The sequence below is a fragment of the Vitis vinifera genome, chromosome 9, assembly GCF_030704535.1.
Source record: "Vitis vinifera cultivar Pinot Noir 40024 chromosome 9, ASM3070453v1".
Taxonomy (NCBI): domain Eukaryota; kingdom Viridiplantae; phylum Streptophyta; class Magnoliopsida; order Vitales; family Vitaceae; genus Vitis; species Vitis vinifera.
In genome coordinates, this window is record NC_081813.1 from 19,045,171 (window position 1) to 19,117,259 (window position 72,089).

At 33.2% G+C, this 72,089-nt stretch overlaps 1 protein-coding gene and 2 pseudogenes across 1 annotated transcript; 1 reads left to right on the top strand and 2 right to left on the bottom strand.

Annotated features, from left to right (window-relative positions):
• The first annotated feature begins 16,914 nt into the window (after positions 1 to 16,914).
• Positions 16,915 to 20,579, top strand: LOC100263845 (putative receptor-like protein kinase At3g47110). Its single transcript, XM_019222032.2, has 2 exons — positions 16,915 to 19,827; positions 19,987 to 20,579. The coding sequence occupies exons 1-2, from the start codon at positions 17,115 to 17,117 to the stop codon at positions 20,475 to 20,477; spliced, it is 3,204 nt and encodes a 1,067-aa protein (XP_019077577.1). The 5' UTR covers positions 16,915 to 17,114; the 3' UTR covers positions 20,478 to 20,579.
• Positions 20,580 to 32,203: 11,624 nt separating this feature from the next.
• Positions 32,204 to 33,266, bottom strand: LOC109123169 (tubulin beta-1 chain-like; annotated as a pseudogene).
• Positions 33,267 to 50,654: 17,388 nt separating this feature from the next.
• LOC100853314 (receptor-like protein EIX2) overlaps positions 50,655 to 72,089 on the bottom strand; it is a 30,234-nt pseudogene continuing 8,799 nt past the window's right edge.

Consider the following 72,089-nt stretch of genomic DNA (forward strand, 5'->3'; position numbering starts at 1 on the left):
ATTACAAAAGAAAAAAACTATCAGGGAGCGGGCTTGTCAAGTAGCTTCTTCTCTTCACCCGGAGGAATTGAAAGGACATCCCGTTTAATGCCATTCTTCTTCATACAGCAGCGATAGCCGAAGAAGAACATATCATCCACTTGCTTTTGGTAGTCCGCTTCAAGCTCCTCCCACTCTGCAGCAAACTCACCCTCTAGCTCTTCTTTTTGCACTGATAAGCGCAGCTGCAAATCTTCCCTCTGCTTCTTTTCAATAGAAATCTCCGTCCGGAATTGCCTCACCTCCCCCCTCAGAAGAGCCATCTCATCCTCCGCCTCATGCAAGCGGGCATCCGTCGACTCCTCCCGACTCTTTGCCTCAGCCAACTCTGCCTGGAGAGCCGCATTGTCCTCCCGAGCGATGGATAAACTAGCTTCAGCTTCTTCCAGTCTCAAGCGCAGTTGATTTTCACTATCTTTGCGCTGAGAAGCAAAAGCCTTCATGTAATCAGCAGTCCGCAGCAAGTCAGTGAATAGATCATGTTGCTGGACCATGCCGCGCAGACCGCTCACCAGCTACAAACAAAACACACAAACAAGAGAAGCAGAGTTACAAACCATACCATAAACACATCAATATGACAAAAGACAATCAAGAAATATACTATACCGTTTCCACCACTTCGAACATCTTTGTTGAAGGCATGGCAGTGGTCGAGCCGGGTGGAATCTGTTTTAGCTTCTCTTCTAACTCCGCGTAGCTAAAAGAGCCAGCGGAGATGCAAGCCGCATCATCAACAAGATCCCCCCCTGATGAGGTGTTAGAGAGTAAATCCTCCTCCGGATCCAGAGCCCCCTCATTTGCAGTCGGATGGGTCTCGTCGAGCATACCCTCATCCGGGGCCACCATCGGGACGGCTGGGGTCTCAGTTGTCGTCTCCGTCTCGCTCCCATCCTGATGGTCATCCTGGACGGAGGAGCAGCTGACTTCGAGGGTTTCTTGGAAGCGATCTTGCAGCCGCCCGATGAGGCCAGACTTTAGGTTCCGCGCCGAACTCGGCCTCCTTGAAGTTGGCCCCTTCACCGGAGGAATGGCAGGAAGGCTTGGCCCGACTGATGGCAGACTCTGGTTTTCTGCCCCCGTCTCCTCCATAGGTGTCGCCATGAGAGGCGACACATCCGCGCAAACAGCCTCGACCGCGCCCGCATCTGGATGGGGAGAGCCGGGTGTATTTATTGACGCAACTTCCTCGGCCAAAATAGCCAAACGGGCAGCCGCTGACAAGGAGGGCCCCGAATGGTTTAGACCCGCGACGTGTCCGGGGCCACTTGAGATAGAGGGAGGAAGAGGATTTTCGGGCTCCTTTATTATTACCTCCACCTCATAGGTAATAGGAGGGATTACAAACTCCTTTGGCGGAGTGGGAATTTTCACTGCCTTCCCCTTCTCAGTAACCTTCCCCTTCTTGGTCACCTTCCCCTTCTTCTTCGCTGGAGCGCCAGTCGGAGAAGGTGCGGAACTTTTACCACCCGGTGTCTTCCGCAAGAGCCCTTCTTTTATTTTATCCTCCCAATCAGTAAGACAGGCTTTGCGTGTCTGGGCATCTACCTCCTGCACCACCGCGTAGAAAGGCAAATCTTGAAGGACAAAATGCTCCCCGGCTACAACTTCTTCAGGCAGCCGCCTGGGGAGTATGTTCATCACATACGGATGTGGCTCCTTTATGACCGAACGGAGATTCTATGCAGAAAGCAGCATTTCGCAACTCCGCTCGGCCGCCGCAATCTCGAAGAGGCTATTCAAGCGATCGAACGAGGCCTTCTCCACCCATTCTACCAATTTCCCCCTTTTATTCTAACCTACACCCAAGAAAGCAAAAGTATGTCAGCAACCCAACTATATTGACCTAAACTCGCAAGACATGGAAAAAACAAAAGATAGTCTAACCATACCAGGGACCTTCAGCGATCGGTTGGGGGCAAAGGGCTTGTCCGGGTGCGTCCCTAAACCCGCCCATATGCCCCTCACCAGCACATGGCCCTTGGCACCTCCCTTGGTTGAGTCCGGCAGGCTGTTCACCAAATGCATGGACGGCAGGCAAGCGACAAAACTAAAAATATCAGTCTTCAGCTTCTTGATCGAGTAGATAAACAACACCTCCAGTAGAGTAATGTCCAAATTGAACAACATGCTCAGGACGCTGCACCCCATCAACACCCGGACCATATTCGGATGCATATACGCCGGGGGAATCTGGGTGAAATACAAGAATTCCTTGAACAAGGACGGAAGGGGGAATCGCAGCCTAGCGTTGAACTGCTCCTTGCTAAAACAAATAGCATTGTCTTCAGCATTTTCAGTAGACACGGCCTCTCCCTCAGATAATTCAACTGATACACGGTTGGGAATACAGAACCGTTCACGGAACTCCTTCACACTCAATTTGTCAATCGATTTTTTGGCATGAGCAGCACCACACGGGACAGGTGAAGTCACTTTCTGGTTAGCAGACATCTTCTCGTTTCGTAAGACTACATAAAAAGGTACCAACAGTCAGAACACCCTCAACAAAACCCTAGAAACCAAAAAAACACATCAACATTTACACACACAGTCGCAAACAAGTTGCCCAAAACAAACCAACAAAGGCAAACGCAAAACAAGAAAAAGCCAAGAACGATGCACATACCAAGGGTAAATCTGGAAGAAAAGGTTGAACACCGCAAACACAGTCAACAAGTGCGATACAGAAATCACCGGTAGGAAAATTCTAGGGCTTCACTCAGGAAAACAAAGCAAAAGCACAGAAGGAAGAAGAAGCAGTGCTCTCAGGAAAAACGCAGTAGGAAAAGGGCAGCAGAGTGCACAATATGCTATTTATAGGGAAACAGTCCCTCGGTATACCAAACGATCAGCTACACTATCATTGAAACGACATGCTGCCTGGGAATACACAGAGACAACGGCTCATCATAAATGATCCTCTCTCTCTTCACCCTCATTCACCACGTGGCCCAATGAGTGCAAAAAGTAGCCTCAGTTTCAAAAAATCAATTATTTTTAACCCGCCCATTTTGTACGGGCAAAATGGGCAAGTTAAAAAGGGGGGCATTGTAGGGACCCCTCCTCCTGAGAACACGTGCCACGCACCTCATGGTGACACGTGCCACGTATACCATCCGAATCACCCCTATCCAGATACACGTGACGCGCCTCTCATATCCGGACCGCCTCAAGGAAGTTCAAACGACACTTATAAACATAAGACATCCGGACGACTTCCACCTCATATCCGGACCGCCTCAAGGAAGTTCAAACGACACTTGTAAGCATAGAACATCCGGACGGCTTCCACAAATACATCCGGATGACCAGCATAAACCATCCGAATATAATTGTCCGGGTCATTGACTGAAGTAAGCAAGTCTTACACGTTACCACAATAGCCTGCCATGACCCACGTTCCGCTACCTGCAGAGTGAAGGGACAAGATGAAGTGACAACAAGTCACTTCCCACGATCATTTCACATGATCACCTACCACAATCTCTGACAGCCGCATCACCTACCACGATCTCTGTCAAACTGCCCGTAGGGTGATGATGGCCCTGCCACCACCTAGTGTCATCATGACAACACAAAATATCTCCCCACCATTAAAGAAGAACAAAAGCTTCTGATACTATATATATCAACCTTCACACAAAGAGGAAGGTAAGCTTGCGATACCTAGTAAAAGGCCAACTAATTTATCTCTCTCTCTAACCATGGCTGACAAAACCATCGGAGGGTGCGTCCGGACACCTCGTCCGGACGTCTTTTGCAGGTGGAACGACTGAATCAAGAACCTATATTGGTTGTGATCGTGCGTCCATCCATTTGGCAACTACGTGGATCACCAGGGACGCGAGGCCTCAACACAATCCTCTATTATTCCTCATTTCCAAATCATTGGCCAAAGTCAGTTTCCATTGTGAATGACCCATGAAAAAAGTTATAATCTATAATTATAAATTATATGAATCACTAACTTGACATGAATTAAGACCAACATATATATATATATATAAACCAAAAGACAAACTTAGCTTAAAACAGTTAAAGCCTATAAATTCACATAAAGAATATTAATAATTTAATATCAATATTATATCCTTTAACAAATTAAGCTTAGTATGAATAAGATGTCACACCATTGCTAAACCCATGTTCTCTTCTTGGGTGTAGTAATAATGCTCCTTCATCTCCTTGAGCTTTAAGTCATCATAAGGAGTATTGGGATCATAAAAAAAAAAATGTCATAAACAGTAGTTCTGCCTTCAAGCATGCTCACAACTGATGACATAGCTGGCCTGACTACTGGAGAGACATTTGTGCACAAGAGAGCAATGTTAATCATCATTATGATCTCTTCCTTGTTGAAGTCTAAGCCCAATCTGGGATCAACTAGATCCATCAAATTCCCCTTCCCTTTTAATGAGTGCCTAGAAATTGAGAAAGAAAGAAAATACAGTATATAAAATCAAATTTTGAACAAATTTAAAATTTTTTCCCACTTAATTTGGGTAGCTTAAACAAAGACATTTTAATTGTTAATGGAAAAATAACAACCTTTTATTCAATTTTAATGGTAATAAATAATAAGAAAATATTATTAATAAAAAACATTGAATTATTTAGATATTAAGGTGTTATTTTTTATTTGATTATTGTTAATAACATACCCTATTATTGTTATTTGTTATTTCATTACAAATTGATGTTATTACTAATGTTTTCTATTGTGTAATTTTGTGATTAAAAATGAAATTGATTTGATTTTTTTGGTTTCTTCTATAAGTAAACTATGTCTAATTTTTCGGTGGCAATAGTTTGTTTTTGTAATGAGAAAATGGTGAGAACACAAACCGATGTTGATTATGTTGGGGATAGAGTTGTGGTTGAACCTATTGATGTACCTCTTAGGACAACATATGAACAACTATTGGAAATGATATACTCGGTCACTGACATCAATAAAGAACATTTTTTTTATTAATTCTTAGTTGTAAGTATCCTATGAAAAAAGGGAATAAATTCCAACCTTGCCTAGTAAAGAATGATAGTGGTGTAGCTCGAATGTTAGAAATGCAGAACAGATTTGGGATGAATGAAGTTGAGTTATTTGTTGAACAAGTACCTATTGACTTACAAATGAATTCACCAATTGGTAATTGCATGCCTTTGTTACTTGGTGAAAATGATGGTACTAGTAATGTTTAAAATCCATTTACTTTTGAGCATAGATCAGAAGAGGATGAGGAAGACGAAGAAGGAAGACAATGTGATGATGACAGTGTAGGAGTCGAGGATGTTCATAATGATGATAATCAAGATAGGGAAGGTAGCTCACCTTTTTTAACTGTTCGTGAAGCAATTGAAAGAGAACAAATGAGATATAGGGTTGTGGATAGGGAAGGATGTAACTTGTCAAACAATCCAAATACAGAGGATTTAGGTGAACCAATTGAATTATCTCCAATGCAATATTAATTAGTACCATCACCACAGTTTGAAAATGTTGAAAACATTGGTCATGTTGTGTCAAGTGAATGGACCCCATGGGGAAACACTCTTATGGGACATCCAATTGGAGAGTTCATAGTTGGACAAATATTTAATTCCAAAGGAGATTTGCAACATGCTGTAAAGATGTACTCTATTAATTCACACCAAAAGTATATCGTTTTGTCATCATCTACAAAGAAATTGTTGGTCCTAAGATACAAGAAAGTTGAACAGTCTCAATGTCCTTTGAGACTTCGTGCTACGGTTGTTAAAGGGACATCTTTATTTGAGATCAACAAATATAGTGGCCCACACACATGTGTCAATCCTTGCATGAACCAAGATCATCATCAGTTAGACTCAAACTTGATAGCCACCCATATAGAGGGAATGATTAAGACACAATTCACACTTTCAGTGGCTGCCATTCAAGCAAGTGTTGTAGAAAGATTCGGGTACCATATCTCATACACTAAGGCTTCGAAAGGCAAGCGTAAAACATTAACTAATTTGTTTGGTGATTTCTATAAATCATATGCTAAACTGCCACATTTTTTGGGTGCCTTAGAGCAAGCCAATCCAGGATGTGTTGTAATTTCTAAAACATTCCTAGGAAATATGCGAAATGAAGAGGTATTTCAGCGAGTCTTTTTGGCATTTCATCATTCCATAGAGGGCTTCAAGCATTGTCGTCCTATGCTAACTATTGATGGTACACACTTGTATGGGAAGTATAAGGACACTGTAATGATTGCCATGGGCTGTGACGGAAATAATAAATTGTTTCCTCTTGCTTTTGCATTAATTGAGGGTGAAAATGTTGATAGTTGGGGATGGTTTTTGGCATGTATTAGAAATCGAGTAACTGAAAGGAAGGGTCTTTGTGTTATCTCTGATCGTCATCCGGGCATTATGGCTGTGTTTGCTGATGTTTATCTTGGTTGGTCTGAGCCAAATGCATATCATCGAATTTGTATGCGCCATCTTGCTAGCAACTTTATGACTCGCTTTAAGGACAAATGCTTGAAACAAATTTTATGTAGAGCCGCCTTAGAAACTAAGGTAGAAAAATTCAACATGCATATGGAGACAATTGGGAGAATCAATCAAGACGCACTTAGCTGGTTGGAGGCTATTCCCTTTGAGAAATGGGCACTATCACATGATGGAGGTCGACGATAAGGCATAATGACTACGAACATGTCAAAAGTGTTCAATAGTGTGCTTAAAGGGGCACGAAGTTTCCCTATCATCGCATTTGTTCAATTGAAATTCTATCGAGTTAATAGTTACTTTGCTGTAAGAAAAGAACATGGTGCTAGTCGACTTGCTTCAGGTGAACAATACACTCCTTATGTTGATGCTAAGATTAATGCAAATGTTGTTAAAGCAGGTTCTCATGAGGTTGTTTTGTATGACCACTTCCAAGGACTGTTTTATGTGAAGGCCAGTAGGGGTAGTAAAAAGATATCATCTGGTGGGAGAACATATCGTGTTAACCTACGAGAGCATGGATGCACATGTGGCAAAACACTCATATATGGATTCCCATGTAGTCATATTCTAGCGGCATGTCATTTTCGTTCAATTGATTTTAGATCATTTGTTCAACATTATTATACTATGCAATCATACTTTAGCACTTGGGCACCACTGTTTAACCCCATACACAATGAGTACGAGTGGCCACCATATGTTGGTCTAGTTATTGTGCCTGCAGATTCAATGAAACGTGTATCAGGTGGACGACCTAAATCTACTCGTTTGCACAATGAAATGGATGTTAGAGAAGGTAAAACCTCGGTTACATGTGGTTTGTGCAAACAAAGTGGTCACAATCGTCGTTCTTGTCCAAATAAGAACATGGGTATTGGGCCTTCATGATGGGTGCTAGGCTTTGGATGTTGATATTATGTTATTTGTATTTTGGACAATACTTATGTTATAAGAGAGACTTTGTTGTTAATTTCAGAATTGTAATATGAATATTTTGATGAATCAGGTTGTTTGTATTTTGGAGAACACCCTATTTATAGGGGAGACTCTGTCGAAAATTTTAATATTTGGATGCGAACATTATATTATTACATTTTTTTTCATTATTGTACTTGGATATTGATATTGGTTGCAGATGAATATTTTGATTAATCAGGTTGTTTGTATTTAGGAGAATACTCTATTTATAGGGGATACTCTGTCGAAATTTTTAAAATTTGGATGTGAACATTAGTGTTTGACAATTTTTTTTTTAAATTATTGTACTTGGATATTGATATTGGTTGCAAATAAATATTTTGATTAATCAGGTTGTTTGTATTTTGGAGAATACCCTATTTATAGGGGATACTCTGCCGAAATTTTTAAAATTTGGATGTGAACATTAGTGTTTGACAATTTTTAAAAAAAATTATTGTACTTGGATATTGATATTGGTTGATATTATGTTATTTGTATTTTGGACAATACTTATGTTATAAGAGAGACTTTGCTGTTAATTTCAAAATTGTAATATGAATATTTTGATGAATCAGGTTATTTGTATTTTGGAGAATACCCTATTTATAGGGGAGACTCTATCGAAATTTTTAATATTTGGATGCGAACATTATATTATTACATTTTTTTTCATTATTGTACTTGGATATTGATATTGGTTGCAAATAAATATTTTGATTAATCAGGTTGTTTGTATTTTGGAGAATACCCTATTTAAAGGGAATACTCTATCGAAAATTTTAAAATTTGGATGTGAACATTAGTGTTTGACAATTTTTTTTTTAATTATTGTACTTGGATATTGATATTGGTTGCAAATGAATATTTTGATTAATTAGGATCTTTGTATTTTGGAGAATACCTTTTTTATAGGGGAGACTGTCGAAATTGTTTAAATTATAATATTAACATTAGTTTATTATGACAGTATAGTAATGGAGAATAGAGAGGGCAGATTCGATCCAAATCCATTAGATCGCTCTATTTTAGTGCTACAGGACAGACATAGGTCTCAATTAGTGGATTCTGGTCAGGTATATATGTATATATAAATATAGATGTATAGAAAAACAGAATCATAAACCTTAATTAAGTTCTTATTTAATCGAAATGGTATCTTTTGTAGCTTAATCAGGTATTGACATGTCGACAACATTTATGGACATTCATGCGAGAGTGGGAGATGGACCCTCGTATTCGGCGATATGTGATGCAGTTTGGATTTTATGGTGTATATCGTGTTGGACACATTTCACTAGATTGGGCATTGATCATGAGTCTTGTTGAGCGATGGCGGCCCGAGACACACACATTTCATTTACCTATTGGAGAGATGACTGTTACTTTACAGGATGTAGCCATGATTCTAGGATTATGTATTCATGGGCCTCCTATCACTAGCACATGTGACATAGATTGGTCACTACTATGTTATGAGCTTTTAGGTGTCGTCCCACCTCCATCTCAGATTAGAGGGTCATTTATATCAGCACGATGGTTGTGTGAGCAGTTCTCATATCCACCAGTAGGGGTTGATGATGTTATTTTACAGCGTTATGCGTGTGCTTTCATATTAGCACTATTGGGTGGAGCATTGTTCATAGACAAGACTGGCACACATGTTCAGTTATGTTACCTTCCACTGTTAAGAGACTTCATTGAGATTTCTCACTATAGTTGGGGTAGTGTAGTGTTGGCATACCTATATAGAGAGCTATGTCGTGCGAGTTTGGATAGTGCCACAGAGATTTCTAGACCTATCACACTATTACAGGTATTTCGACATAACTATCTATTCTAATTAATTGACTCACATTATTGTTGTAAGTTGTCTAATTTTGATAATGCTATCTGATTTTGTAGTTGTGGTCATGGGAGAGACTTTATGTGGGTCGACCTGATTTCGGTCGTCCTCCAGTGCCTATAGTAGTCCCACATGTACATGATGATGTAGTTGATGGTTTACATGATCATCTATTGCCAGATAAGGCACTCTCAGTCGATTCATTGGGCCACAAGTGGAGAGTACTCCTATCTTGGTCTCATAACCCATCACCACATGTGTTAACATTCTATTAAGATCAATTGGATGCCTAGACATAGTATCAGGTAAAGTGTAGATGCGTAAGATTACCTTTGCAACATTTTCCACCAATGTGATTAATTAATTTTTTTTTTAAATTATAGGTATTATGGGAACCATATACAACAGATTTGATTGCATATTTTTTGGCTATATGTCAGGCTGATGAAGAAATTTGGCAAACTATGTCGCCTCTAATTTGCTTTAATATTATTGAGTGGCATAGACCAGAGCGAGTTTTACGCTAGTTTCGTATGCAACAAGGGATACCTCCACCTTGTTTGATAGATATGGAGCTACATTTAGTGGATAGACGAGGACGACATCAATATGATTGGGTGACATTCCATGCTCAATATATTTCTCTTTGGGCTACTTGTTCTGAGCATATTACGATAGCACCACTTGCGATTACTACCATGGCTTTTTATGATCCATATATGCAGTGGTATCGACGTATCACGCGACGCCTGATCGCACCTGTTTTGCATAGAGATCATATGAGGCTCCATAGTACAACTTCTGCCACTGAGTTATTGGTGAGAACATTTGAGATACAAAACCATTTTTTAATGAATGTTAAATTTAAATTATGTGCAAATTCCTCGTGTTTCATTTTCTTATACAGATCACCGCTGTATTGCAGATGGCTATTTCAAATGATTTGGAGGAAACTCACCGAATTGCTATTGATGTTTTACGTGCTATAGGAGAGGACCATCGGGTACACTCGACACATGAGCCATCCACATCTTCAGGGCCATCCATGAGACCACCATCATTGATTACGCCTGTTAGGGTACCACCCATTAGAGGTTTGCGGAGAGGTGGTCGTTGAGTTGGTCACCGACATGTACCTTTGGCATCTACTTTGGTACAACCCTCACATCCACCAGTCACATCTACCTTTCCTCTATTTCAACCATCTGCATCATTAGAGTCGCCACTCTCTCCCCCTGATGTATGCATACCAACCTATTCATCTTGACCCGAGACTACCATACCATCTACCCTTACCCCTGTTAAGCCATCTATATCATTGGATGCACCCCCACCTATTATAGAGTCTATTGCACCCCCACCTGTTACAGAGTCTATTGCACCCCCACCTGTTACAGAATCTATTGCACCCCCACCTGTTACAGAGTCTATTGCACCCCCACCTGTTACAGAGTCTATTACACCCCCACCTGTTACAGAGTCTATTGCACCTCCACCTGTTACAGAGTCCATTGCACCTCTACCTTTTCTTCAGGGGACAACTCATGCCGCACGATTACATGTACGGGTACCTAGAGGACATCGAGCTCCATGTGTACATCAAGTTCTACCTCCATCAGTTCCATCTAACTCGACAGCTCATGTAGATGACGTGTCACAATCTATAGAGATGGAGACTTTTCAGATAGCACAGATGGATACAACAAATATGGTCATTTACCATAGATTTTCACAACGAAAGAGAAAGATTCCATCATGTGGGACACATTGAGATCTTTTTTCATGTTTGTAGAACTATAATACTTTGATTTATACATTTAAGGTTATATAAAGTGTTAATTCAAATTAGTGATGTTATGTTATTCACATGTTTCGTTGATAATTTAAACAAATAAAACTCAAATGCATCCTAAAGTCTAAATGAAAGAAATTCTAACTAAATAAATTATTACAACCATTACCTATTTTTCTTTCATATAATTAAAAAATTATACATTTTAACCAAGACATAAGTTCAAATCATACTTAATAAGAAATAACCTAAAATCATAGTCATTGACATTAATTTTCATATGAAAATATAAAATGTTAAAATAATATAAACAATTTCTTTAGTTATTTTAAATTTTAAAAAAAAATATGAATAAATAATTTTCTTTAGTTCATATGTGAAAATATTCATAAAACAAATAAATATTTTATTTACCATAAATATATAATTTTTTATGGGAATGCATGTAGACCAAATTATTTTCTCAAAATTTCAAGGAAAATATGAAAAAATAAAGATAATATATATAATTTTAAAACAATCATAACGAAAATTTTTGTGAAAAGCAAAGTTCTAAAATCTCATACTTTTTTACACATGAGTTCCCCTTAAAAATATTTGTGAAAATTGTAAAACCACAGTTCTTGACTGTGATTTTAAAGAAAATTGTAAAACCACAATCCGTGACTGTGGTTTTAAAGAAAATTGTAAAACCATAGTCCGTGACTGTGGTTTTAAAGAAAATTATAAAACCACCATCTATGATTGTTGTTTTTATAACATTTTTAAAACCACAGTTACTAACTGTGGTTTTATGGTTATTTTGATAAAAAATATTTTAAAAAGAATATTAAAATTACAACACCATTAAAATAGACGTGGATTAAAAATAATTGTAAAACCATAGTTACTAACTGTGGTTTTATAGTTATTTTGATAAAAAAAATATTTTAAAAATAATATTAAAATTACAACACCATTAAAATAGACGTGGATTAAAAATAATTGTAAAACCACAGTTACTAACTATGGTTTTAAGGGAAATTGTAAAACCACAATTTGTAACTGTGGTTTTTTATAATTTTCTTTAAAACCACAGTTACTAACTGTGGTTTTATGGTTATTTTGATAAAAAAAATATTTTAAAAATAATATTAAAATTGCAACACCATTAAAATAGACGTGGATTAAAAATAATTGTAAAACCATAGTTATGAACTGTGGTTTTATAGTTATTTTGATAAAAAAAATATTTTAAAAATAATATTAAAATTACAACACCATTAAAATAGACACAGATTAAAAATAATTGTAAAACCACAGTTACTAATTGTGGTTTTAAGGGAAACTGTAAAACCACAGTTTGTAACTGTGGTTTTAAGGATATTTTTGTAACTTTTAAAACCACAGTTATTAACTGTGGTTTTAAGAGAAATTGTAAAACCACAGTTTGTAATGGTAGTTTTAAGGATATTTTTGTAAGTTTTAAAACCACAGTCACCAATGGTAGTTTTTTACACTTAAAAAATAAAAATCCATGTGGATGCTTACGTGAATAAAGAAGATTACTTTGACAAATATTTTGAAATAGGTACTATTCTTACCATTTTTTTTTACAAATGAATTATTTTGGTCTTAAACTCCAAATTCTCTCCGGGGTGCGATTCCTGTTGAACTCACAAACTGTTCAAACCTCAGGACTGTGGACTTATCAAAGAACAATCTGACGGGGAAGATTCCCTTGCATGTTGGGCATATGACCAGACTGCTAGTTCTGCGGCTTCGTACGAATAGTCTAACAGGGGCTATCTCCTTTGTTTTGGGTAACCTTTCATCTCTTGAGTGGCTCTCACTTGCATTCAATCATATGGAGGGAAGTATTCCACATGATTTAGGTCGTTTGAAGAGCCTGAAATATTTATATTTAACTTCAAATAACTTGTCTGGTACGATTCCTCCCTCCCTTTTTAATTTGTCATCTCTCATTGAATTAGCAGCAACTGACAACTTTCTGTCTGGAAATTTCATGTCAAACATGAGGTTCAGTTTCCTCAACTCCGCAAGTTTGGCATAGGATTGAATCAGTTTACTGGAATAATTCCAGATACACTATCCAATATTTCAGGACTTGAACTTTTGGATCTAAGTGGGAATTTTCTCACTGGGCAAGTCCCTGATAGCTTAGGAATGCTCAAGGATCTGTATTGGTTGAACCTTGAATCCAATAATTTAGGAAGGGGCATGTCTGGGGATTTAAATTTTCTAAATTCTCTGCCCAACATCAGCAGTTTAAGAATATTTGGAAACATCCCAGAAGAAATTGGAGACCTCATCAACTTAACTATTTTCGCTGCAGATCAGAATTATCTCACTGGTGTCGTTCCCATTTCAATTGGCAAGCTTCAGAATTGTTGATTTATGTGCAACGATTCCTAGTAAAAAATTAGAGAAAAACGAAAAGAAAAACACATAGATTTAACATGGTTCAGTAGATTTGCCTATGTCCATGGGAACAAAGACGAAAACTTTCACTATATCTCAAATTAGGATTACATAAAAAAATATTTATACTAATTCTTATATATATAAAAATACTCCTGAACCATATCACGAGATACCGTCGCTCCGCTCCGACATTTCCCTTTTTTTTTTTATGTCTTTCACTTAATATGAGTCACATATTATAACAAAAATTTACGAGTATTGGAGTTAAGCATCAATTGACATTTGTCATTGTTGAAGTCCACAAATATAAATCAACATCAATCACTGAACCAGATCTCATTCATCTTTGTGGTCTTTTCTGCTGAAGTCTACAAATATAAATCTGCATCAATCACTCAACCACATCTCATTCATCTTCATGGCCTTCTCTGTTAAAGTCCACAAATATAAATCAGCATTAATCACTCAATCACTTCTCATTCATCTTTGTGGTCCCTATATAGAATCCGAAGAGAGAAATTCATTTCATACAACATTTTCAGTTATTTTCATTTGTTTTATAAGTGTTGTTTAAAAAAATAATTATATAATAAAAATGATTAAAAATAAAACAGCACATATCAAAATTATTTTTATAATATATTTAAAATTGTACATATCAAAATTATTTTTACAATATATTTAAAATTGTACACATTATGAGTCATTTAACAATGAAGAGCACAATAGAAAAATTAGTAGTAGCCACTTGCTAGGACTATTCATTATTACTTGCAAGACTTGCTAGTCCTTTAACAAATCAGTCCATGCAAAAGTACACAAATAAAAATCTGCCTTAATCATTCAGCCACGTCTCATTCATTTTCATGGTCCTCTACGGAGCCTAAGATAGAGAAATTCACTTGAAATAACATTTTATGTTATTTTCATTTGTTTTACTGGTGTTATTTTAAAAAATAATAATTATATGAAGAACAAATAGCTCATAAAAGTTATTTTTAAATCATATTTAAAAATATACACATTATAAGTCATCCGACATTGAAAAGCATGATAGGAAAAGTAATAAGAGCCACTTGCTAGGTCAATTTGTCGTTACTTGCAAGTCATATTTAAAAATATACACATTGTGAGTCATCTGACATTGAAAAGCATGATAGACAAAGTAATAGGAGCCACTTGCAAGACCTAATAGTCCTTTAACTCAATCTCTACTTACATCCACAAATAAAAGTCAACATTAACCACTCAACCACATCTTATTCATCTTTGCGGTCCTCTATTGAGACAAGAGAGCCACTCAACCACATCTTATTCATCTTTGTGGTCCTCTATCAACCAGAGAGAGAGAGAGAGAGATGTGGTCCTCTATTGAGACGAGAGAGCCACTCAACCTATGAGAGAGAGAGATGTGGTCCTCTATTGAGATGAGAGAGCCACTCAACCTGAGAGAAAAAGAGAGCGTTACTTCATATGACATTTCTAGAAATAAGGATGTTTATCAAGTTGTTTTTAGAAAAAATTAAAAACAAAAAATTGGTTTGAATAAGTTGTTTAAAAAAATTTTATTTCTATTTTGTAAAAAATTTTAAATTCAAATTAATTTATACAATATGAATGAAATTTAACTCAAGTTTTATAAAAAATAAAATATAGTTTTGTAATTATAAATAAATTAAAAATATAAAAGAATATTTTATAATAAATGAATATTAATATTATAATAAGATCATAAATTATATTTTTATAAAAATATATTATTTTAATATATGTTATAAAAAATATAGATATTAACATCTTTATAAAATCATAATGAATTTGTTTTTGATTAAAAATGAATAATAATAATTTTAATATCATAGTGCTTATTAGTATTTTATATAATTGAATTTAAAACAAGCTAAGATTAATTTTTCTAATATCTAAATAAGTTAAATTTTTTATTTTATATATATACATATAGCACTCAATTACTGATAAAATATTTTGAAATAGTTTTAATTTAATTTACAATTAATTGGGTCAGCATTTTCAATTCTAAATCATTTTAAAAACTTAAAAGATTTATTAAAGAGTTTAAAGCATTCAATTTCACATGATTTGGAACCACTTAGAATCTATTGTCTATTAAAAAATTCAGAAAGGTATTCATAACTGAAATAGTAAAGTAATGTCTCATTATTTATCAGTTTTAATTTATTATTTTTTGGTTATGATCATATATATTTTCAAATTTCAAGTTAATATTAAAAATAGTTATTTATTAATAAATTAATACATTAAATAAATCATGTTTGATTTGAAGTTCATGTGTGCAATGAGAAAATTCATAAAAATATAATTATATGTAAAGAAGAAGTAATAGAATTATTCTACGCTAGTTTTAATATATGAATTTCTAACAGTAATTATGTTTTTTTAATTCTAACTTATTTTTTAAAATTAATAGACTTCTTAATTAATTTAATGCATTCAGCTTTGTTCGATCTCGAGTCTAAGTAAGAAAAATCAATAAAACATGATTCTATACACCAAAAAAGGAAAAAAAAAATATTTTAAATTATTTTTTGTCTATAAATTTTTGGCATTAATAAATCATTATTTGAGTTTCACATTATTTTTAAAAATTACTAAACCCATTATTGAATGCAACGCATAAAGTCTTCCTTGATTTCGAGTTAATTTGCCTAGTATAAATAATCACAAAAATATGGTTATATATAAAGAAAAAACTGACAAAGTCATTCAAAATAAATCTTGGTCTAGGACTTGTCAAAGTTAAGTTTTTATTTTAAATTCTACCACTCTTTTTTGTACTAATTGAAATGATTTTTGAGTCATAAATTATTTTTTTTAATAATAAGTAAATTTTATATATCAAGTGTGACTTGAATTTGAATCTATTTGTTTAAAAAAAGAAAAGAAAAATAAAATTCGCAAAAACATCGTGGAATTCAAAAAGAGATCATAGTCTAGGACTTTTGGTATTGAATGGTGAAAAAAAATCGTATAGAAGTAGACAAATATCATGTTGTTGTACCTTATTTACTTTTTATGACTTTTAATTCTTTTTTTTTTAAAAAAAAATTCCGTGTGCTCCTCTTTTATTTTATTTTTTTATCTTTAAAATAAGAGATACAACATGAGGTGTGTGAAATTAAAATAAAAATGATAAAAAAGAAAATACATTTAAAATCACAGATTGATGAGTCTAGTCTGCCACTTTGCACAAGTGAACAGCTAAACTTCATTTTCAAATAGACGAGTGAGCCAATTCTAACCAACCAATACGTTATTAAAAGGAACAAATAAATAAAATGGAAAATTCATGCTTGATCTTCGTGCTTTTACTTCCGGTCAACCTACTCAGATATCTACTCAATGTAAAATCTCCAAGCTCTGATTTTCCAAAAAAACAACCAACTGCAACCATGAATCCAGGATGACTTCCAAGAACCCAGTGGTCTCTCTCTCTCTCTCTGGATTTTTTTAGAGGAGATGGACTAGTTTTTGTGCCCTTCCCCAATTGAGAGAAAGTCATTCATTTTAAATAGACAAGAAGTTCGTATTCTGATGAGACAATCCAATCAACCAAAGGAGATGCCACTCATTAGCTTGAGATTACGGTGGTGGTTTTTTCTTGTTAACCTTGTCATTTGTATTAGTTCGCTTAAGTTGGAATCTCTTTCCAGCACCCCCACTTTTGGAAATGAAACCGATAAGCTTGCATTGCTCACCATCAAGCATCATCTGGTTGATGTTCCAAAAGGAGTTCTGAGTTCCTGGAATGACTCTCTGCATTTCTGTCAGTGGCAAGGGGTTACATGCAGTCGCCGACGTCAGAGGGTCACAGCCTTGAGGTTGGAGGGTCAAAGCTTAGGTGGTTCCTTACCTCCTATTGGGAACTTAACATTCCTAAGAGAGTTGGTGTTGTCCAACAATCTCTTGCACGGTACCATCCCCAGTGACATTGGTCTTTTGCGACGAATGCGGCATCTCAATCTCAGCACAAATTCTCTCCAAGGCGAGATTCCCATTGAGCTGACCAACTGTTCAAACCTCGAGACTGTGGACTTAACAAGGAACAATCTGACAGGGCAGATTCCCTTTCGTGTTGGCAATATGTCGACCAAACTCCTAGTTTTGCGGCTTGGTGGCAACGGTCTAACTGGGGTTATCCCATCTACTTTGGGGAACCTCTCATCTCTTCAACATCTTTCAGTTTCGTTCAATCATTTGGAGGGGAGTATTCCACATGATTTAGGTCGTTTGAAGAGCTTGAAAATTCTATATTTAAGTGTAAACAACCTATCTGGTACGATTCCTCCCTCCCTCTATAATTTGTCATCTGTCATTGAATTTGCAGTAACTGACAACATTCTGTCTGGAAATTTTCTGTCAACAATGAGGTTCAGTTTTCCTCAACTCCGCAAGTTGGGCATAGCATTGAATCAGTTTACGGGAATAATTCCAGATACGCTATCCAATATTTCAGGACTTGAACTTTTGGATCTAGGACCCAATTATCTAACTGGGCAAGTCCCTGATAGCTTAGGAGTGCTCAAGGATCTGTATTGGTTGAACGTTGAATCCAATAATTTAGGAAGGGGCACGTCTGGGGATTTAAATTTTCTAAATTCTCTGACCAATATCAGCAGTTTAAGGACAATCAGTCTCTACCAAAATAACTTTGGGGGTGTGTTACCCAACTCCATTGTCAATCTCTCAACCCAACTGCAGGCCCTCCACCTAGGAGAGAACAAAATATTTGGAAACATCCCAGAAGAAATTGGAAACCTCATCAACTTAACTACTTTCGATGCAGGTCAGAATTATCTCACTGGTGTCGTTCCCACTTCAGTTGGCAAGCTTCAGAAGTTAGTAACATTGAGGTTAAGTTGGAACAGGCTATCAGGTCTGCTCCCATCCTCCCTCGGAAACTTAAGTCAACTGTTCTACCTTGAAATGAGCAACAACAATTTGGAAGGGAACATTCCTACATCTCTCAGGAACTGCCAAAATATGGAAATTCTTTTACTCGATCACAATAAGTTGAGTGGTGGTGTACCTGAAAATGTCATTGGTCATTTCAATCAGTTGAGATCACTCTACCTACAGCAAAACACATTCACCGGTTCTCTTCCAGCAGATGTTGGTCAACTGAAGAACCTAAATGAGTTACTTGTTTCTGATAACAAGTTGTCAGGGGAAATCCCCACAGAACTTGGTAGCTGTTTGGTACTGGAGTACCTCGACATGGCAAGAAACTCTTTCCAAGGGAACATCCCTCTGTCATTTAGCTCATTGAGAGGTATTCAGTTCCTAGACCTTTCATGCAACAACTTGTCTGGACGGATTCCCAATGAACTAGAAGATCTTGGTTTGTTGAGTTTAAATCTGTCTTATAACTACCTTGAAGGTGAGGTTCCAAGTGGAGGAGTTTTTAAAAATGTGAGCGGGATTTCAATAACTGGGAACAATAAGCTTTGTGGGGGAATCCCTCAACTGCAGCTGCCACCATGCCCTATTGTAGCGTCAGCCAAGCATGGCAAGGGGAAGCATCTTTCAATCAAAATTATTATAGCTATAAGCATTGCTGGTGTTTCTTGCTTGGCTTTCATAGTGGCTTCAGTTCTATTCTATAGGAGAAAAAAGACAACAATGAAGTCCTCTTCCACATCGTTGGGATATGGGTACTTGAGGGTTTCTTACAACGAGCTTCTCAAAGCAACTTGTGGATTTGCCTCGTCCAACTTGATTGGCATGGGAAGTTTTGGTTCTGTGTACAAAGGAGTTCTTAGTCAAGGCAAAAGACTGGTTGCAGTGAAGGTACTGAACCTCCAACAGCATGGAGCTTCCAAGAGTTTCATGGCTGAGTGCAAGGTCCTCCGGCAAATTCGACATCGAAATCTCCTCGGGATCATAACTTCATGTTCAAGTGTGGACAACAAAGGTAGTGATTTTAAGGCTCTAGTTTTTGAGTTCATGCCTAATGGGAACCTAGATAGCTGGCTGCATCATGAATCCAGAAATTTAAGCTTCAGACAAAGATTAGATATTGCAATTGATGTGGCTTGTGCTCTGGATTATCTTCATCACCATTGCCAGACACCAATTGTTCATGGGGATCTAAAGCCAAGCAATGTTCTTCTTGATGACAACATGGTTGCCCATGTTGGGGACTTTGGTTTAACCAAGCTCATTCCTGAAGCCACCGAGATTTCAAGTAGTGATCATCAAACCGGTTCAGCGCTGCTGATGGGATCCATCGGTTATGTGGCTCCAGGTACTCTTCTTTATGTGTTTTGCTCATTCCTAAAAATAAGTTGTGAAGTTATTGCTTTAAATTAGCAGGATAGCATAGCTACACCTACACTTGGCCTATTATCCTTCTTACTTTCCATAATGGATTTCTAAGTAAAAAAGATAAATATATGCATGGCAGAATATGGACTAGGTGGCTCCATGTGGCCTCAAGGAGATATGTACAGCTATGGCATCCTTTTGCTGGAGATGTTCACGGGAAAGAGACCAACAGATCACATGTTTTCGGATGGTTTGAACCTTCACAGTTTTTCGAAGATGGCATTGCTTGAACGGGTGATGGAGATTGCCGATTCAAATTTGGTCGGGGAGTCAAGTGAAGCAATCAACAATATAGAAAATCACTGTGATATGGAAGGTAGAACGCAGCATTGCCTTGCTTCAATTGCCAGAATTGGAGTAGCATGTTCTGAAGAATCACCTGGTGATCGATTGGACATCAAGGATGTGGTGATGGAACTGAATATCATTAAGAAAGTGTTTCTTGGGGCAGGAATCCATGGGGAGAGACATATCAGGATGCAACTACCTGCGGAAGGAACATCTCAGCTCGGTGGTGAGTCACTGGTGACTGAAGAGGAAGATGACCAACGTACAGTAGGGAAGCTATGATCTCTCTCTCTCTCTTTTATTTTGAAATTGTTCACGCATCCCTTATATGGTTTGTGGCATGTAAAAACGTCTTCGGTGTAAAAGTCCTATTTTATTACAAAATGCATAAAATTTGCAAATAATAATAATAATAATAATAATAATAATAAAACTGTATAAATCTAGTGTCTCAATCTGTATAATTTGTGGGACGACTTGATTAGTTGGTGGGTTGTTCTAATTGTGACTGCTTAGTCTCGGTCTGGATAAAAATTTATATTTTTAGTTGTTTTAATTTATTTTATTAAAATTGTTTTAAAAAATAATTAGATAAATATGAAAAATATTTGAAAATAAAATACTATATACAAAATTTAATTTAAGAAAACATTTGCAAACATAAAACATAAATTAAAAATATTTTTAAATTCTCAAATAACTTCTATTCTAAAAAAACATAATATATATATATATATATATATATATATATATGGGCCTTAGCTGCTGCGAGTATGACTTGTAACTGTTGCTTTTTGAGAAGAAACTGAGACATATCATCACTAGCTGAGACTTGTGTGGGGTTTTTGAGGAAATACTGCTTAACTGTATCAATAGATGCATTATTTTTCAAGGCATCCCACCATTTAGTTTTATACATATATATATATATATATATATATATATATTTTAAAACCGTTATTAAAAAATATTTATATTCCTATTTCATTTTTCAAAGCTTCATGGCCCCTTCCTATTTTAATTATAACTAGGTTTGATACATGCGCAAGGTTCACGCAAGCCACGTGAACCATTATAGCTAATAACAATTTTTTTTTTATATTTGAATCTAATTTTAATTGTTTGATAAAAATTAAAAAAAATTATTTTTCATCTATTTTATAGTTGTATTTGAATATATTTTATTTTAAAATATTTATATTTATTAAATTAATGATTATTATGGACCCCGCATTTTGCTCGATGCGTTCCCATTCGATGGCGAAAACTTGTTTTTTTATTTTATTTGGTGAAAATTTGATTTTTAGAAAAAGACTTGGAGTCGCCACTTATTTTTGTTTTATTTTTAAAGGAAAAAACAAAATAAGAAATAAAAACCCTAAGTGTGACTCCTGAAGGAAAAAACGGATCTGTGAAAAACTGAGTCTGAGTCCGGGGGTTAGATTACTCATTGGGAAGGTACGGTGGTGAGTCGTAGTACCCCTCTAAACCCGTATACGTACGACCTCTACTAAACGAATTGAGGAAATTGTGACAATTAATTAATTAATTATGGATACCAAGAAAAATAATCAATATACAAGTCATTGTGAGAATTAATATGTACAAAAACAATGATGAAATCTAATTACAAAAATACACAAAATAATAAGAGAATTATGAAAAATGATTTATTGAATTAAATAAATAAAAGATATTAAAAAAGTTTTAAAGAAATTTCAAAAGATTTTATTAAAAATGATTTTGAATTAATGATTTCCATTTATTTACTTATAAAAAGAAACAATTTATTTTCTCAATTTTAATTGTATACAATTTTCAAAAAAAACTATTTACACTTATTGTGTCAAAAGAATTCATTACAAAATTTCAATTTGGACACAAAAATTATTTTTTACTTGCTTTTACTAGAAAATAATGAATTTTTACAATTTTATTTACAAAAGTATTTAGATTCATTTTCATTTAAAAAAGTGATTTTTATAAATTATTTAAAACGACATAACTTTATTTACAAAAGAATTTTTAACTAAAAGGAAAAAATAAAAATAAAAGTAAAAATAAATAAATAAATCATCTATTTCTAAAAATGACTTTTAATCCAATTTTAATTAAGTAAAAAATATTTTTTTGGACGATTTTATTAAAAATTAATTTTTGGGACAACTTCATTTACAAAACAATATTTGGAAAATTTTTGTTAAACAAAGAAATTTTTGGACAAATATTATTTAAAAAAACAAATTTTCAAATTCCATTAAAAACATTTCTTTTGGATTTTTCTAAATGCATTTTTTTTTTTGAATTTTTATAAATAAAAAATAAAATAAAATAAAATAAAAACTTTCTTTTTTATTAAAAATAATATTTTAAAATTGTTGTTTTATTAAAACACATTTACTGACTTCTTCCTCTCATTTAAACAAAATTTCGAGTTTGTTAGATGTTCAATTATGTACACATTTAATAAATACATGCGAACGAATATTTATACAAACTAATAAATATAAAATCAAATAAAAAGTGAGAAATAAAATATGTACCCAAATAAACTTACAACAAGCTCCACGTGTCATCAATTCGTACTCAGCCAACAAGATTGCAGAGTAGGTCCATGCAAAAACAAGAATAACACAAATGTAAATATCTAAAGATGTATAAAATCCCAAACAAATATTCAAACCCAAATTCCAATTTCAAATTAGTCTCATAAATTTCGTCAATTAAAATGAGCCCAAATTACTATAGGTCTTAACCCAGAACATCCAAATTAATAACAAAAAATACAAACACAATCAACCAAACCTAAAATTGGATAAATTAAAATGAATTTTACTATACCTAAATTTAATATTTCATAATCTAAGCCTAGTTTAATATACACCACAATTGTCCCATATCCAAATTAAACAATTTAAATTGGCAAGCCCATATCAAATATTCAAATAATCCAACAAATCCCACCCACATTATGGGCCCCAAAATCCACATCAATTAACAAGCCCACATAAAAAAAAATACATGGTCAAGAGAAATAATATTTCAAGCCCAATCCAATAAGCCCAAACAAATAACAACTTAATAATAGGCCCAAGTCCAAATAAACAATATGCAATTGATATAATCTAAATATTCTCAAATTAATCACCAAATACAATATGCCCACAAACCCAAATTAACAAATTTCAAATTAATTCACTAACAATAAATTAAATCAAATTATATATTAATCTACCAACAACAAATTAACCCCAAATTTCATATTAATTCAACAATCCAAATTTCATAAATGACAATTACTATTAAAATAAAATAGAGATGATAATAATAATAATAATAATAATAATAATAATAATAATAATAACAACAACAACAATAATAATAATAATAATGACAATTAACAATAATAATAATAACAATAAAAATGATGATGATAATAATAATAATAATAATAATAATAATGATAATAATAATAATAATAATAATAATAATAATAATAATAATAATAATAATAATAATAATAACGAGAAAACGGATGAGATGGGAAGGGGGTCGCCGGCCAACAGTGGCTCGCCGGTGGCAATTGGCCAGTGGCCCTACCGGCGACTGGCCAGTGGCCCTACCGGCGACTGGCCAGTGGCCCTACCGGCGACTGGCCAGTGGCCCTACTGGCGACAGTGAGGGTGGACGGGTTTTCGGGAAGTAAAATAAAATAAAAAAAATCAAAATTAAAATAAAATGGGAGAAAAAAAGTGGGGATGGAGGGACGTCGGAAAAGGCGCCGACGGGAGTGGGAGTTGGGGTCGTCCTGCTGGAAGTGCTGTGAAGGAGGAAGAAGATGGGGAATGAAAGAAAAAAAGAAAAAAAATCTGAGGTCGGCGTGTGGCAGTTCGGAGGGGAGACTAGAAAAAAGATAAAAAATAGGAAGATCCGCGAGTGGGGTGTCGGCCAATGAGAGTGAATCCCTCTCAAGGGAAATATGGGGAAAACGTCTTGGGAATTAGGAGGAAAAGATGGGGGAAAAGAAAAGGGGAGAATTACCCTTAAAGGTAGGCTGGGGAAAGATATGACTGATGAGGGTAGGTAAATTTGATAATTATTGTGAAGGGTAGGGTAAAATTATGATAATTCCTTCAAAGACCTTATTTTGTTTAAATACCAAGATTACCCTTAATAAGTGAAAAGTAACAGCAAAGTGAAAAGCAACAAGAAAGAGAAAAGAGTTTTTTTCTTTAACCTACCTACAAGTTATCGGTGTTGTAAAAGAAAAAAAAGGAAAGGAAAAAGGTCCAGCACTTCAGGTCATTATCTACAACCGTTTACATTTACATTTTTATGTGTAAAATGTTATTTAAATTTATTATTTTGAATTTTTTATATTATTTTGGTCATATTGAAGATGTGTTTTTATTTTTAATTTATTTTTCGAGTGGGTTGTTTGATATGATTATTATTGATTTCCATTGAAAAGGTTTGCACTTTAGTTTTGTTGTTAAGACTTTTTGACATGGTTGAAGAAAAAATGTTCTCAGTTATTTTATGCTTACTTGGGACCACTTTGTTTGTGTATTTATGAACATATTTGAATTTTAATTGAAAACTGAAATCCCTTTTGTACAAGACCACTTTGTCTTTTATTATGAATTTGTTAAAGAGTTAAGATCACTATATTTTTGTTATGAATTTGTTACCTTTTTGTATAAGTATTATTTTGGTATGATGAGTTGAATGCCTAGTAGTTTGAAGATTGTGTAAAAGAACCATTACTTCAGTTATAAAGTATAAGTACAATACAAATGCAATATAGTTACAATGAAAAAACATTAACATTACGATACATTACAATATACTAAAATGACAAAATATTGAATTGTTTTTTACTGAACTAACATTTCTAGGCTATCATGTTGTATTCCTATCATAAAACATCCTTGCAAGCCAAAATTATAAAAAGACAACAAAAATACACTATTGTAATTTCAATACATGAAGTTGTTGATGATAATCCAATGATGGATAAAAAAAAATCTATAATTTTTTTTATATAAAAATATAGAGGTATAATAAAAATACACTACAATTACAATACAAATACAATAACATTACGATACATTATGATAAGGTAAAATTTTGAAAATTTCAAATTTCTTATGAAACTGGGCAATTGTGGGTTCTTTGGCATATCCCTAACATGTCTAATATACAACAAATATTGTTATTTATTATATAAAATATATCTCAATTGATTATAATTTTCATTTGTTTATTTTGTATTTGTTGTAAAATTTTCCTTGATTGTAATATTGTGAAATAGATTGATTTGATTGGCGGTGAAAGAAGACGTACTTCTGAATTGGTAAATGGACTTGGAAAATTCCATTTATGGCTACCTTCATGAAGGAGGGGAAATTGTACCTAAGGAGGATAAACAAATACAATATAAGGGTGGGCAACAAAAAGGCATGTACATTGGACAAGGGATGTCATATGCTGATTTTGTTTCAAAGGCATGCGAACGGTTGGATATTAATTCAAATAGATATACATTTCATTACACCCTCGAGTTTGATCCATCTGCACTTCAACAATTGGATGATGATGAGGATATGCATATTCTAAACATCAATACGTTATGTAGAAAAGACTTGTTAAAACATAGAAAATGATATGGAAAACTTCAACATTTAATAAAAAAAGGTATCTAGCTGTAAAAAATAAGGCAACCTGTAAACCATGAGCCTTTACCCAATCAAAAATGTCTAATTCCAGCAACCAATGTGTCAAGTACAAATTGGCCCCAATTAACATTGATGTCAAAGTCTTCAGCAAGCAAAGTACACCACAACTCATAACTACCATCCAACTTTGATGTTGGAGCAAGTAATGTAGCACATGAGAAGAAGATAAACAATTTTTTGAACTCGCCCATGTCTTCCATTGAAATCAGTCTATCTCTAAGATCTGATAGGTTTTCCATCCTATTATTCCTATTGGTAGGTGAAAGTAGGAACCTCCTACCAATATATGGAATACTTAGAATTTCACCTACATCAGAACAAGTTATTGGAAATTGCCTTTCTTGTCCTATGTCTAACCTACAGTGGGCTATATTGAAATGAGTTATTATCCATCTACATAAGCTATGCCTTATCTCTGTGGAAGAAAGCTGAAGTAATCCACCAAAGTAGATGTCTAAGTTTTTTGTTGGAGCATCAACTATTTATTTTGACCTCCTGTAGAAGTAAATAAATGATATTATAAAATAAAAATTAATACAGTAAAATTAAACAACAATGTCAAACATTAATATAGTCAAAATAAAATAATATTAATTAAAAAATGTTCAAACCTGGTTGTATTGTATTGTTTTTTGCCTTTTATCCAAGTATTATACTCCACACTGCACTATAGAATTTATATCAAATAATCAATTGTCATAATTAAATGTATAATGAATCAAGTAATGTTGTAATATGTTGTACTTCTAGTGCAATTGTATTGTAAATGCAGGGCATTTATATTGTACCCTTATTTATTTTGGTTTAACTACTATTAGTGATCCCAAATACAGTTACATACATGTTACTAAAAACACACTAAGCCATTGTATTAGTGGATAACAAATTTAAGTTGTTTGATGGTAATCCAATATGTACACATTGTTAATGCTCATCATGGCTAACCTTTTAAATCATATATAATTTATACAAACTAGGTACAACATAAATGCACTATACTTACAATACAAATACACTAACGTTACAATATATTACAATATAATTTAATATATTTATGTTTATTTTTTCATATGTTATGTCCCTTGGCCATCCAATATGGTATCTGACAGCTCCTAAGAATATATATTAAATTCGAAAGAATTGAAATGCAGAAAAAGAGATGATATTTTGTTTGCATTAAAAAATGATGTCCAATATACTCTAAGACAATATTGGAAACACAATCCTAAAGAAATAACCTTAGTCATTCACACTACTTAAAAGGTCTATTGTCATACGAATGTGAGAATCAAGGACTATAATAATTCCCCCAAACTAGAATAAAACAAAAGAAAAGAATATGCAAATATTATAATTAATTAAAGACCAAATTTTTGAGTTAACTAGTAATTGCATATTATGCCCTTCCATGGCACTGTTTTCCATTATCCTTTTCTGCATGAGGAAATCAGGAACCTTAAAAAATATTATAATGCAGTAAGCCAATAACATTTGCCAAAATTATCTCGGTGCTATTTTTTTTTAAAAAAAATTGAAGGCTTTAACTTTTAATTTGTATTGCTTTTTGAAAAATTTTCGGGAGTTTACGTGTTTTCACTTATATCAAAATTCATATATATCATCCAACTACATGTATTAGGAATCCATATAACTATAACTTAGATTTGATTGCCGACAACACTAAATAAATAAGAAAAGGTCTTGCATTTTTTTTTTGCTTCCACGTGTTCTAACTTCTAAAGAAATTTTAATGTAGTAAGCCAAAAACATTTGCCAAAATTATCTCTGTGTTATTTTTTTTTTTTAAATTTGAAGGCTTTAACTTTTAATTTGTATTACTTTTTAAAGAATTTTTGGGAGTTTACGTGTTTTCACTTATATCAAAATTCATATATATATCATCCAATTATATGTATTAGGAATCCATATAACTATAACTTACATTTGATTGCCGACAACACTAAATAAATAAGAAAAGGGCTTGCATTTTTTTTTTTTTTTGCTTCCACGTGTTCTAACTTCTAAAGAAATTTTAATGCAGTAAGCCAATAACATTTGCCAAAATTATCTCTGTGTTATTTTTTTAAAAAAAAATTGAAGGCTTTAACTTTTAATTTGTATTACTTTTTAAAGAATTTTCAAGAGTTTACGTGTTTTCACTTATATCAAAATTCATATATATCATCCAACTATATGTATTAGGAATCCATATAACTATAACTTAGATTTGATTGTCGACAACACTAAATAAATAAGAAAAGGTCTTGCATTTTTTTTTTTTTGCTTCCACGTGTTCTAACTTCTAAAGAAATTTTAATGTTTTGTAGGAAGTTGTTTACAATACTTTGTGCGGTCAAATTGTGGGTTTGTGGGAACCAAAACGAAGGACACGTGCTTTCAATTTTTCTTTCTTCTTTTCTTTACTCTTTATTGTTTTCTCAGTAACCAAACAATGCCCTAGGAAAAATCTAAGACTCCAAATTTCTTTCATTTTCAAAATTGTTTAAGCAAAAGATAAAGTCCTGGAAACCATTTTGCTAGCTAAATCCATTTCAGTGAGACAAGAAAAATTTAACCTTGGGCCTCAGTTTGGTTTGCAACAAATGAAAGACAATTAAGTATATAATTGTCTCAATTTCCTGGAAAATGAAACATCTCGGCTGAGCCAATTACTTCCATGTCCCAGAAAATAAGAAACTTAATATTCTAAGACATCAATTTCTTTTCTTTCCTTACCTTTTTCCCACCACCCAAGCAAAGCACAAAACCACTCTTGGCCAAAGAAAAGCCTCGCAATTGCCCACCGTTTGGTTCATGAGAAAACAAAAAGCAAAACAAAAGAAAAACCCTGGTGAGTTGACTTTTTTATTTCCGTTTTTGGGTTTCCCTACTATACTCAAAAATTGAAAATGAAACCCCAAGTTTATTTATTTTTTTCCCAAATTTTCTCAGCAACCAATTTATTTCCGTTTCTGGGTTTCCTTGTACTCAAAAATTGAAAATGAAACCCCAAGTTTATTTTTTTTTCCCAAATTTTCTCAGCAACCAAACAGGCCCAAACCCAAAACACTTAGGGCAAAGCATGAAATAAGTAGAATGTCACAAATAAAGATTTGTACTGCTTCTGATATCAAGGTGGAAATGCCATAAATATAAATATGGGGCTTTGAAATGAATATTTTGGGGGATTGGGATGGATTTGGAAGGCTTTGTGAGGACTTTACCTTGGACTAGTGGGGCTTTCAGATACGATGAAAAAAAATGCGGTTCAAGACATTGTCAAAGCCAGAGATTCAGTATCTCTCACAATATCATACCACCGTCAAAACACCCAGATTATGCGAAAGGGAAGCCTTGACGAGAAGATGCGAAAGAGAAGGCGCTGGAACGACAGTCTTTTTTTTTTTTTTTTCAATTCTTTTATTTGTTATAAATTATAATTTTAGAATTTAATTGAGGGTAAATTGGTCTAATAAAAATGTTAGGCCTTCAGAAGAATTATCAAATTTACCCACCCTTCTCGGTAATTTTTTTCCCCAACCTACACTTAGGGGTAATTCTCCCAAAGAAAAGTGGGGGGGGGGGGGGGGGGGGGGGCGCTCGGGCTCGGCCAAAGAGAGTTTTTGAGGAAGAGAGAGAAGAGTGGGAGGGAAAAATGAAAAAGTGGCCGGTGGTGAGGAGTAGGGGAGGAGAGAGAAGAAGTGGGTGGGTGAGGGTAGGTGTAGGAGAAAAAAGAAGAGAAAGGAGAGAGAAAAATAAAAAATAAAATAAAATAATAAATAAAAATAAAAATATATAATATAATATAATAACAATAATAATAATAATAATAATAACAAGTAAAATTAATAAATAAAAGTAAAAAATAAAAATAAAAATAAAATAAAATAAAATAATAAAAAAATAATTTACAAAATAATGAAAACTAAAAATTAAAGGGTGAGTGGGCCTAAAATAACACATGTAATCGGGATTTAAAATTGAGCTCAAAATTAATGTAAAGATAAAATTTGGACAAATTTTGGGGTCTACAATTATGCTAGTAAAAAAAATCATATCCGTTTTCTTGAAGGTGATATAAAATTAAATTTTATTCATTATTTAAAAAAAAAATATTTCAAATTATAATTTAATGATGTACAAGTTATATCAAAATTGGAAATAAGTTATATAATTTAATGATGTACAATTTAAAGTAAAATTAGAAATAAGTTTTTGTGGACCCCGCATTTCGGCTCATGCACTTCCACTCGATGGCGAGCTCGATTTTTATTTGAAAAATGATTTATTGTTTGAAAAATGACTCGGAGTCGCCTCTTATTTTTGTTTTATTTTTAAAGGGTAAACAAAATAAGAAAGAAAACTCTAAGTGTGACTCCTTATTTGGAAAAAGTGGTTTGTGAAAAATCGGATTGGGCTCGGGGGTCAGGTTACTTATCGGGAAGGTATGGTAAAGACCGTAGCACCCCTCTAAGTCTCTAGAAACGGGTCTTTACTAATAAAATGAAGCAAGTATGACGATTGATAAGTAAATAAATGGATACCGAATAAAAATAAAAACAAAATACTCGAATGAATACGAGAGGCCAAGAACATACCTGAGTGAGGAACTGATTTATTTCATGGGAATCAAAGGTTAGTGAACAAACATAGGATGATTATGTGCATATCATGGAACATAGTAAATCAATCATGTATATCAATCAAATCGATCAATCAATCAATCATAAAATCCCATATGTCGGGCCCCCACCAAAACCCGATTTATTTCTGTATGAATTAATCCCATGAATTTCCATTATTCGGAATTACGAGAATAAATTCATACTTATTTTAAAACATTTCTAAAATCATGGAAGTTGTGAAAATTGCTTGTCAGAAGAAAATGTGGCAGCAAAATTTTATTGAAAATGAGATTTTGAGTGATCCTAAAAATTCTAAAAAAATAAAATTATTTGATAGAAATGGAATTTGGAAAAGTAAAAAAAACTAAAATCCGGGAAATCATATGGAAAATGGGAGTGTGGAGAATCATTTCAAAATTCAGAGAGGAATAAATAATAATAAAGAAAAAAAATAAGAAAGACACGTGACCTAAAGTTGCATGCCAAAGTGGCCATGCAAGGCTTTCACCAATGAGGTTTGATTGGATGTTCCCTCAAGACCTGCCATGCAGCCAACTGTAGAGATCACGTCCAGGTGCAGTTACATGGTGACGCATCTCATGGTCTTCCTTGTCCAATAAATCACATGTCCCATTAAATCTGTTATCCCAATGAATACCTTCCTTCTATCAACCTGAATATACTCCGAGCTCTCTTCATAAAACCCAAGAAGCTTTAGAATGCATCATGTTTCTCCTCCATCTAGGCATATGCTGCAGAGATCATCACTATCACTGACAGAAATCTCTCTGCCTCTTGATAGAGAGATTGAGAATTCGTGGAGAGACACCCCATTAGATGTGTAAATATGCAGGTAAGGTTTGCGGCGTGATGCCCAATCAGCATGAGCCTCAAATTGTGATAGATTGACCTCAGAGTTACAACAAGTACAAAAGATTCCAAAACCCCTTTTGTAGCCAACCAACAATTGATGTCCACGAACATAATAACTCACTTATGTTCCTTCAAGCAGGCCATTTTCTCCAAAAACTAATTTATGCAAGCTCAGATCTTTTTTAGTTACCCTCCCATAACTCTTACTTCCTGACGAGCTGCACTTTGACACACTCTCAGCTGACCTTGATATTGTACTTGGTTTTGGTGACCTGAGATGACTATCACTACTACCAGTCACTTGAGAAGGGCCGGCTTGAGACTCCTTTAATTGCAAACAAGATAAACATAAAACCTTTGAATTTCCAATGCCAGCTCCAAAAATACGACCTTTACAGTTCAGACAGAATGTGGATCTCTTTATCATTGAACAACCAATGGCCACTCTTATGGCTTCATCCAAAGAGTACAATGCAGCATTTTTCCATGCATTCATTACACCGCGGAGGGAAGTCCCGTTCTCAAGGTAAATGTATTCTGGGGGACGTTTATTTGAACTATCAGCATGTGACTTCCAGACATGCTGTTCATCTTCATTGTGCTTGGTAGTAATAATCACCTTCTCAACCACCAAGTAAGCCGAGTAGAACCCCACACCAAACTGTCCAATCATGCTCACATCAGCGCCAACAGCTGAAGCTTCCATGAATTCCTCATGAAGGTTATGTGGTGTGAAATATGGGCATGATGGGTTTGAAAAATATGGGTATCTTTAGTGAACCGGGTAGTGGGAGAAATGGATTGATGGGTATTGGAGGGGTGATAGGAGTGGGTATGAATAAGGGAATTTGAACTCTGTATAGATGGGGTTCATGCGTTTAATTTCCTCCCTTATTGAAGTACTTGAAACCTCCTTTATGCTCATCTTTCCTCGAAACGTAGCCGAAGCGATAAGGTTTTTACCATGGCAAGGATCAGTTGTGCGCATCATATTCATCGCATCCCATATCTACTGGGCAAGTCCTGGGACTGTAAGAGCATGGTAATGTTGGGACCCACGGGAGATGAGTGGTGCCAACCCCACCATGATGAAATGAAGGTGAGGGAACGTGATCGGATTCATTAACAGCTTGCAGAGGTCTGAGTTCAGCTGGCCAGGGAAGAGGAAGCAGCATATGCCTCCGCTCATTGTGGAAGAAATTAGATGGTTCGAGTCACCAAAACTGGACATGATAAGCTTGAGTGTTCAGTAGCAAATATTGTAGAACTTCGTTGTCCAGAACCAGGCGCTCATCTGCACTCCTCTGTCTCGCGCCGGCGCTGCTCCGTGAGTTCTTCTATCCTCTTCTCACATTTCAGTGTAACTTCTGTTTGCTTGAGTCTCTTTTGAAACGGAGTCACTCCTATCTTAGTCGAACAGTGGTTACCTATGAGATATTCAGGTGATGTCAAAGATGGATCTAATATTTTCTTCATCTTACCAATGGAGGTGGTAGTGAGCCTTGGAGATAGTCACAATTCTTTGCTTCCTTCCTTACAACATCGAGAACTGAATCAATGAGCTTCACACCCTCAGTGCAATGACCCTTTGCCCAGTTGTTCCCGACGCCGAACTGCCTAAACGCAAAGTTATCTGGCCTGAAAGTCTATCCAAATGGCCCAGATCTGACGTTGTCCATCGTCCCTGGTTCAAGATCCATGATAACCGCCCTAGGAATAAACTGGTTACAACTGGCTTCGTTGTAGTAGACAATCAGGAGCAATTCCTCAACATTATCAATACGAAGCTTATGGAACAACCTTTCATTCCTTTCCTGAAGGGCCATCATGGCCATGTACTTTTGTAAAGGAACTTGATGTTGACGAATATGGTTCCTCAATTTCCTTTCTTGAAGATCTTGAGTTAATGTGAACTAGGAACCCACATTTTCAATAGTAGCCTATTTTTGTAGGGTGATGCTTCAGGGTACCCATGATCGTACGGAGTTTCCTCAATGGACCTCAAGGAATATGGAACTGAGCCATCATTTTCACCCTTTAAGAGGGGCACAAGAAGCAAGGACCCTGCAAAGGATAGGCCTCTGTATCCTTCAAGATCAGAGAATTCTGCAGCTTTGCTTTCAGAACATCTAGATCCCGAGAATGGCATAGTAGTCACTAGGTTCTCTCTCAACTGAACATTTTAATGATATCCGCTCTTCCGTTTCAATCCATATGAAATGTATGGGCTCTTCTCGGCATTCCAGATCTCAGATTCAGTCACCCAACCATGTTCAAAAGCTCCATAAGATCCTTGAAACTGACTGCAATCCCTCAAAGAGATATTGATGACTCCAGAACGTGATTTCAGTGTGGTGATTTTCATTCCCTTTCCAGCCTCACTCAAGCCAACCAGAGATTCTCAAGTTTAAAATAAATAAAACATGTATGAGAGAAGAAAGAACAGAGGCTAAAACAATGTAAATCTCAAGAAGCCAACAGGAAATATCAAATAACAAACATATTGAGCCTCATTTTAGATGTAAATCCATGGGCTATGAATAGTGGAATCACGGAGAACACTAATGTGATGCAGATGATCCCATACGCATGATATCCTCAAGTGAAATTTAAAAAAAAAAAAAAGAGAATAGCAGAGCAAACACATCTCAACATTGAATGAAAGCTAAACAACCAGAAAAGTGCATGAAGAACAATGTGATAAGAAAATATGAACTAAAAACCCACAATGCGCGCACCTGGGAGAGCTCCTCTCTAGCAGAAATGAGCAAGAAGACTCCTGAGTTTCTCATCTCCTCTGTTTCTCTCCCTCCTCATGCTAACGAAAAACTCCCTCTCTCATAGTAGCCCCCCACTCGCCATATCCCCTGCAACTCCTCTGTAAAACTTTCTCTTTGTTTCAAACCAAAAACGCCTCTCAAGCCTAAAAAAACACCTCCCCAAAATCTCTCTCGTTTTGTAGGTAACCCAATATGAAAAAAATCTAGGTGATTTTGGATCAATTTTCTTCTGTACTTTTATTCTCATCGGTTGCAAATATATATACACAAAGAAGAGATACATCAAGACTCCTAAACAAGGAAAACTCCTAAATAAGGTAAAACTAAACTGTCAAAATACTAAAAAAAACTCCACAGAAACCGAGAACTCTGAGAACTCTGATTAGTTCATCGTCTTCTGCATCCATCTATATACATATATATATATACATATACATATATATATATACATATATATATATATATATACATATATATATATATACATATATATATATATATCCTATACACGGAGTCTAAATTCCTAAATTGTATATGGTAACATTAACAAATACATGGTAAGCCAATTTGTCAATCTTTTCCTATATGTATAGCTAATTTGATTCCTAATTTATATATGGTAACATTAACATTTCCTATATGTACAACCAATTTCATTCCTAATTTGTATATGGCAACATTAACATCCCCCCTCAAATTGATGCTAGTAAGTCAACCAGCAACAATTTGCCAACAAGAAATTGATGTCGCTGTTGAGTCAAAGCTTTGGTGAAGATATCAACCACTTGGAGATAAGAAGAGATGTGAGGAAGAGATATTACCCGACTTTCCAAGGTGTCTCGAATAGAATGACAATCAACCTCAATGTGCTTGGTACATTCATGAAAAACGGGATTGGTGACAATCTGAATAGCACTAGTGTTATCAACATAAAGAGGTGTAGAAGTAGTCTAAGGAAACCCAAGCTCCTCAAGAAGACTGCGTAGCCATACAATTTTAGAACAAGCAGTAGACATGGCATGATACTCGGCCTCAGTAGAGGATTTAGAAACACGGTCTTGTTTCTTACATCTCTAAGAAATTAAGGCATCACCTAAAAACATACACCAACCCGTAGTAGATCGACGTGTATCTGGACACCCACCCCAATCAACATCACTATAGGCAACAAGTTGAAGAGAGGAGCCGGTAGGAAAGAACAACCCACGAGTAGGTGAACCTCGAAGATAGCGGATGATGCGTTGAACTGCAGCAAGGTGGAGATGCCGAGAAGAAGTCATAAACTGACTGACCTGATGAACAACATAGGAAATATCAGGTCGAGTAGTGGTCAAGTAGATAAGACTCCCAACCAGGCACCGATAGAGAGTAGGATCATCCAGAAGGTCCTCTTCATTTTTCCTGTATTTGACATTTACCTCCATAGGAGTATCAACAGAAGAAGTGTCCTCCAAACCAGCCAAAGTCATAAGATCTTGAATATACTTATGCTGGTTCACAAAAATACCACTAGCCCGATGATGAACTTCCAATCCTAAGAAGTATGTGAGTTGTCTAAGATCTTTCATATGAAAAGTTGTATGTAACAACTGCTAAAGCTTAATAATCAAACTACAATCAGTGCCAGTAATGATAATATCATCCACATAAACCAAGAGAAAGACTATACCCGACGCAAACGTGTGGAAGAAGAGGGAATAATCATATTGCCTTTGGGTAAAGCTGAAGGAAATAATTGTACTGTGAAACTTCTCAAACCAAGCCCAAGGCACCTGCTTGAGCCCATACAAATAACGTTTTAGCTTACAAACATCATGAGGAGAAGAATTAGTCATACCAGAGGGAAGCTTCATGTAAATCTCTTCTTGGAGATCACCATGAAGAAAAGCATTCTTCACATCCATCTGATGTAGTTGCCATGATTGTGAAGCGACAATAGCTAAGATGGTTCAAATTGTGGTCATTTTGGCAACAGGAGCAAATGTCTCCTCATAATCAACCCCATATTCCTGCTTGTTACCCAAAGCTACAAGGCGAGCTTTGTATCGGTCCAAAGAGCCATCAGAACAAAGTTTTATAGAGAAAACCCATTTACTCCCAATAGGTTTGACTGTAGGAGGACAAGGAACAATATCCCAAGTATGATTCTCCTCAAGTGCTTGAAGTTCTACTTGCATTGCATTTTGCCAACACTCATGTTCCATGGCCTGTTTGTAGCAAGAGGGAATAGAAATAGTGGATAAAGTAGCAACAAGAGAGATAGGAGAGAAGAATCCATACCAATCAGGGGGTCGAGAAAGACGAGTAGACCGACGAAGAGTGGTGGAAGCAGGAGCAGGATTAGGCGCAGGGTCAAGATTGGAAGGGGGCATAGAGGAAGTGGAATTGTTCATTACTAAAGTCATTGAGTTCAATGTGTTGAGCTTCATAAGTAAATAATGAGTAATCAAAATACGACTGCTTAAATCCATAACCTGTCAACACCACTGCTAACTTGGCAAACTAGCACTTGGGTGCTTGTCGCAGACCATATAATTACTTTTGAATTCTACAGACTTTACCTGGTGTTGGAGACGCAAAACCAAGTGACATCTACATATATACCTCTTCATCTAACTCACCGTGTAGGAAGGCATTATGTACATCCATTTGATGCAGTTCCCAACCTTTCGCAGCTGCAATGGCAAGAAACGTTTGCACTGTGACCATCTTTGCTATCGGGGCAAAAGTCTCATTGTAATCTATGCCTTCAACTTGTTTGTTTCCAAGAATCACTAAGCGCGCCTTGCATCTCTCAATGCTTCCATCAGAATTATATTTAATCTTGTAGACCCATTTGCTCCCGATTGCTTTCTTCCCGAGAGACAAGTCTTCTATTGTCCATGTTTCATTGTCTTCAAGAGCTTGTATCTCTTTTCTCATTGCCTCTCTCCAACATTCATCTTTTATTGCCTCAGCATAAGTGCTTGGTTCACACCCTGTGGTAACAGCTGTTAGAAAGAACCGATGTTGTGCAGAAAATTTATCACAATTCACATAATGTGCTAAAGGATAGGGTGTACCTGAGGATTTTGACTGGAACGATGAACTCGCTGAGGGGCTTACTCGAATGGTATGTGTTACATAGTCTTTCAACCGAATTGAAGGTTTCTTAACCATTTTTCCCTTGCCAAACTGTTCCTCAGACACCATAGGTCTTGACACGTCGGTGTCCCCCCTATCTCCTACTTCAGTATTCCCATCAGTAGCCATCTCCATATTATGACCCATCTCAACATCAATCTCATGCTCTACTCTAAGACAGAAGCCTGTTGCTCCTCCATGTCATTTTGCATATACGGGTCCTCATCATCTGCAGAGAAATCCATGACTCTATTCTCAGTCAAGGAAGAGTTAACAACATTGTTAAAGTACGAAAATTATGCTTCAATAAAGATTACATCCTTTGAAACAAAATATTCGCCGCTTTCCAAGTCATATAATCACCAACCTTTCTTTCCAAATGGATACCCAACAAAAATACATTTTCGGATTCGACTAGCAAATTTGTCTTTATCCCGATTCTAGTCATGGGCATGGCACAAACACCCAAAAGTTCGAATGTGCTTATAGGAGGGGGCTTGTCCATATAAGATCTCATATGGTGTCTTACCATCCAAAAACAGATGGTGTCCTGTTAATCAAATATCCAACTATAAGAACACATTCACCCTAAAACTCAATAGGTAAATGTGCCTGAAATCGTAGGGATCTCGCTATATTGAGAATATGATGATGCTTTCTTTCTACATGTCCATTCTGTTGTGGCGTCTCGACACACGAAGTTTGATGTAAAATTCCATGTTCAGCAAAATATTTTGTCAAACACATAAACTCGATACCATTATCACTCCTAACAATTTTCACATTTTTTTCAAATTTTCGTCTCACCATTACAACGAAATTTTTAAGAACACAAGCAACCTCATCTTTTCTATTCAACAAATATATCCACACTACACGTGAATAGTCATCAACAATTGTCAAGAAATAAATACCTCCACAAGAAGCAGGAACCCTATAAGCTCCCCATAAATCACAATGAATCAGGTCAAAACATTCTTTAGCTTTATTATCACTAGAAAAGAACACTTCTTTGGTTTGATGAGCTCTAAAACAAATATCACAAAACTTATTCTTCACACCATCATTTCTACCAACACTATCAACTTCATAAATTAAATCTACTACCCTAGAAGAGGGATGACCCATTCTTCTATGTCAGAGCTCATAAGACGCAATACTAGTTGTCTTGTAAGCACTAATAGGAGCCATTCCCTTAAGAAAATAAAGCCCCTCGCGTTGTTCACCCGTTCCAATCAGCATTCTCGAATTGCGGTCCTGTATAGCACAAATTTTATTAGTAAATTGAACAACAAGATTGGAATCATCAAGAAGCTACGACACATAAATCAAATTGCATTTCAATTTAGATACAAACAAAACATGTCGTAGTTTCAATTTTTCTCCAAGAGTCACAGTTCCTTCTTTCAAAGCTTTGGTCTTTGCTCCATTTGGCAACCCAACCAGACAAGGCATAATATCACGCAAGTCATTCAAACATTCATATGTGCCAGTCATGTGATGCGAAGCCCCTGTGTCAATAATCCAAAGCAAAATATTTTGTTTACCTATCAACTTCTCATTAGCACCACCTTTGTGTGAGTTCAACATGGTAAGAAGTGTGGCCCATTGTTCGTCACTCAACCCGCTAATTCCTATTCTATCAGAATCAGTCACAACACTTCTCCCACCATCAGTTCCTGACGTTTGAACTGCATTGGCTCTAGCAGTCCCTCCACGTCCTCGTCCTCCACCTGTACCTTGCTAAACACCACGTCCACGCCCGACCACTACGCCCACCTGTGGTTGTGCATGGCTTGTCACCCCACCGATCTGGATAACCAATCCGTTGAAAGCAACTATTAGCTTCTTGTCCCTTCCACTTGCAATTTGAGCAAATCACGGTCTTGTCTTTTCCATCCTCCTCTAGGTTTCGACCACCAACTTGCACTGCAAAACTCATAGGCCTGCCTCTTTCTTCCTTTATCCGAGTCATGGTCCGTACTCGTTCTTGTTGTACGATCATAGCATAAACTCAATTTAGATTCGAAAAAGGTTCGGTGCTCAGGATATTGGAACGTACTATCCCATATCCATCTTCATCTAATCCCATCAAGAATTGATGAACTTTTTCTTCTTCCCGCTTCTTCTCCAACTGAGTGGTAATGTTACATTTACACCTAGTACAAGTACATACTGGAATTGAGTCATAATTGTTCAGTTCGTCCCAAAGAGACTTGAGTCGACCATAATAGACAACTATGCATTGCCCTTCCTGCTTGTAATTCACAAGATCTGATTTCAATTGTTGTACACGTGGACCATTCCCAATAGAAAATCGTCGCTTGATTTCTTCCCAAAGTTCTTTTACGTTTTCTATGTAAGATATGGTTGATCGAAGTGTGGGTTCAATGGTGTTAAACACCTATGAGACAAGCATTGAATTGATGGTCCACCAATCTTCAAGTTCTAGTGAATCGTTGTCCAGTTGTTTGATGGATCCATCCACGAATCCATATTTCTTTTTGGCTCGCAAAGCAGTACGCACAGCACGCGCCCATTCATCATAGTTCTCACCTTTCAGTTGAACTTGGGTAATTATATTACCTGGATTATCGTTGGAAGTCAATGCATAGGGGGTCAGTATTTTTCTGTCCGAGTTGGACCCTCCATCATCTCCTTTCTTCCCATCACCAGCCATGATGATGTATGTTTAGCTCACAATGGCTCTGATACCATGAAAAAACTCTAGGTGATTTTGGATCAATTTTCTTCTGTACTTTTATTCTCATCAGTTGCAAATATATATACACAGAGAAGAGATACATCAAGAATTCTAAACAAGGAAAACTCCTAAACAAGGTAAAACTAAACAAGGAAGAAAATATGTACAAATTACAAACACAATACTTGCCTACTATGCCAATTAAGGCTTACCAAAAACTTGCCAATCAAGGCTTACCATAATCGGCTTGCCAATCAAGGCTTACCATAATCGCTAATACAATATGCTCCTTCCTTCTCGCAAAAAATAATAATAATAATAATAATAATAATAATAATAAATAAATAAATAAATAAACCAACCTCCTCTAAAATATCTTCTTAAAACGGCAGCAAAAGCCCCCCTCTCACCTACAATTGGCTACCCTCATAACCGAATACACGTTCCTACAGAATCTCCCTTTACAAGTGTCCCTTTTCCATTAGCTCATTCAAAACACTAGTTGATTCTCTAGTAGCTGATCAGGAGGCAACACATGGCTCTTTAATAGCCCTCCACCTGGCAAAAAATGAGCTACATGAAAAAAACGAGCCCTACAATGGGGGTCTACAGTTTTATAATAAATTAATAAATTATTTATTTTTTTCTATGTTTATTTTTATTAGTATTTAACTTTATTCAAAATTGAAATTAAGTCTTATAATAATTTATTATTTATTATTTATTTCTATATTTGTTATTATTATTATTTTTTTCTAATTAGTAAATTTAAATATAAACTCAAATATATAATGATTGATTAAAAATATTGAAATTAGAAAGATTATGACATATGCATATGTTCTAATATTAATATTTAAAAAAATTTTAGATATTAAATAAAATATTATTATTATGTTTTTATTAAATTAATTAATCATAATGAATATAATTATACTTAATGTAGTTTATTCTTTATTATTTAATAAAGCAAGCATATTTTATTATTTGTTGAATTTTAAAAACTAAAATAATAATCCTATTCAAATAAGATTTCTAACTCTTATAAAACTAAAACAAAAAAAATATATACTTTAATCATGATTTTCTTTCATAACCTATCAAAGTTTATGAAAGTGGAGACATTTATAAATATTAAAAAAAAAAAAAAGATAAACTTTGATTTTGTGACACATAACATAATCAGAAAATAAGTATGTTTTAAATTAAAAAGAAACTTATATTTTAAACTCAAATAATTATTTAAATTTTGAAATCAATGTATTCTTATTTATAATTTTATAAAAATAGAGAAATTATTTTAAAAAAGTATATCTATATTATTTTTCATTTTTAAATATAAATTTATTGATATTTATTTATTATTTAATTCAATATATATAAATTTGATGTGTATTTTTTAAAATAAAAAAAATCTGAATCTTATATATTTGTCGCATGGATAAATATGAGGGGTAAGTACGAGAAAATAGTCTTGGAGAAGAGTGATTGTTTCTCTCTCACATGTGACCATCCCTATCTTTTCTCTTTTACAGCACTGCAGATTACATAGAAGCAAGAAAAGGCCGACGGTTTCGTAAATATATCAAGAAAATAAGATTAAAAATGGTAAAAAAATTAGTACTTGCGTGTAGTGATCTAAAATGTTGGCCAATCTTTAATGGGCACATTAGTCTTTGTGGCAACATTGCTTGGAAACAGAGCAGCACGAACCTTTTTAAATGCAGTATCGGCTCCTTCCAGTATCAGGAATCTCAAAAATTCGTTTGTCTTTCGTAGGGAAAAGTTTTTGCATGCAAACAACTACAACTAAGAACACTAGGTGATTTTTATCTTAAAAAAAAATCACAATTCAACAAATATTTTCAAATGTACTACACCTTTAAAAAATTCAATCGATAATAAATGTAAAAATAGTTTCTTAAGTGTTATATTTTAATAAATATTTTAAAAAATAAATAATATTTTTATCAAAAATCCAAAACACACCTCCAATCTTGAAAAGGCTACCGAGTCTTGGACATTCCCAGTATAAAAAAGACAAAAAAAAAAAAAAAAATCATTTGTAAAAATAAGGATGTCTACTGAGTTAAAAAAAAAAAATCTTATTTAGATAAATTATTCAAAATATAATTATAGACTCTAAAATTTGTCCCAATTTTATTTTTACATTAATTTCGAACCTAATTAAAACTTTAGAAATTAAATTTCAAATAAAATATATTATATAAAATTTTATCTAAAAATTATTGAAAGTGGTATTTATTATTTTTTTTTATTGACTTTCAAACTTATCTAATTTTTTACTTGAAAGGTAATAGAACATGTTTACAAAAAAAAAAAAAATTAATTTTTCATTTTTTAAATAAATGAGTATAAATATATTAAAAAAATTAAAGATAATCTTAGTAAAAAATTTGATAAATATGATTATAATTTTAAATATAGATTCATTTGGATAAAATTTCACAAAAAAAAAATAGTGGAAAGAAAGAACATTGCTAAAACTACAAAAACAAAATATACAATTACAAAAATTTGATGATGAAATTTAAAAATAAAATTTGAAACAATTATTGAGTGAGAGAATTTGAGTGGGGGAAAAATATTTGAGTGGAAAAAATGGGAAAGTTTTTCGAAATCACTTTAAATCCTTAACAAAAAGTAGCCTTGTACAATTAGTAAATTTGTCTTGTACAGTTAGTGTAATACCATTGTACAATAACTCAAATTTCATACATCATTTTATGAATATCTAACAATAGGTCGGTTAACCATGTTTGCATTAGTTTGGTTTTAAAAAGGAAAAAAAATTGTTGTATAATTTTGTTTTACAATCATCATAAGTGAGGTACCTATTAAAATGACTATATACAAGTTAGATAAAATACATGAGATGAATGTATGCTTAACCAATGTGTGTAAGGAATGTCATTTATCATCGGTTAAGGGAAATAAACAAACAAGTTTTTTAGAATCACTTAAAATCCTTCACAAATAATAGTCTTGTACACCCTTGTATAGTTAGTATATTTGTCATGTATACTTAGTGTAAATACCTTATACAGTGACTAAAAAAAAAACGTTATTTTATTTTATTTTCAATACAAAATGTAATTAAAAATAAGATAAAGAAATTACTTAAAAACTATTACTTAAACCAAATTTATTTATTTATTTCCTTTTATTTTTGGAAATAAAGAAAAAAGAATAAAAAATTTATTTAACCATAAGAAATATGAATATAAGATCAGTTGGAAATTTCTAAATTTATTTATTTATTTTTGGAATTAAAAAAATAAAAAATAAAAAATTTATTTAATCATAAAAAATATTGATATAAGATATATTAAAAAATAGAAATAACCCCAAATTTATTTACTTATTTCATTTTATTTATTAAATTAGAAATTAATTTATTTTAATAGATTAAAATGTGCACAATTGATTTATTACTTTGTTAATTATGGATATATTAAAATTTTCGATAAAAAATAAATAAAGAAAATAAAATTAAAAAGAGTAATAAATATATATAATTTAGTTATTTAATTATTTTTCATGTAAAAGATAGTCCCATAAAAAACACATAATTGATCAATTTCTTTGTTTAATCGTAAACATACTATATTTTTTTTATTATTAAAATAACTAATGAAAAAAAAATAAAAATGGATAATCAATGAATGAAATTTAGTTCTTTTTATTATTTTCATATAAAAAATAGTACTAAACAAGGTTTTCAATTTTTATTTTTTAAAATAGTTTTCATTTTTTAATTAAATGTTTTTTCAAAAAGAAAATATAAAAAATATAAATCATATTACTATTTTTTAGAAAGTATTTTTTAAAATAGCTTTCGAACATAATTTTTCTTTATTTATAATTTAAAATAGAAAATAATGTTGATTTTCAATTATTTATAAATTTTTTTTTAAAAATAATGAAAAATCCAAATTGTTAAAATATAATTATTATGGTTGCATGAATAGTGGTGCAATAAAAACAAAAAAAAAAAAAGTTTATGTGAAAGGTCATTGGATATTTTAGTCCATCACTATTTTATGTCCTTAAAAGGTAATGTATAGAAATTTGAAGGATATATTGGTCTTTTAACATCTCATATCATTTCCATCAATTATGGAAGTTATATAGACCAAATGTTAATTTTTGGGCCCAAAACACAATTCTCCCTTTTCTCTTCCACCTACCTACCCCACCCATTTTCTCTCTCTCCTCCTATACCTCCTCATACCCCCGCGTCACCACATGCCCCCTCACCTTTCTTCTATCATTTTTTTATTTTATTTTATTTCACCTCTTTTCTCATTTTTCTTCCTCCACTCTCCTCTCTTCCCATTTTTCTTCTTCCCTTTGGCCCGCTACCCCCTCCCTCCCACCCATTTTCTTTTTCCCCATCTCAACTTCTTCTTCCCCCATTCTTCTGTTAGAAAATTTTTTATATGGGCTAACGTTAATTGAATAATTTGTATTTTCAAAAACGGGTTAATGGATAGTCTATTATATATAATAAGCCCAATTAACTAGTGATCATATTTTAGATTGTGTTTTGCATCTTTCGAATAGAAGCTCAATTGAGTGGCAAGTGTAGGTTATGGGTCTCATTGAAGCCCATTATGGGAGGGCCCAATGAGAACCCAATTTGAGTTATGCTAAGTCCCCTCTCTAATCTAGATAAAAAAGGTTTTTTCTGTTTTCCCATTGAGCCACCAAGCTGTTAATTATCAAGATCATAAAGAGGAAGACTTGGTTGCAACAATCAATCACGGTTTTTTATGATGACTCAAACAAGTATGTTCTTTATAGTGATTTCCTATTGTTAGTATCCTTTAATCATGTATGATTAATCTATGTGATTATGTAAATATTTTACATATGGTATCAGAACGAGATTTACATGATTTAGGATCTACAATTGGAAATCGAAAATAAAATTTTTAGTTTTTTATTTTATTTTATTTTCGGAGCCAAATCTGTGATCCATGAATGTGTATGTTTTTTTTTTTTTTTTCTTTTGATTATGAAACTTTAGGCCTTTTGTTCCTCTTGTCACAAACTTTAAATTGATGTATCATATGTGCAATTTCGTTCTTTAAATTGGGAGTAATTAAGTTTTTAAATTTTTGGAATTTTCTTGTTTAAAGATTCAAGAAAAAAATTTATTTGTTCAAATTATTGTGTTTTACTCAAATTAAACTCTTAGATTTTGTTGTTTACATATATTATAGTTGATATGTAGCATCAATTTCGGTTTTTTGGCACAATTTGGTGAAAATTGAAAATTCGAAAATATGGGTATGAACCCTAGAAAATTCGATTTTATATTTTTTTAAAAATTGAGCAAGATTGATAAGTTTTTTTGTTTAATTAATTGTTGTAGAGAGATTTCTTATATTGTTAAGGCAAAAATACATGTAAAATGAAGCCGAAATAGGTGTTAAAATAGAGTTTTTCGATCTTCGTTATGAATGTATGAAAAACCGAATTTTGTTAATCAATTATAGAGATCTTTAAGTTGTTTTTTTATGATTAAATGTCCTAGAATTGTTAGAAACAACCTAAAGTTTAAAACCCCTCAAGATCCCGATCAAAAAAAACTTTTTTTTTTCAAATGTTTGTAATCCGGGTTGCAACTAGGTCATTTGACTCGTATTGCAAAATTTTTTGACCTAGTGCTGGAGGTTGAAGATGACCTCCACACATGCCACACGTGTCACATGTGCCACACGTTCCCCACTCGCGGTTCAAGTGTGTGAGGCGCGTGTAACCTCATCTGGTGTCCGTTTTGAGCCTCATTTTTTCCTGTACGCTCGTTTTTTTGTAATCTATTTTTCTGGATATATTATTTTATTTTTGGGGGGTCAAAAATATTTATTAAATAATTATTACTTATTTATGTGATTTAATTAGCTTAAAATTATTGTTGGTATAATTTTATGTTGAGAATTTACCAGAAATTATGCTAATATATATGGAATAGGAGTGTAGTACTCATTCTCTCTAGATTAAAACTTTTTCAAGCATACTCTCCTACTTGGTCTAAATCACATAAACTAGTTAAATAATTAGTTTAAACTGTAATAAAAAAAAAAAATTTGTTCAAATTCTTACAACTATAATTGATCATATGCATATATATCGCTAATATGCACTATTGTTGTTAGACAATATTTTTTTTTAAATTTACCCAATTTTGGAACGTAGCATGCGAATTGTTGAGGTTATTTCACCAAAGTGATTTAATCATCAAAATTTGTAAGTTTATGAGTTCCTATTTTGTTGATGGGGAAAATTTTAGATTAATTTGTACAGTCGCCTGCCCAAAGGGGGTTATTATGCAAATTAATTTAACAACATGAGGATATTGAATGAGATAAATAATTTGATAATTTTATTTGCCCAAAGGAAATAAATTTTAATCAATTATTTGTTGATCTTCATGCTTAGAGAATAGTTGTTTATTATGGACTCTGCCCAAAGGGGAGTTTATGATAGTACAATTGATTCTTGTATTGTATTGTTTATGCTTATTTAAGCATTTTACCTATTGCCCATAATTGATCTAGGAGTAAAATTTTGTCAATCAGTTTCCTTTCTTATGAACAACAATAATGCTACAATTGAAATTCTAAGTGGGTCGAACTATAAGAGATGGAGATCAGACATAGAGTTTGTTTTAGGAATGATGAACTTGGACATGGCTCTACGTGAAGATAAACCTCCTAAGCCTACTAATGAAAACACTGAAGTTATGAGAGCTCATTATGCGAAATGGGAAAGATCGAACCGTTTGAGTCTCATTTCAATCAAGAGGTCCATTGTTAAGCATCTCCTTCGAGGAATACCTAAGAGCAACAATGCTAAGGAATTTCTCGTTGTTGTGGTAAATAGATACCAAACATCTGACAATGCCGAAGTTGAGCATTTTATAGATGAATTGATGAATATGAGGTATGATGATATGAAAGGGGTTCGTGAGTATATCCTAAAAATGGTGCATCTTCAGACTAGATTGAAAGCACTAAACATTCTCATTCCCGATAAGTTTATTGTTCATCAAGCCCTCAATACTCTGTCATCTTCTTTCAGCCAAATCAAGACTACATACAACACCTTGAATCAGTCTTGGGGTTTGAATGACCTAATCCCTAAGTGTGTGGCTGAGGAAGAAAAGCTGAAAAGAGAAAAGAATGAATCTACTCATCTCGTTGCTCTTGGAAAACCGAATAAGCAAAAGAGAGTTGAAAATGCTAGAAAGCCCAACTTCCATAGTCATAAGAAAAACAAGAATTTCAAGAAGAGTGGGAGTGAAAAATAGAAGAATGGAAATGGAAATGCCAAGAACATAGACCTTAAGTGTTATCACTACAACAAAAAGGGTCACAAGAGGGTTGATTGCTTTAAGTTTAAGAATTGGCTAGAGAAGAAAAAGAAGGAACAAGGAATGTTAACTGCCTATGTCTATTTTGAATCTAATTTAGTTAATGTTCCTTTAGATTCATGGTGGCTTGATAGTGGTGCTACTATTCATGTCCCAATGATCATGTCCAAGGTTCGATAAATATCTACCAAGAACATTAACAATGAAGGCGATATCAGGTCTCGTACATACTTGTGCATACATTAGGCTACCAATGGCACTAGCATAAGGAATAGTCTTCATGGCATCCTTTTCCAAATCATTCTTTAGACACTGTTCATTACTGAGTTTATCTCCCTTCACAACAGGTACATCACCAGCTTTGCACGTCTACATATTGAATCTTTTAAGCACGCGATTGATATAGGCTCTTTGAGATAGCCCAAGGAGGTTTCGAGATCTATCACGATAAATCTCAATACCCAACACAAAAGATGCTTCTCCAAGATCCTTCATGTTAAAATTAGCAGACAAAATACGCTTGGTATCATTCAAGAGATTCACATCGCTACTAGCAAGTAGAATGTCATCGATATAGAGAACCATGAAAATGTATTTGCTCCCATTAACTTTCATGTAAACACACTGATCAAACTTGTTCTCTATAAAACCAAAAAACGTCACAATTTTGTCAAATTTCAAGTACCACTGGCGAGAAGCTTGCTTGAGACCATAAATTGACCTTTTCAATATGCATACCATGTTTTCTTTTCCATTTTCCTTAAATCCTTCAGGTTGTGACATGTAGACCTCCTCACTCAAATCACCATTGAGAAAAGCTGTCTTGACATCCATTTGATGAAGCTCTAAGTCAAAATGAGCTACCAACGCCATAACTAGCCTAAAGGAATCTTTGGTAGAGACTGGTGAGAAAGTCTCTATAAAATCAATGCCCTCTTGCTGTGTATACCCTTTAGCAACCAACCGAGCCTTGTATCTTTCAACATTTCCTTTGTTATCTCTTTTGGTCTTGAATACCCATTTGCATCCAATGGGTTTATATCCTTTGGGAAGATTAACAAATTCCCAGACATTATTGTTTGACATAGACTGCATCTCATCTCTCATGGCAATCGGCCATTCATTTGCCTTATCACTATTGAGAGCTTCACGATAAGTAGTAGGGTCCACTTCTTTTCCAATGTCATACTCTCCCTCTCTAAGGTAAACATAATAATCGTTAGATAAGGTAGGTCTTCTAGTTCTTTTTGATCTCCTCATTTCCACAGGAGGAATCTCATCCACAATAGGGTTTATTTCGACAGTGGGGAAATTGACAGTAGCAACTCCTTGTTGAATCCTAGAATCAAAAGCTCCAACATCAAGGTTAACGTCTGAGACTGGCAAAAGTAAAGAAATAACATCCATGGGTTCCACTCTTTCATCGGATTGAGAGGGTATACTATTAACAACATCCAACTCTAAAAACTTTGCCACTTGAGACTCAACAACTCTAGTGCCATGAGTCGAGCAATAAAACTTGTATCCTTTTGAGTGACTAAGATACCAATAAAGTAGCACCTAGTAGTTCTCAAATTCGTCTTCTTTAAAGAAGAATCATAGATTTTCACCTCAACTGGACCATACTTTAAAATGATTCAAACTGGGTTTTCTGTCTGTCCATAGTTCAAACGGTGTTTTAGGCACAAACTTACTAGGAACACGGTTCAAAATGTAGGTTGCCATTTTAATGGCTTCACCCCATAAGTATTCTGGCAAATTTGATCTACCCATCATTCTCCTTTTCATTTCCATAAGAGTGCAGTTACGTCTTTCTGCCACGCCATTCTATTTAGGACTACCAGGCATAGTATACTGAGCAACAATACCATTATATTGTAAGTACCTTGCAAAAGGTCCCTTTTGTTGTCCAGCATTACCATGCTTCCCATAATACTCACCACCTCGATCAGATCTTACAATTTTGATGACTTTCCCTAGTTGTTTCTCAACTTCAGTTCGGAAGACTTTGAACATTTCAAGAGCATTTGCCTTTTCTTTGATAAAAAAAATACATAGCCATAACAGGAGAAATCATCAATGAATGTAATGAAGTACTTGTTGCCACACAAGGTAGTGGAATAAGGTCCACTAATGTTTGTATGAACAATCTCCAACAAATTTTGACTACGAGTTGCACCCTTTTTCTTATTCTTTGTCAATTTTCCTTTCACACAATCAACACAAATTTCTAAGTCATCAGAATCAAGGTGGGGAAGAATCCCAAAACTAATTAAGCGTTCTACTCGTTCTTTAGAAATATGCCCCAAACGCTTATGTCATAACAATGAAGATCTTTCCTTAGTCAAAGGTCTTTTAGCAACATTGTTTTCAACATTGTAAGAACAAGTAGATAACAACGAAAATCTATAAAGCCCGTCAGATAAAACACAATTGCCAATCACTTTAGAGTCATAAATCACATCAACTCTTTTATTTGCAAAAGTGAAACTATATCCAGCTTTATCAAGTACTGAAAGGGAAATTAAATTCCTTCTAAACGAAGGTATACAAAAAACATTATCCAAAACAAGTTGAAAACCAAAATCTAATTCTAAAACATCAATCCCAATATGCTCAACATCAATCCCGATGTCACTGCCAACTTTAAGCTTTGACTCTTTTTCACTTGGCTTCCTCAGATTTCTTATCCCCTGTAAAGAAGTTCCTAATAACTTTTTTTCTTTTTTTATAATGCAATATAATATTGCAATAACATATCAACTTAGGAAATATTCTATATAATATTTTTTTTACAAAAAAGAATTTTTACTAATTAGGAATTTAGAACATTTTCCAACAACAACAATTTGAGCCAATCGATCTTGTGAAAGTACTTCATATGTATAACCCAAAATGTTGATCAGGAAGGGCTTAGAGGTAATTCATTAATTTTATATCACTTTATGTTATAAGCATTTTGTTGCCAACAATAATTTTTATTAATTTAGTGATTGCACTGTACTTAGGTTTATTTTGAAGTACAATAATGGATTTTACACGGTGTAGTTTGATTAAACATTTTTAAAAAATAAAATATTTACATCTTTATTATTGCTAAACAAAGCTTTTTCATCACAGAAAACCAACCAAAAAAAAAAAGAAGCCTTGGCTTCTAGTATTTAAACTCTACAGCCTCGAAATAAAGCATACCGTTACAAAGACAATTTTATTGTCACCCTCTTTGGTTTCGACCATTGGTTGCTCCTCTTCTTGCTAACCCTAGTTTGTTCACAATTTTATCCACGAAACTAAACCAAGCTTCACACCAAGATCTCTTGAAGGCCAAAATAAAAAAGGGAAATAAAATACCCACTGCAGATCAACCCAACACTCAAGTAAAACCACTCATCAATGAAGCCATTGTCATTTTCTTCTTCTTGATCAATAGTACTTTGGCCTTGATCCTGATTCTCTCCTTCACATTTTGTAACAAGTGGAGCTCCACAAAGACCTGGGTTTCCATAAAAAGCAGAGGCATCGAAAGTTGTTTTTTGCCCTATAAAAGGGATTACACCTGACAAATTATTGTTAGATAGGTTTAAATAACCCAGATATGATAGTGAAGACATGCTCCGAGGAATAACACCTGAAAGCTTATTACTTGACAGATCAAGAGATGCTAATTGACGCATCCCCGAAATATTTTCTGGAATTGAGCCATTGATGCAGTTGCTTGACAAGTTTAGAATCACCAAACCCCGCAGGTTTGTTAGTTTCTTGGGGAACTCTCCACTTAACTTATTGTTGGATAGATCCACGCTAACAATCAGAGAAAGAGTCTGAGTATACTCTAGAATTTGGCCTTTTGTACTCACAACCAACCTTTCTTCATAGTAGTGCCCTGCTAATCTCCCATATAAAAAATACTTATTTATGGTTTCCTCTTGATCCATGGCTTTAAGATCACCAAAAGTAGGTGGGATGCTTCCTGACAAATGGTTTCCCGCAAGGTCCAGAACATGTAGTGAGCTTAAGTTTGAAAGCTCAAAGGGAAGTCCTCCAGTAAATGCATTGAACCTAAGATTAAGAATTCTAAGATTCATGAATGCAGCTCCAACCCATTCTGGAATGTTGCCTGACAATCTGTTGTAGCTGAGATCAAGGGTTTCCAAATTTGATAAATTGCAGAAAGAAAAGGGGAGCTCTCCTGAAAGCTTGTTATTTCTGAGGTGAAGCGACTGAAGCAATCTTAATGAACCAAACGATTGAGGAATGGTCCCAGATAAATTGTTGTTCCCAAGGTCTAGAACAATTAGGTGAGAGCAATTACTCAAAGTCCATGGAATGCTTCCTGCCAAACTATTCCTTGAAAGATCAATGACCGCAGCAATCCTCATATGTCCTATGGAGGGTGGGACGGGTCCAATTATTTGATTACCCGAAAGAGAAAGGAAAGACAAGTATGGCATGAATTCACCTATGCTCAATGGGATGGGACCAGAAAAGAAGTTGTTTGATAGATCCAGTAGCTGTATGTATTGGTTTGAAAGAGGAATGGGTCCTTCAAAGAGATTGGAACTCAAATCAATATATGCATTAGGCCCAACATTTAATGGATTTGGTAACTGACCTTGTAACTGGTTGTGAGAAAGATTCAATCTCACTATATTAGAAGAAATGTCCCAAAACCAGTTTGGTATGCAACTTGAAATGCTAGCATTTGAGAGATCAAGATCCCAAACCTTCTTTTGAGACTGAAGCCAAGTCGGGAATGAAGGACCTAAGTTACATGAATTCATTCCAAGCTCAAAGAGCTGGAAAGGAGGGATCCAATTGGAACTGACATTCAAAATGAAAGAGTTGGAGCCCAAGTGCAATTCATTCAGACGAATAAGCTTCGAAAAATGTTCTTCAGAGAGACTTCCGGCCAATCGATTGCAAGACACATCAAAGTAGGACAATTCAGAAAGTTGTCCAAAGCTATCTGGGAGACTCCCATTAAGTTCATTACGGGCAAGAGATACGCTTGTCAAATGTTGGAGTGTCCCCAAAGAAGCAGGGATGGGACCTTGGAGCTTGTTGTGAGACATAGAAAGTTCCACAAGATTTTCAAGTCGGCTCAACCACTCTGGCAATTCTCCATCGAATTTATTGTTGGACAGGCATAATGTAGTCAAATTGGGCAAAGTCTTAGGACCGCAGTTTTGGATCCCTTCGAGGGATTTGGGTAGACTTCCTTTCAAGTTATTACTATCCATGGAAAGAAACTGTAAGTGGCAAAGTCTACCAATATAGTTTGGAAACCAACCTGTAATATTACAAAGAATAAAATTAATTAATTAATTAAACAATCTAATCTTAGAAGAGAAAAAAATAATCTATTTAGGATTAATTAACTTCAAAACCTAAAAATTCCTTATTTTAATTGCAAAGCCATCCAGATGTTTTTAGAAGTACTAGGATTAATTCAAATTTGATATTGCACCCCTTCTATGTAGAAAATAAACTACTTTGAAAAATGTTTATGTTTGAAGATGGAGGATGAAAATATATAGCTAATATAACAAATAGCAATAAATGTACTATTTCTTTTTATTCAAATTTCTAAAATGAAAAATCAATTCAAAGCTAATGACATATCTACATGTTTTAAAAATCGGATTGGAGTAACTAGTTCAATCAGTCAAATCATTGATCAAACTAGATCGGTCGATTCAACTAGTCAGACCGTTGACCGAACTTTGATCCGATTTGGTTCACCTAATTGGGATAAAATAGAGTTGAACTGACATCAAACCGGTTAGCCCCAATTGAGCTAGAATAGAGTTGAACTGACATTGAACTGGTCAGCCCAATGGGGTTCAATTGCTAGATCAGTGAGTTGGGTTGGTCGGTTGAACTAAAAAAAAAGAAAGAAAAAAAAAATCCGCTTTTGAATGCCTATGTTCACAAGGCCAATGTTCAGCTAACTTTTAACTTTTTTCTTAAAGCCCACCAAATTAATAGCCCAAATTGATGCCCTTTCACAAATCTTTGAATTGAGTTGATTGCTGCACTCCAGAGTGGCTTTTTATATGGTAGTTTGGGACCTTTGGGTCACTCATTTTCTGAGAGATTCATAAAGGACCTTTTGTTTTTTTTTTTTTTTATTAAAAAAAAGGCTAAAAGCTATTTAAAGGGTATGGAAGGATGGGGATTTAACCTGAGTCTTTAGTGGGAAAATACCAAGGGTGCAACACTATGATGTCTCAACATGCAATATGTTACTTATATTATATATATAGCTAATTGTTCGACATTAGTAATCAATTTGTCTTTCCTTGATTAGGTAGGAATATCATATTGAAATTGAATATAAATAATATAAAGAAAGTTATGTATAAGTAATAAGAATAGAAGTACAATTAAAAAAACAAAAACAAAAACAAAAAGTAATTCAACATGGTCAAGGATGTTTGATCAGAATAAACAACTTATTTCAACATACTCAAATAGTGGAAAATAATAAATAAAACTTATTTTTATTTATTATTGCATGTTGAAAAAAGTAATATTCCACAATATGTGACTTTACCATAGAAAAGGTCAGATTGGTACCTTGAAGGAAGTTATGGGACAAGTGGAGATCCACGAGATTTTGAAGTTGACCTATCCATTCAGGCAATTTCCCACTTAATTTGTTATAAGACAAGTCCAAATATGTCAAGTTAGGCAAAGGACTTTCAGAATCACAGCCCCTAGTTTTATTGGGAAATTCGGGTAGCTTTCCTGACAAGCCAGTCTCCTTCGTATTCAAGTATTTTAAGTTGCAAAAGTCTCTGATGGAGCTTGGAATGGCACCTATATCACAAAAAGGAAATAATAATTAATTTGATTAAAAAATAATAAAGATAATAATAAATAAAAAAATTGTAATTATTTACCATTCTATTCACATAAAATCTTAAAACTTTCTATTCTAGTTAGAAGCTTACCATGTAAGTTACTTCTACGCAAATTGAGAACTTCTATCTTTCTCCAACTCTTGCTAAATAGTTGAGAGAGGCTGCCTCTTAGATTTCTATTCCAAGATAAATCCAAGTATTGCAAAATGGGTAGCTCCATGAGACCAAGTGGAATCATTCCGTATATGTAATTGAAATTTACATCAACGAATACAAGGCTACTAATGTTTAGAAGCCATTGAGGGAACTTAGAATCAAAGTTGTTGTAACTAATACTAATAACAGCAAGTGAAGTAAAATTAATAAAGCTTGGAGATGAAATTGAGCCAAAAAGATTACAGCCTGATAGATGCAATTCAGTTAGATAAGGAAGTTTATTTAATACCTCCACCCAATCAGATCCTACCATTGACATGTCAACATCGTTCATATGAAGATACTTTAAAGACACAAGGTCAACCATCCATTCAAGATTGTTGGCAAATAAATAAGGAAGTCGGGAAGAAAGATCAAGATACTGCAAGTTAGAAAGATTTCCCAAATTTGAAGGAATTGCACCACTAAATCCGGCATACGATAGGTTTAGATATTGTAAATTCTTCAAAGACCCAAAGAATTGAGGAATCGGGATGTCATCAAATGAGTTGAAACTCAAGTCTAGATATTGTAAGGACCTAAGTTTTATTAATGAAGGTCTAATCTCCCCAGACAAGCTCATCAAGCTCCAATTGTTATATGCATTCCAACGAGAATATGGATTACGGAGATCAATTGAAACAATAGCTCTAGTGTCATTTTCACAGTTGATTCCATGCCATTGACAATAATTACTTCCTTTCCATGATGAAAGCCGATTGTTGGGATCTTTGATGCCATTTTTAAAGTCAATAAGAACATCCCGATCAGATTCTAGGTTAGTGTTGAAATGTATATCACTGTTACAAGAAACTTCTTTTCTTATTATGCACAAACTAACTAAAATAAAACCAATAATTGAAATTATCCTCATATGATTTTCCATCCAGCTAGGAACACCTGTAAAAAAATTAGAGTCAATATGTGGTTAATTGTTTTTATTAAATTAAACTAAAAGTTTATATGAAAAACATAACCCAAATTTTAAAAACAAGTACATAGAGTAAAATAACTCATTTAAGCAACATATTTAAACAAGGGAAATCAATCTAATAACATTTAAAAAAGCCTAACTAGTACAAGAACTTAAATATATACCAAAAAAATATAATTATAAGCATCTCATAAATCAATCATGGGCTTTTGAAGAGATACACAAAGAAACACATAAGAGATAACTTACTATTGTGGAGTAAAACCTCACCTAATACCTTTGTTTTGGTTTGCTTGTTTATTTGATTGAAGCCAAATATATAGAAGAATGGTTATATAGAAGAATGGGTTGGACATCGAAGAGTCTTCTTCTTAATACCAAAGAAAGTAGGTAACTTAATTGAAAGCAAGTGGGTCCCATTATAGTAAGCAATTAATTTCAGCAAATAATGTAGGAGAACAACATGAAATCAGATGCATACTAAAGAAAAAAAAAAAGTCATTGACAAGAAATCTTGTAAATATAAATTTTTATTAAATTTATTCCTATTCAATAATAATGATTCCCACAACTTTTTTTCAGAACTAATTTTCATCTTACTTGGAATAATTTGAGAGTCAATTTTGATATTGCAAATTAAAAATTTTATTAGTATGCTCAATTTTTAAATAAAAAAGAAAACAAATATTTGTAATTATTTTATATCTTCCAAAGTCTTTCATGGGCTTAGGTCAAAATGATATTAAACTTTGCACATGGTGAAGGAGTTGCTCAATCCCTATCAAACAGACTTTTTCTAAATAAAAGAGGACAAGTTACCAATAATGTCATAGAATTTTCATAAACCTATGACCTTGTCCCGTGTAAGGAGGTAGAAATTTCATTAGTATGAGAAAATTTTCCACATCCATACCATCTTTCACGGAAGAAATAATCGTGCCTATCCCAACCCAAAAGGTTAGAAAATTGTAAATACAAGAAAATTTGCTAATCAAGTTCTCACCTAATGGGGTAAGTAACCATGTTATCACCTAGAAAAGAGATCATTTTCTTAACTTACATCAAGTGTTGTACAATATCTGCTGAACTCTTATAAATCATGCACTACATGGAAATTCTTCTTTAGAAAATTTTTATTAAATCACTCACAGTGTATTTTCCAACAATATAATCTAACAAAAGAAGTAAAAGTTTAATAAATATAATACATACATGTTATGTTTAAAGAAAAAGATCTATATGACTGCATATTTTTCTCAAAATAATAGTGATGATAATAAGAGAATATCATTGATACATCTTGAAAATCCATTAATAGTTAAAGCAATTAATTATAAGAATGAGAGGTTATTATGAATAATCTAATGGTATAATTTAATATTCTATATACATCCCATCAATTAAAATTAGTATATAAATGATTTATATGGAAATCATGCATCAAGAAGTTAAAAGGTTTAGATGGTGGAGCACAGAAAAGGTGTTTCTGTCTTCTCATTTCTTGTTATTTGGGTTAAGAAGAATTGAAATTCTTAGAGATAAGGAAACAAACTTTGTAAATCAAGGCATTGATACAAGCATTTTCTATGCCCGTAATTAAAGGATTTGGTACAACCAAAGAAATAATGCTTAAATCTAGAAGGCGTGTAATTAAGAGAGTTGACAATTCCTATTTGGTTTATTGTGTTTAGGAATATGTTTCAATCATTTCCATAAAATGTATCTCACATTCATAATATATCTGTTAGCACATTAAGTTGTTGAGTTTAAATTGACAATTTTATTCTGTTCATCATGCCTTAAGACTTTTCTAGTTTTTTGTGTCTTATTCTCTATTGAAGACTCGAAGTTGTTATATAATCAACAAAGGATAACATAGATAAATATAGACATTAAGGTATTTTAATTAAGTATAAAGTTTTAAGTTTCTTAAATAATAAACTTGAGCACTCAAACTTGGCACTTGCAATAATGGCTCAAGCATTGGAAGTGTGCAAACACTCCTAATAAGTACTCAACCACACAAGACAAATTTTAGTTTAGCTTTTTCTAATTTTTAGAAAATCCTTTTTGAATTGAAAATTTTAGATTTCTATCCACTAGGGTTTTGTCTCTATAAATACTTTGCCTAAAAAATCTTTTTCTTTTTTATGTGAATATTTTGAAAAAGACATATCATAAACTTTTCTCATATTAAGAAACTCTCAACTAGTTTATTTTTTCATGCACTTAGGTTTGTGAGAGAGATCCACATCCCCTTAGGTGTTGAGGTATTCATGAGTAGGTACATGTATTGTGTTATGGACGTGACAATTGGCATAGATATTGGGGAGTCAGACTTAGAGATAACATCTACCAAGTAAATTTGTTAATTTCTTACAATAGTTGATTAGTACTTTGTACTCTTTGGACCCTATGATTTTTACATCTCTAAGGTCTTTGGAAGACTTTATGGTGGTTTTCCATATAAATCATTGTCTATTTGTGTAGTTGTTGTCACTTTTTTTCTCATATTCTAAAAGAGAAATCTTAAAAGAATAAGATTTAGGTTCATAACAAGACCTATTAACTTTCAATTGATATCATAGTAGGAAAAATTTGTAAAAATCAAAAGTTTTCAATCTTGCTAGATCCAAGTTATGGGACCATAGAGGATTGGGTATTCAATTAACAATCCAACCTATTTTGATGGCAATAAGGCAATACCTATCCACATTAGAAGGCCTATATGATTTTTTTCTTAGAAACGCAAAAAAAAAAAGGCTATAGAATTCAGTAGAATTTGAATGGGGACCATTATTAAAATTGGATGGTACTAGAAGATCTATAGGTAAACTCAAGCTTAAATAGGATTGTGATAAACTTGATAATGAAGGCAGTGAAGTGAATGTTTGAATTCTTGAAAAATCCATTCCAAGCCCTATATTGTTAAGGTGTAAGCTGCTACAATCCTCGGGGTCTCTAGATCTATGCAATGGAAAAATTCAAAATAATGAATCTTAGATCTAATTGCATAAAGATTCACTAACATCCCTTTAAATAATAAAAAACAAAAACAAATGTTTATAATTCTACATTCTCCAATGTAGTCTTACCAGGGCATATTATGTCAAAATCATATGGAACTCTGCACATGGTGAAGGACATGACCAGTTGCTATCAAAGAGACTTTTTTCTCAACAAAAAGAAATGGACAAGTTGCCAATAATGTCACAAAAGTCTCATAAACCTATAAACTTATCCAGACCAAGGAGGTAGAAAGTTCATAAGTATGAGAAAATTTTCTACATTCATACCATCATTCACGGAAGAAATAATTGTGCCTAGCTCCACCCAAAATGTTAGAAAATCGTAAATATAAGAAAATTTGCTAATTAAGTTCTCACCTAATAGAGTAACCAGGTTGTCAATAAGAAAAGAGATAATTTTCATACAATCCAATTTATTAAACCACTTGTAGCGTATTTACTAACTATACAATCTAACAAGAGAAGTAAAATTACCAAATATGATATATATTGTAATATTTTTCCTATATCTATGGACTTGCATTTTCATGTGCATCCCCACTTGTTGACAAAACTTGTTTTCTAAGATCAAAAATTGTATTTTATAAAAAAATTGAAGTCACCACTTATTTTTATATATATAATTTTAAGGGAAAATAAAATAAGAAACTAAAACCCTAAGAAAAAATGACTCCTTAAACTTTTGGAAAATTGTGTCTTTGAAAAACCCAAGTCTAGGTCCGAGAATGAAGTTATCTATCAAAAAAGTACCTTAAAAAGATAACACCTCTTTAAAAAAATAAGTTTTTACTTATTAGGTTAAAGGAAGCATGACAATTAATCAATAAATCAGGAATACCAAATAAAGCAAAGGTAATAAAGTCTAAGGGCAAACAATATGGTATTATATCCTAATAAATATACCAAAGAAATTAATCACAAGAGAAAGGAAGATAGGAGAGTACCTAAGCTACAACCCAAAGTTCTTTCATGAAAACATCAAAGTTAGTTTGACAATATAATCCAACATACAACATGCATTCTATCCATTCAAACAATCAAGCAATAATCAAAGCAATCAAAACAATACCATGCATTAGAAAGTCCATAAAAAAGATCTACATATTTATAAAATTAAAGAAGTGGAAAGTGAAAGGGATATATTTGAATAGCATACACAACCCGTAATGCGCTTCCATACAACTAGAAGAGAGTTAGCTTACAAATAGTAATAATAAATAGAAGAATAACAAATAACTATGACAATAAACCCTAATATACATGGTATATATACAACTAAAATGAAATGGTAGAAATCTAAAGAAACAACTATCATGTAGGACATGCAATACAAGTCATTATTAAAGCTAAACTAATTTACATGAGTGTCAAAGATAAAAAAATTAGTGATTAAGACAAAACATGTAGCAAAGGGGCAAAACAGTCAAATTCACTTGCAAAATCCTAAACAAATATTTAAAGACATTATTTCAATATGAGAAAAACCACACAACATCCTCATTATGTCTATATTACAATACCAAATCCAAGATTAAGTAAAGATATATCAATTAATTCCACATTAAAAGATAAGTTACATATTATATAGAAACTCCAGCATGCAATCAAAATAGGAGTTTTTATAAAACAAATCCTAAAAAAATATCTAAAAGTGAAATTTAATTACAAAAATTTTCATGAAACATCTCATACATGTCTAGAACGGCATACAAAAGCCCAACACTCATTCAAAATACAAATTTGAGCAAAAACACCCAAAAGTTATAAAAGATCCAGAAGTGGGTAGAAAATGGTGATACACATAAAGTGAATTTGTAAAAATATTCAAAGGTCTCCTAAAATCATACGAAAAATCCTACATGTGCTTTAAGGTGCCTAGTTTATAGAAGAAATAGGGAGTACTTGAAAGTATTTTTAAAACGCTCAAACTTATTAGTTGTCCAAAATCAATCATGAGCAGTAGGTGAGAATTTGTCAAGAAAACGTATTTTTTAATATTTTATGTGTCAAAATTCAATTTTAAGAATCAAGAATCTAGAAAAAAAATATATTCATTTAAATTAAAAAGATAAAAATTAATTTAATTTTGCAAAGGTCTCTCGGGTGTATATAAGTAGGCCTAAACAAAACATGCTAAAAAAGATGATCATAACTTAACTTTGAGGAAAGCGTTTTAACTCGAGTAACATTCCAAAATCAAGTCCAAAGAGTGAAGAACATCATTCAATTTTTTGAAAATTTTTAGAACACTCCAAAATAATCAAAACAATATTTTTTTTTTTTTTTTTTGTGAAGTGTCCCTAGCTGAGTTGAAGCTGATGTCAAAGATGAATTTTTTTTTTCTTTCTTTCTTTTTCTTTCATATAGGGGTTTCATCAAGTCCTCATTCAATATTTATAAGTTTAACCTATGTATTCTCATTAGCTTAGGGGCATAAGTTCAAACCTATGTTAAGAAAACAAAGTTTTGGAAAACTAAGAAAAAGGAATGCAACCTGGATAAAATTGAGTTGTATATTTTTCAAAGAAAGTGAGATCTTTGCCCTAAAAATCTAGAATGGATTTTTTTTAAAAAAATTTTTAAATGATTTAAATTCCTTTGAAAATGATTTTAGGAAAGCAAAAAGAGCCACATGAATTAATAAATCCAAAACATTGGATACAAAATAGATATTTTTTATTTCTAACTTAAAAGGATTTGAAAACAGGAAACATTAAATTGGATTCTCCTTTTTGGCTACCTTTCATTTGGAATCAAGGAGTCACATCATGATGGAGAAAATTCATTTTGATGAAAGAAAAAAGATTTGTTTTATCAACCCAAAAAGGCAATTAGATAATTTTAAAAGGATCACAACTCAAACAATTATTCTATTCGAATTATTTAATTTTTTTAAAACAAATAAAAAAATTCTATCAAAACAATTATTTTATTCGAACCATTTTGATTTCTAAAAGAGATAAATGACATTCAATCAAGACAATTACTTTATTCAAACTAACTAATTTTCTAAATCAAATAAATAAGATTCAATCAAAACAAATATCAATGAATTCAAGATATAAACTAACCAAACAAATTTGAAATAAGGTATTTAACACATGGGATGAATTATATTGACAAACAAAAAAATTATAAAAACTCTTAAAACTAAAGATGAATTAAAAACTAACCAAACAAATATCTATAAACACTCAAACCTAAAGACGAAAGAAAAATTAACCAAACGAAAAAAAAAATATAAACACTCAAACCAAAAGATGAATGATAAACTTATCAAACCAAATTAAAATAAAGATTTTTAACACATGGGATCATTTATATCAACAAACTAAAATATTAAAACCTAAAGGTGAATTAAAAACTAACTAAATAAATATTTATAAACACTCAATCCTAAAGTTAAAGATAAACAAAATTAAAACAAAGATTTTTAACACAGGGGATCATTTATATTAACAAACTAATATATTAAAACCTAAAGGTGAATTAAAAACTAACCAAATAAATTTTTACAAATACTCAAAACTTTATATGAATGATAAACTAATCAAATAAAATTAAAACAAAGATCTTTAACACATGGGATCACTTATCGGCAAACTAAAATATTTAAACCTCAAGATGACTTAAAAACTAACCAAATAAATTTTTATAAACACTCAAACCTCAAGATGAATGATAAAGTAATCAAATAAAATTAAAACAAAGATTTTTAACACATGGGATTATTAAAATCAACAACCACTACAAGAAGAATCACTTATAGTAGGGGCCAACAACCCTATTAAAAACTAAAATTGGTGTGACTACAATATATGGTTGCATGCCAAATTGACCGCAACACAGTGTAGCCATAGGTGGTGCAACTATAACTTATAGTTGCCATTGTAAGGATGGTCGTAAGAATTAAAACATAAGTGGTGGAAGTGAGCTACAGGAAATGCATTCTTAGAGCTGCATTTGAAAAGGACCCCCACTAGAAGTTTGATTTAGTTGCATTTACAAATGATCCCAACTAAAAGTTTGATTTAATTGCATTTACAAGTGACTCCCACTAAAAGAAGTAATTTTTTATTTAGTTGCAATTAAGATTTGGCTGCAACTATAGATTCTCAATTTTATTTTTTTATTTTTGGAATTTATCAAATGCAACCTTTTGTACCATTGCTAGCCAGCTAAAAATCTGAAGGGGGGCAGAGCACAAGTAGTGGTGGAGCCTTTTGGGGGTGCTCTAAGCTCCTGACAACATTTGGAGAATGCAACCTAGCTAAAAATCAAATATTATAATTTAATATAATATTATATCATATTCCAACCCAGCTAAAATTCAACTACTCTTCACAGTCCATTTTTAGTGGTATAAATAGATATTAGGTAGTATATAATGCCTAAAGAGGTTTTGTGTAGCCAAAACCCATGGAATCAATGGGATTATTAAAACTTATATACACAATTCAAGTGAAATTCCAAAATATCATTCAAATATCATAGCAAAAGTCTCTATAAAGTAGTAGAACATTCAAAGCAGTCAATAACACTCCTATGAATCCTCTGAGCATCTTGTATTTCCTGCAAAAGAAAATAGCAATGACAAATATGAGTCCATGTATTAACTAAATTGCTTCCCATCAGAAAACTCCCGAGGACATCAACATTCTGTGATATTGTTTCCATGTTTAGCATCTTCCCAAAGAAAGCAGAGCATTTTGTAGCCAAAAAAACTTTTGAATAATAAGATTTCCACAGAAGTTACCTTCAAGAAATGACAATTCTCCACTACACCAAGAGTATTACAATAAACTTTCTTATTTTCTGTATCAATTTTGATACCTTCAGCTTCCCTGAAATGAATTTCTACATTTTTCTACAAGAGAAGCAAAAAGGTGAAGCATTGTGTCAGTAGCCTACCGGATCATATTAAAATGGAAGCAGCTAGTAGCACTCCATATGAAAAGGCCAAACTTGATTTTGCAGCAACCAATTAACAGTCTATATTTTCCAAAACCTAGGGGTTGAGTCAAGCTCCGTGCCTGAGCTTACAACATCTCCCATAACTGACCAATTCCTTAAATAGTTTAAATTGGGATCTACATGGTCCTTACTTTCAACCCTAGCTATCAGAATAGAAAAGATGGATATATCCAACTATGTTCTCAAACACCCATTTTATTAAGAAACATCTATCCAAATTAAGCTTCAAAAAACAAACTAGGGAAGGAACCCACTCAACCTGAATTTTCAAGATCACACCTGCCAACTATGATGTAGGATCCCCTAACGACATCACAAGCATAGTAATTGATCCAGTTAGGAAACGGATCCCAACCAACACCTTATCATTTTTAGCAATTTCTATGTTCCCACATAGTTTGGATGCTTCAAAATGCCAACAACAAAACATTCCATCAGTGTGTATAAATAATTAGATTCATGGTGGATGTTTTGGTATATTGTTGATTTTTATTTTTTAACTATTTGGGAAATTTAAGTCCATGGTATTAGGTCTAGAAAATGGCAATTGCTGAAGTGAGAGAAGGTTCCGAAATGGAATATATATATATATATATATTTATTTATTTGAAATCAACAAATGGGTTTAGATGTGGAACCATAAATTCTAAAGAAGTTATAAATTTCAAAAGAGCTATTGGTTTAAATCAATCTCACCAATACTTATAATAGCATCAAGAAGAGAGCCAAGCAAAGGTAGAAAAACCACACCAGTAATTCTAGCGCTAGCAACTTCCACCAGAATTTCACTCCCATCATACAAAAGCATGGCTGCAAACAACATCAGGGAGACATACATAAGGATAAGGAATATGTTTCCAGTGCTCAAAAACAATAAAATCTGGTTGTTGAATCTCTTCCAACTCCATCAAAAACTACAATTTAATTCATTTGGAAATTTAATTCAATGTCTGACAATCTGTCTCTTATACTACAATTTCTACTATTTGATGGTAATGTACTATCTCTCTTCATTGATTTGGGTTTATAAAGAACACATGTCAGCTTGAAGCTAATAGATTATCAATTTTTTTTTTTATAGTAAAAATTGCAAGTGCATGAAAATGAACCATGAAGTATATGAATAATATTTCTTTTTATTATTTTTAGATTCTAATGAGCTCCTAATATTATTTTACTTAACATTTAAAAAAAAATTATATTTATAACAAATATACTTTTATAATTAAAATGATAAGCTAAAGTTAAAATTGAGATGAGTCAATTTTAACTACTATCAACTCCTCTTAATTAATCAAATTAATTTAGTAAGATACAATTAAATTGGGACCTTAATGAGTCAATTAAAAAAATTGACTCATTATTTTATGAGTAGTATCTTACCATTATTTTCCTACATCAAGCACATCTTGATGACAGTTCACCAGTTAAGCATCCTGTGATTGGAATATGAGCATTTATAAATGTTATATCCATTACAAGAACACTATAAGAGCTACCAAAAAACCTATTACAGTGTAGCCTTGTTACCCTATCTCTTCTGTGACAGGATCTAAGAGTATCAAGTAAATGCTATGCTGTCTTCATTTGTCTGTTTGCTTTGTCAGCACAGTTTCTATAAGGCAACATAAAAAACCATTAGGCTGAATCTGCTGCTCAGGCCAGCGTAAGGGCCAGATGGTTGATACTAGTATGAAAACCCTATTTGATCCATAAATCAGGAGTTGAGAAGTATTCATGCTCCAAAATGTATTTATGCTCTCCCCCTTAAGCCACAATTTTGTCTGAGCTACAGCATAATAAAGTTTGCATGCTTGTATAAAAAATTTGTACATTCATATGATGCTTATGATGCAGGTTTTATCAATTAAACTAGATGAATGGACAGATGAACAGGTTGATACATTGACGGGTATGGGTGAAAATAATGAGGCAAACATGAAGTATGAAACCTCCATTCCGGACTACATCAGAAAACCAAGACCAGATTCCTCTATAGAGGAACACTCTGATTTCATTAAGTATTACACTATTAATACACTTGGCATAAATTTCTAAAGGGAACTTGTACCATGCTGAATCAGAAACCCACTTCTTGAATACTCAGGAGAAAATATGAGATGCAACTATTTTTCAACTCTGATGTATAGATGTTCTGCCCCTTTCCACCTCAAGGTTTGTGTTCACCATCCTCCTAAGGTGGTCCTCTTGGGTAAGAACTCCATTAATTGGTACACTCTCTCTCCCAACATATCTATCCATCTATGTGTGCCCAGAATATCAAACAGGAAAAAAAAAAAAAAAGATCCTAACATAGGGTACAATAAAGTACAGTGGAAAAATTCAGGGACCCAGACAATATCCATCTATTTTGTCAAGAGTATCAAACAGAAAACAAGCTCAAAATGTGCCACAATAAAGTACAATGGGATTATTTGATTGTCCAGATATCCAATATATTTGCTGGAAATTCTCTTCATCCTTCTCTGATGAAGTTGGGAAAATAGATTTGAGTTTGAATTTTCCATTTCTAACATGCCAGTTTGAATTCAATTTGTGGTATGTTCGTTGGATCATCTTGTTGTGTAGGTTCAAAGTGATCACCATGAGGTTGTTGCAGACCTGGTGCAAACAAGTTTTCTTTTTTCTATTCCCATGGATGGGCCTATGTCCTTTTGTACTCCCCATGTCTCTGTGCAGTGAGCTCTTCAATTTGAGTTCTTTACTACGAAAAAGAATGTGGACTTGACAAGGTGTGACTAAGTATCTTCACATAAGCTGTTTGTTTCTTTATTATCTGGTGAATTAATTTGCTATAAGGGTTCTCATGGTTCTTACTGTACACTTGACTATCATAAGATTGTATGCTAGTGGCTAGGATGGAATTAGAAATAGGATTTATGGGGGCGGGGGGGTGGGTGGGAGGATTTGAGGGGGCTAAAGTACAGAGATTAGTTTTCGGGGGGCAGATATGAACCAGAAAGCGTATTTGACTCACCGGTTGGTTTGTTTCTCTTTCAAAACTGATAGGATCAATACCTTATTTTGCATGCTAAGTTTTTTATTTTTGAGGGGGGCATGTGCCCCCTCTGAGCCCACCTGAATCCACCAGTGCTAATGGTATGAAATATAATGACTCGCTCATAACCATGTAAATATTGTCCGCTTTGGACCCAAAGGGGCCCTCACGGCCTTGAAACGCATCTACAGGGTTACAAGGAGTCCATACTTATATAATGCTAGGAACTTTCCCCCCTATCCGATGTGGGATGTCACAAACACCCCCGAGGCAAATCAATGTCCTTGTTGTGTTCCACGGGATTGTGGGGCCAAACAAACAAACACCCTTACGAGGCCAAACAAACTCCACATCGAGGTCAGGGATCGGCTTTGGTACCATTTGTAACGACCCGCTCACAACCGTGTAGATATTGTCCGTTTTGGACCCAAAGGGGCCCTCACGGCTTTAAAACACATCTACAAGGTTACGAGGAGTCCATACTTATATAGCGTCATCTGATGTGGGATGTCACATGAAAAGATACTAGTTTGGTCTTTTTTTTCTTCACAAAAATAGTTATTAAAAGTAGTATTGAAGAAAAAGTGGTTTGATTGATCTAAAATATTGACCCTCCTCTGCAACTGAAAAGGGGAGGGTTATTTTGGTTCACTATTGTTTTCTTCATTAAGCTTAAACAAGTTTGCTCACAGTAGAAGTGATGCAAATTTAAGGTATGTTCTATCAGAACACATTATTTCTTATTGTTTTTTACCCTTCAAGAAGCTATGATCTATGATCTATCTAATTTGTATGAAAAAAATATGATATTTTTCTTTCAAGAATTATAAATTTTAGCCATTTTTCTTCAACTTTAATTGGGTTTTTGAACTTGGGAAAAAAAATTTTAAAAATGGAAAAACGAAAAAGATAAGGTTATTTGACATTGGACTAATAAAATGTTTTCACATAATATATACTAATTACATGATAGTGTAATATTGTAATATTGAAATGAAGGACCCAAGTGGCATGAACCCATCTAAAGAGCTTTCACCTAGAAATGGGGAACCAAATTGGGACTAACATTCAAACGGAAAGAATTGGAGTCCATGTATAGATACTCCAACTTAGCTTCCATAAATGTTGCTCAGAGAGAGTTCCACTCAAATCATTAAAAGAAACATCCAAGACTTGTGATTTAGAAAGTTGTTCAACCCTATTTGGGAGACTTCCACTCAAATGATTGAGAGAAACATCCAATTGTTGCAGTTGAGAAAGCTATCCAATACTATTTGGAAGACTTCCACTCAAATGATTGAAAGAAACATCCAATTCTTGTAGTTGAGAAAGTTGTCCAATACTATTTGGGAGACTTCCACTCAAATCATTGGAAGAAACACCCAATTGTTGAAGTTGAGAAAGTTGTTCAACACCATCTAGGAGACTTCCACTCAAATGATTGAAAGAAACTTCCAATTGTTGTAGTTGAGAGAGCTGTTCAATACTATCTGGGAGACGTCCACTCAAATGATTGGAAAAAACATCCAATAGTTGCAGTTGAGAAAGTTGTCCAATACTATCTGGGAGATTTCCACTTAAATGATTGAATGAAACCAACAATTCTTTTAGTTGAGAAAGTTGTCCAATACAATCTGGGAGACTTCCATTCAGCTCATTCTCTACAAGATTCATATACTCCAAGTGTTGCAATGCCCCTAAAAAAGTAGGGATGGGACCTTTGAATTTGTTGTAAGATAAATGAAGTCCCCTAAGTTCTTTAAGCTCACCCAACCAGCATGGGAATTTTCCCATCAATTGACTCTTGTCCAAGTATACCTCCCTCAAATTAGGCAAAGGACTTTTAGAATTGCAGGTTTCAATTCATTTGATAATCTCATGTAAACTTCCATTCAAGTTATTAAGACTCAAATCTAGATATTTTAAATTGCAAAGGTTTCCAATGGAGCGTGGAATTGAACCTGTCATGACCAAGAGTAAAAAATATGTGTGAATTAAAATTATGTAACGAACTAATAATAAAAATAGTAAATAAAAAAACAAGTTAATTCATGGAAAATTAGTTTAAAGAAAAAGTTCATGCATTGGTGAATAAAAATACTGGGAATGGTACTTTTTTCTTTTCCTAATAACCATAAAATAAAGTAATTTCTTTAGATGTTGTAACAATAGTAATATTAATAATTGATATTAATTATTTCTTTAACAATAAACTAAAATGATTTGAACAAAGTGATAGTTCAAGGAGAGAAGATAGAAAATAAAAATATAAACTAAAAGAATATTGTAAAGGAAATTATTAAAAAGATTTTTGTAACGATTATATGTTTTTCTGAACAATTCTTTTAGTTCAAGTGGGTCTTCTATTTATTTACAAACTCCTATAAAACATGAATAAAAAAAATATAGTTGTTAATTGTATGATATTTCGAAACAATAACTCTAAAAGAAACTAGGAAAAAAAAGAAGAAAAAAGAGAAGTTTCTAATAAATTAAAATCAATAAAATGACAAAGCAACATAATTTATAGTCTAAATCAAATGTACAGGGAATATACCATAAAATCAAGTACCTTATATGAATTAATGAGTGAGGATGTTCTTAAATGAATTATCACTCAAATCTAAATATTTTGAAGACACTAATTTTATCAACAAAGGTCTAATCTAATCAGTCAAGTTTATAAGAGACAATCTATTAAAGTAAAAATTCTAATGACAATAAGTGTTCCCTCTTTAGGATAAAAGTTAGCCATTCTTATTTTTAAGACTATTTGAAATTAATAGTAGTCAATTCCCTAAATAGAAAAAAAACCCTTTTATATTTTTGGGTGGTGAATTTTTTATTTGTGAAATTATTATTATTTAGTATATATATTTGTATAAGATAAACTAATTGAATAGTGCAATAGTAAGTTGAAAAAAGAAAAAAAAAGTTTTGATTTATGATATGCCAAACAAATAAAGCAAAAGAAATGCATGTAAATTATTCCTATTTCCATGACATTAGGTGAATAATTTATTTTGAATTTCGACCCATTGAAGACTTCTTGTGGGGAAAGTGGTATTGACTTATTGGAAGTCATCAAGATAATAATAATATATGGCTCTTGTGAGGAGATATTACAGACCTCTACCGTCTTTTCAAGCAACTTGGTTCATGACCTACAACTCATCCAGATAAAGAAATCTGTTCCATGGCCGCATAATTCATCTGTTTCCATTAAAACTTGATGTTTAAATGAAGATAGTGGCTAAAGTCTTTTTCTGTTTGGTTAAAAATTCAACATGATTTTGACTTGACATGGTGACAAGCATAGACCAAAAATTTAAGAAGGTAGGAGAGAGAAATATTTACAAGCCTGTTGATGTTATTGGAAGTCCGATTTTGTATATATTTTAAAATAATTTCAAAAATCGTTGATAAGGTTGTGGTGAGGCTTTTGATATGAGTTATTATTGTGGACTTTTACATTTCTAGGATATTATAGGGTTTTTTCATGCAAATTATAAAAAAATATCTTAGGTATCCCTAATAATTAGATAATTAATTCCTTATATTAAATATTCCAATATAATCAAGAAAATATCATAAGGCATTTTAGCAAATAAGAAAGAATAATTTTTCTAGGTATAATTAATTTGTGAATGTAGGCTTTAGGGAAAACCTCATAAATTGTGTTTTATGCGTTTTTTGTTTTTGTTTTCTTATTTTTCTTATTATTTTTTATTGTGGTTTTAATTTACAACTTACTTTATTTCTTTTCAAAATTTTCTCAAATTAGGAAACAAAATCAACTTTATAGCAAATCGAAAAGGAAAAATGAAGGCTTGAATGACTATATGCTTCCAACTTGTTTACTATAAGTTATATATTTAATTTTATAAAATTAAAATAAAGAAATTATGTAGCTATTAACAGTTACTTACCCAAATTACCTTATATCTAAATGTAAAATTCAATTGGTTGGAAATTAAGTAATCTAAAGCAATTGATTCATTGAAGCACAACTAAATCATATATACTTCGTAAAAGCACCATATGGATTAGGCAATTTTAAAATTTTTCTAACAATTCTATGTGAGGAAATGAATTTCTAGTGTAAAATTCTTTTTACCAAAAAAAAATATATTTTCAATAAAAATGAAAATATATAAAATATCTATTATTTACAAATACTCATCCAAGTCTTGCAAAATTTAAAATGCAATTGACACTTTCAAATATTTCTTAAAATAAAGGGAAAAAAAGCTTAGAACTATTATTACAAAAATACAATTTTTAAGAAATTTCATATATTATGGAGTGGTTTGCTAAAATTTGTTGACATGAACTGAAATTTTAGTTTCTGTGTCCTTATTTTTGTATTTTTTTGAGGCATAGGCAATTACAGGGCCCCCAATCTAGATGACCCAAACATAAAGTCAAAGTCAAGCTAATGCAAAATTTTCTTGATAAGGTAGCAAGAAATGGCAAAAACTTGAGGAAAAATGGCCACCTTGGTAGACAAGCATAAACCTTGAATAAATAAATGAGGAAAATAATACCCTTAAATTTCCCTTGACATGACATGACATGGCAAAAATGGCCTTAAAAAGTGGTCACAATCTTTGGAATATTTTGGGGTGGTATGCTAAAATTGTGGATACGCTATTGATTATTTTTTCCTTAATTGTTTGTAAGATTGTGAAATATTACTTATATACTTATTGATAGGGCAACATGAAGACTGTGATATTTTGAGGAAGGTTTTTCCACAACTCAATTCATAGAGGTGATGACTTTATCATCTATATGTGCATATTATTTCTTGTGTGTGACATATAGTAGCAAAGTCATGCTCAAAGGGACAATGAGACATAATGCAAAGTTAAAGTTTGAATCAACATAATAGACTAAGTCTCTCATTAAAAAAAAAATTAAAAGATTATAGATTAAGATGGTGTTTTTTTCTCATTTTTTTCTACTTAAATTCAAATAGAACTTAATTTTTTTTTTCTCACTTAGCTATAATTATTCAACTATAAATTCAGATAGAAAATTTTGTTAACTAATACATAACTAATTTGAAGGTAATTAATTAATGGAAAGAATATCACTAATTGGTGATAAAGTTCAAATAAAGGTAATTGTTAAAGCTCAAGCTCTATTTAAGTAGTTGATACGATTAAAAATGGTTCCTTTAATGAATGAGAAGATGGTTCTTGACTTCATAATTAGACTAGTCAATTCATATTTTATTATTTTATATACATCCTTGGATTGAAGTGAGGAGTACGTTTTGTTTTCTACAAGAGGACAAAAGGAGACAACTTCAAAAATAATGTTTTAAGTGAAGACAACAACATGTTTTTGGACCTTGAATTTTTAATTTATATATCTCTATTTTTTTTTTTAGCCACATACAATTGAAAAGGCTTGAATGTTGATGATCTAAACATAAAGTTGAAGTCAATCCAACGAAAATTTTCGCTAATAAGGTACCAAGATACAACAAAAATATATTAAAATGATTGAAGAAAAAGTTGTCATCGTGATAGAAATTAACAGCATAAAATTACATGACATACACCAGTTGCACAATTTTTAGACACTTACAACTATCAAAAGTTGACATGATTGGATTAGGTGA

What these genes read in the sequence shown, in the direction of transcription:
- LOC100263845 (XM_019222032.2), top strand. Translation starts at nt 17,115, where the DNA reads ATGAGACAATCCAATCAACCAAAGGAGATGCCACTCATTAGCTTGAGA. An exon ending in CATCGGTTATGTGGCTCCAG is followed by an intron (nt 19,828 to 19,986) that starts GTACTCTTCTTT and finishes TATGCATGGCAG; the next exon opens with AATATGGACTAGGTGGCTCC.